The sequence below is a fragment of the Cervus elaphus genome, chromosome 20 (genome assembly GCF_910594005.1).
Source record: "Cervus elaphus chromosome 20, mCerEla1.1, whole genome shotgun sequence".
NCBI classification, from domain to species: Eukaryota; Metazoa; Chordata; class Mammalia; order Artiodactyla; family Cervidae; genus Cervus; species Cervus elaphus.
This window is the reverse complement of record NC_057834.1, coordinates 103,905,089-103,977,177: the sequence shown is the minus strand read 5'-3', so window position 1 is coordinate 103,977,177 and position 72,089 is coordinate 103,905,089. Positions and strand designations below refer to the sequence as shown.

Below are 72,089 nucleotides of genomic sequence, written 5' to 3'. Positions count from 1 at the left end.
AACAAAATAAAAAGGCAACCAATGTAATGGGAAAAAATATTTGCTAAATACATTGTATCTGGTAAGGGGTCAATACCCAGAATATGTGAGGAACCCATATACTCAATGCTAAAAGGTAATAATTCAATTAAAAATGGACAAAGGATGGACCTGAATAAACATTTTTCCAAAGAAGACATACAAATGGCCAACTGGTACAAGAAAAGGTGCCCAACAGCAATAATCATTAGGGAAATGCAGATCAAAACCACAGTGAGCTATCACCTCACACCTGTTAAAATGGTTGTTATCAAAAAGATAAGAGACTGTTGCGGTTGAGGATGTGGAAAACCAAGGGAATCCTTGTGTTGCTCAGCTGGTAAAGAATCCGCCTGCAATATGGAAGACCTGGGTTTAGTCCCTAAGTCGGGAAGATCCCCTGGAGAAGGGAACGGCTACCTACTCCAGTATTCTGGCCTGGAGAATCCCATGGACTATATAGTCCACGGGGTTGTAAAGACTTGGGCATGACTGAGCGACTTGCACTTTCACTTTATACATTGTTCGTGGGAATGTAGATTAGTACAGCCACTATGTACCAAAATAGTAGAGAGGTTCCCCAAAAAGTTAAGATAGAAGTGCCATATGATCCAGGTATCCCACTTCTGAGTATATATTTAAAGGAAATAAAATCACCACCTTCAAAATGATATCTGCGCCCCCATGTTCACCAAAGCATTATTACAATGACCTGGAAACAACATAAGTGTTCATCAGTGCATGAATGGATAAAGAAAACGTCACTTACACTCACACATACACACACACACACACACACACACACATACTGGAATATCATTCAACCATAGAAAGAAGGAGATCCTGCCATTAACTACAACGTGGATGAAACTTGAAGGCATTATGTTAAGTGAAATGTCAGACATAGAAAGATAACTAACATATGTTCTCACTTATGTGTGGAATCTTTTTTAAAAAATCTTTAAAAAATCATAGAAACAGAGAACAAATTGGTGGTTGTCGAGGTTGGCAGGGGAGGAAATGAGGGGAAAGTGGTCAGACGGACAAGTGTTCAGCAATAAGAAGAGTCACTTTGGCGATGTAATGTACAGCATGGTGACCACAGTTAACAATATTTGAAAGCTGCACTGATTCACACTGACATATGGCAGAGACCACAACACTGTAAAGCAATTATCCTCCAACTTAAAAAAATGAAAGTTTCTAAGAGAGCAGATTTTAACACACACACACACACACACACAAAGGTAACTCTGTGTTAACTAACCTTATTGTGGTAATAATTCTGCAGTATATGCACATCTCAAATTATCACATTATACACTTTAATCTTACACAGTGTTATATGTCAACTATATCTCAATAAAGTAGGAAAAAAATAAACTTAGTCAAATTAAAAAAAAAGATCCAGAATGCAACTTGTGCTTTTGAACTCTGACCAACTCTACCCCGATCCTATAAAAGTCACACCATCCCCCCAGCTGCTCAAAACAAAAGCAAGTCCTCTCAACTGTGACCTTCAACATTTACCCTTACTGTGACCCTCTCTGACCACTTCCACTTGCTGCTTGTGTGTGTGTGTGTGTGTGTGCATTCCATGTGTTGTATTTGTTATTCATAAAGAGAAATTGTTTTGTCTTTCAGTTTGTGGGTTCCAGTTTTCCTTTTAAAGCAGTGTCTTCATGGGTGGGCCCTACTTACCAAACTGATTTTATTGCTCACTTCCAAATCAAAGCAGACAATCTTAGTCCTGCCTTGACCAAAAGTGTCTCAAAGGAGTTTGCCTCTTTTCACAGCTTCTGCTGCTGCTGCTGCTAAGTCGCTTCAGTCGTGTCTGACTCTTAGTGACCCCATGGACTGCAGCCCACCAGGCTCCTCCGTCCATGGGGTTTTCCAGGCAAGAGTACTGGAGTGGGGTGCCATTGCCTTCTCCATCTCACAGCTTCTACTTCCTTCCGAGTCCCTGACTATTTCACCCTCTATATTTCACCCATGCAGCAACCTACTGACACTGCTCTTATGAAAACCTCCAGAATGTTCCTAATTGCTAAACCCAAAGGATTATGTGTAGATAATGTATGATTATCCCAATCATATTGGACCTCTCTGCTCATCAGAAACTGCTAATCTTTCCTACCGCTCTGAGTCCTGCAGCCCCCGTGGGTCCTGAGGCCCCTGCATCCTGCACTGTTCCCACCACTCTGGCTAAAAGGGGTCAGATTTCTCTGCTGACTCTCCTTTAGTCTCCACTCTTCATTCCCCTTTCTTCTGAAAGGTTCTTAAGCTTCTCTTTTTCAAGAAAACCTCTAAAATATGTTGAAAACTATGGGACACACTCTTCTCTTAACAAAAAAAGAAGGCTATGTTCATGGATTCATGATATTTTAAGTAATTTCAATTACTTAATATATCAGGCTGTATCACATCCTGAAGGCAAGCTAGACAGGCCCTCTGCTCTACGTTCTCAGCCTGGGGGATGCCATCCATCCCCTGGGCTTTGAGGGTCAACTATATGTTAGTTTTCTTTTTTTTTTTTTTTTTTTTTTAGCTTTTATTTTATTTTTTTTTATTTTTATTTTTTTTTTATTCTTTGAAGCAGCCATGGATTTACATGTATTCCCAATCCCGATCCCCACTCCCACCTCCCTCTCCACCCGATTCCTCTGGGTCTTCCCAGTGCACCAGGCCGGAGCACTTGTCTCATGCATCCCACCTGGGCTGGTGATCTGTTTCACCATAGATAGTATACATGCTGTTCTTTTGAAACATCCCACCCTCACCTTCTCCCACAGAGTTCAAAAGTCTGTTCTGTATTTCTGTGTCTCTTTTTCTGTTTTGCATATAGGGTTATCGTTATCACCTTTCTAAATTCCATATATATGTGTTAGTATGCTGTAATGTTCTTTATCTTTCTGGCTTACTTCACTCTGTATAATGGGCTCCAGTTTCATCCATCTCATTAGAACTGATTCAAATGAATTCTTTTTAATGGCTGAGTAATATTCCATGGTGTATATGTACCACAGCTTCCTTATCCATTCATCTGCTGATGGGCATCTAGGTTGCTTCCATGTCCTGGCTATTATAAACAGTGCTGCGATGAACATTGGGGTGCACGTGTCTCTTTCAGATCTGGTTTCCTCAGTGTGTATGCCCAGAAGTGGGATTGCTGGGTCATATGGCAGTTCTATTTCCAGTTTTTTAAGAAATCTCCACACTGTTTTCCATAGCGGCTGTACTAGTTTGCATTCCCACCAACAGTGTAAGAGGGTTCCCTTTTCTCCACAGCCTCTCCAGCATTTATTGCTTGTAGACTTTTGGATAGCAGCCATCCTGACTGGTGTGTAATGGTACCTCATTGTGGTTTTGATTTGCATTTCTCTAATTATGAGTGATGTTGAGCATCTTTTCATGTGTTTGTTAGCCATCTGTATGTCTTCTTTGGAGAAATGTCTGTTTAGTTCTTTGGCCCATTTTTTGATTGGGTCATTTATTTTTCTGGAATTGAGCTTCAGGAGTTGCTTGTATATTTTTGAGATTAATCCTTTGTCTGTTTCTTCATTTGCTATTATTTTCTCCCAATCTGAGGGCTGTCTTTTCACCTTACTTATAGTTTCCTTTGTAGTGCAAAAGCTTTTAAGTTTCATTAGGTCCCATTTGTTTATTTTTGCTTTTATTTCCAATATTCTGGGAGGTGGGTCATAGAGGATCTTGCTGTGATTTATGTCGGAGAGTGTTTTGCCTATGTTCTCCTCTAGGAGTTTTATAGTTTCTGGTCTTACATTTAGATCTTTAATCCATTTTGAGTTTATTTTTGTGTATGGTGTTAGAAAGTGTTCTAGTTTCATTCTTTTACAAGTGGTTGACCAGTTTTCCCAGCACCACTTGTTAAAGAGGTTGTCTTTTTTCCATTGTATATCCTTGCCTCCTTTGTCAAAGATAAGGTGTCCATAGGTTCGTGGATTTATCTCTGGGCTTTCTATTCTGTTCCATTGATCTATATTTCTGTCTTTGTGCCAGTACCATACTGTCTTGATGACTGTGGCTTTGTAGTAAAGTCTGAAGTCAGGCAGGTTGATTCCTCCAGTTCCATTCTTCTTTCTCAAGATTCCTTTGGCTATTCGAGGTTTTTTGTATTTCCATACAAATTGTGAAATTATTTGTTCTAGTTCTGTGAAAAATACCGTTGGTAGCTTGATAGGGATTGCATTGAATCTATAGACTGCTTTGGGTAGAATAGCCATTTTGACAATATTGATTCTTCCAATCCATGAACACGGTATGTTTCTCCATCTGTTTGTGTCCTCTTTGATTTCTTTCATCAGTGTTTTATAGTTTTCTATGTATAGGTCTTTTGTTTCTTTAGGTAGGTATACTCCTAAGTATTTTATTCTTTTTGTTGCAATGGTGAATGGTATTGTTTCCTTAATTTCTCTTTCTGTTTTTTCATTGTTAGTATATAGGAATGCAAGGGATTTCTGTGTGTTAATTTTATATCCTGCAACTTTACTATATTCATTGATTAGCTCTAGTAATTTTCTCGTAGAGTCTTTAGGGTTTTCTATATAGAGGATCATGTCATCTGCAAACAGTGAGAGTTTTACTTCTTCTTTTCCTATCTGGATTCCTTTTACTTCTTTTTCTGCTCTGATTGCTGTGGCCAGAACTTCCAACACTATGTTGAATAGTAGTGGTGAGAGTGGGCACCCTTGTCTTGTTCCTGATTTCAGGGGAAATGCCTTCAATTTTTCACCATTGAGGGTGATGCTTGCTGTGGGTTTGTCATATATAGCTTTTATTATGTTGAGGTATGTTCCTTCTATTCCTGCTTTTTGGAGAGTTTTAATCATAAATGAGTGTTGAATTTTGTCAAAGGCTTTCTCTGCATCTATTGAGATAATCATATGGTTTTTATCTTTCAATTTGTTAATGTGGTGTATTACATTGATTGATTTACGGATATTAAAGAATCCTTGCATTCCTGGGATAAAGCCCACTTGGTCATGGTGTATGATTTTTTTAATATGTTGTTGGATTCTGTTTGCTAGAATTTTGTTAACGATTTTTGCATCTATATTCATCAGTGATATTGGCCTGTAGTTTTCTTTTTTTGTGGCATCTTTGTCTGGTTTTGGAATTAGGGTGATGGTGGCCTCATAGAATGAGTTTGGAAGCTTACCTTCATCTGCAATTTTCTGGAAGAGTTTGAGTAAGATAGGTGTTAGCTCTTCTCTAAATTTTTGGTAGAATTCAGCTGTGAAGCCATCTGGTCCCGGGCTTTTGTTTGCTGGCAGATTTTTGATTACAGTTTCGATTTCCTTGCTTGTGATGGGTCTGTTAAGATCTTCTATTTCTTCCTGGTTCAGTTTTGGAAAGTTATACTTTTCTAAGAATTTGTCCATTTCATCCAAGTTGTCCATTTTATTGGCATAGAGCTGCTGGTAGTAGTCTCTTATGATCCTTTGTATTTCAGTGTTGTCTGTTGTGATCTCTCCATTTTCATTTCTAATTTTGTTGATTTGGTTCTTCTCCCTTTGTTTCTTAATGAGTCTTGCTAATGGTTTGTCAATTTTGTTTATTTTTTCAAAAAACCAGCTTTTAGCTTTGTTGATTTTTGCTATGGTCTCTTTAGTTTCTTTTGCATTTATTTCTGCCCTGATTTTTAAGATTTCTTTCCTTCTGCTAACTCTGGGGTTCTTCATTTCTTCCTTCTCTAATTGCTTTAGGTGTAGAGTTAGGTTATTTATTTGGTTTTTTTCTTGTTTCTTGATGTAAGCCTGTAATGCTATGAACCTTCCCCTTAGCACTGCTTTTACAGTGTCCCACAGGTTTTGGGTTGTTGTGTTTTCATTTTCATTCATTTCTATACATATTTTGATTTCTTTTTTGATTTCTTCTATGATTTGTTGGTTATTCAGAAGCGTGTTATTTAGTCTCCATATGTTTGAAGTTTTAACAATTTTTTTCCTGTAATTGAGATCTAATCTTACTGCACTGTGGTCAGAAAAGATGACTGGAATGATTTTGATTTTTTTGAATTTTCCAAGACCAGATTTATGGCCCAGGATGTGATCTATTCTGGAGAACGTTCCGTGTGCACTTGAGAAAAAGGTGAAGTTGATTGTTTTGGGGTGAAATGTCCTATAGATATCAATTAGGTCTAGCTGGTCCATTGTGTCATTTAAGGTTTGTGTTTCCTTGTTAATTTTCTGTTTAGTTGATCTATCCAAAGTTGTGAGTGGGGTATTAAAGTCTCCCACTATTATTGTGTTACTATTAATTTCCTCTTTCATACTCGTTAGCGTTTGCCATACATATTGCGGTGCTCCTATGTTGGGTGCATATATATTTATAATTGTTATATCTTCTTCTTTGATTGATCCTTTGATCATTATGTAGTGTCCTTCTTTGTCTCTTTTCACATCCTTTATTTGAAAGTCTATTTTATCTGATATGAGTATTGCGACTCCTGCTTTCTTTTGGTCTCCGTTTGCATGAAATATTTTTTTCCAGCCCTTCACTTTTAGTCTGTATGTGTCTCTTGTTTTGAGGTGGGTCTCCTGTAGACAGCATATATAGGGGTCTTGTTTTTGTATCCATTCAGCCAATCTTTGTCTTTTGGTTGGGGCATTCAACCCATTTACATTTAAGGTAATTATTGATAGGTGTGGTCCCGTTGCCATTTACTTTGTTGTTTTGGGTTCACGTTTATACAACCTTTCTGCATTTCCTGTCTAGAGAAGATCCTTTAGCATTTGTTGAAGAGCTGGTTTGGTGGTGCTGAATTCTCTCAGCTTTTGCTTATCTGTAAAGCTTTTGAATTCTCCTTCATATCTGAATGAGATCCTTGCTGGATACAGTAATCTAGGTTGTAGGTTATTCTCTTTCATTACTTTCAGTACGTCCTGCCATTCCCTTCTGGCCTGGAGGGTTTCTATTGATAGATCAGCTGTTATCCTTATGGGAATCCCTTTGTGTGTTATTTGTTGTTTTTCCTTTGCTGCTTTTAATATTTGTTCTTTGTGTTTGATCTTTGTTAATTTGATTAATATGTGTCTTGGGGTGTTTCGCCTTGGGTTTATCCTGTTTGGGACTCTCTGGGTTTCTTGGACTTGGGTGGCTATTTCCTTCCCCATTTTAGGGAAGTTTTCAGCTATTATCTCCTCGAGTATTTTCTCATGGCCTTTCTTTTTGTCTTCTTCTTCTGGAACTCCTATGATTCGAATGTTGGGGCGTTTCACAGTGTCCCATAGGTCCCTGAGGTTGTCCTCATTTCTTTTGATCCTTTTTTCTTTTTTCTTCTCTGCTTCATTTATTTCCACCATTTTATCTTCTACCTCACTTATCCTATCTTCTGCCTCCGTTATTCTACTCTTGGTTCCCTCCAAAGTGTTTTTGATCTCATTCATTGCATTATTCATTTTTAATTGACTCTTTTTTATTTCTTCTAGGTCTTTATTAAACAGTTCTTGAATCTTTTCAATCTTTGTTTCCAGGCTATTTATCTGTAACTCCATTTTGTTTTCAAGATTTTGGATCATTTTTATTATCATTATTCTAAATTCTTTTTCAGGTAGATTCCCTATCTCCTCCTCTTTTGTTTGACTTGGTGGGCATTTTTCATGTTCCTTTACCTGTTGGGTATTTCTTTGCCTTTTCATCTTGTTTAGATTGCTGTATCTGGAGTGGGCTTTCTGTATTCTGGAGGTCTGTGGTTCCTTTTTGTTGTGGAGGATTAACCCAGTGGGTGGGGTTAGACGATTGGCTTGTCAAGATTTCCTGGTTAGGGAAGCGTGCGTCAGCGTTCTGGTGCGCGGAACTTGATTTCTTCTCTTTGGAGAGCAATGGAGTGCCCAGTAATGAGTTTTGAGATGGGTCTACGTGTTAGGTGTGACCTTGGGCAGCCTGTATGTTGATGTTCAGGGCTATGTTCCTGCGTTGCTGGAGAATTTGCGTGGTATGTCTTGCTCTAAAACTTATTGGCTCTTGGGTGGTGGTTGGTTTCAGTGTAGGTATGAAGGCTTTTGGACAGTCACTTATTACTTAAAGTTCCATGTAGTCAGGAGTTTTCTGGTGTTCTCAGGTTTTGGGCTTAAGTCTCCTGCCTCTGGATTTTAGTTTTATTCTTCCTGTAGTCTCAGGACTTCTCCAACTATACAGCCCTGATAAGAAAACTTCTAGGTTAATGGCTAAAAGATTCTCCCCCGTTAGGGACACCCAGAGAGGTTCACAGAGTTACATGAAGAAGAGGAGAGGGAGGAGGGAGATAGAGATGAGCAGGAGGAGAAAAAGGGGGACTCAAGAGTGGAGAGACAGATCTACGCAGCTGTCTGTTCCCAGAGTGTTCTCCGTAGCCCAGTCACCTACAAAGATTCATAGAATTGGATTGGGAAGAGAAGGGGAAAGGAGGAAATAGAGGTGTTCTGAGGTAGAAAACAGAGAGTCAAGATTGGGAGAGAATAACCTTCGGTTTAAAAATAGGGCTTCTCTTCTTTTTTTTTTTTTTTGTAAGGTTATAGTGTATTGAAAATGAAAATTAAGGAGTAGTAGAGGAGTACTAGAGGACTTTAAAAGAAATAAGAGAAAAAGAAAAATAGAAAATAGAAGAGAAAAAGGAAAGAAAAAAAAAAAGAAGAAAAAAGAAAAAAAAAAGAAAAAAAAAAAGAAAGAAAAAAAAATTTTTTTTTTTCCCCCCTAATTAAAAAATCGTAGAAGTCTATGGAAATGAAAGTTAAGGAGTAATGGGGGAGTAATAGGGGATTTTAAAGGAAAATAAAAGAGAAAAAATAAAAAATAAAAAAAGGAAAAAAAAGAAAAAAAAAAAAGGGGGGAAAAATGTAAAATTGTATCTAGGAGTTTCTCTGGAGCTGTTGCGGTCAGTGTGGGTTCGGCTCAGTTTCAGATAGCTCCTTGTTCCAGCTTACGCTTCTCGATATCTACAGGCCTCTTCCGGTGTAGTCAATGTTTCCTAGAGGGATTTTAATCTGTTGCACCAGTCCCTTCTGAAGCGGTTCCCTTTGTTTATTTGGCTTCTGTTTGCCGGTCTCTTCAGAGCCTCATTTCTGCCCTGACACAGGCGGGCGGAGGTGGACTCTTACTCAGGTAGCTAGTTCCGTCGCACTGCAGGGAGGGGCTGGCGCTGCCGGAAGTGGCTGGCGCTATGGGGACGGGCTTGGGCTGCGGGGGGTCGGGCTGGTGCTGCCGGGAGGGGCTGACGCTGCTTTCTCCGTCTGCGCTGCTCAGGCCCCGGCTGCTCTATATGGAGCGCGCCCCGCGCTGCGCGAGGCTCCAGCCCTCGGGTGTTCCACAAAAGCGCGGAGCGAAAAGCTGCGCCTGCTCTCTGTGCCTTTCCCGTCAGAGCGGTCCAGGCAGCCAGGGGCTTGGTGGGCGCACTCTCCCCAGGTGTGGCGCGCCCCCTCCCTTCCACGGACCCAGTTTCAGTTTCCGCTGGCGCCAGTCGGGTGCGCGCGCCTTCTGCCCTCCGCGTCCCCAGCCCCAGTCCCCGCCCGCGCCGGTCGGGTGCCTGCGCCGTGTGTCTCGCCGCGACCTTCCCCTACCCCCTGCCTCCTGCCTCCGGCGGGGCTGGGCCGGTCTGCAGCCTGCGAGCTCCTCTCTGGACCCTCTCGGTCTCTTTGTTCTGCGAGCGGCCGGCAGTGTGTTTGGGCCGGTTAATTTACTCTCTCTCTTTTGGTCTCCCACAGTTCAAGTTGGCAACTCACAGAAGCTCCCTCCGATTGTCCTCAGGGCTCTCAGGCCCGGACCCTACCCCAAGCAATGCCGCCTAAGAGTTCCCGGGACGGATCTCCGTCCTTAGCTCTTTTGTCTCACTTTTTATCTTTTATATTTTGTCCTACCTCCTTTCGAAGACAATGGGCTGCTTTTCTGGGCGCCTGATGACCTCAGCTAGCGATCAGAAGTTGTTTCGCGAAGTTTGCTCTGTGTTCAGTTATTCTTTTGATGAATTTGTAGGAGAGAAAGTGATCTCCCCGTCCTACTCCTCCGCCATCTTGGCTCCTCTCCCTATATGTTAGTTTTCAAATGTGTACTCGAGCAGCAACTATTCTCCAAATAGTGGGAGAATAGATTCTCCCGATCTCACATCCTCAATTTCCAACTAAAACATGTCTGTTTATCACCATGTGCTCAATGTATTTCAACCTAGCCTGAATAGGTGGCAGTCCCTGGCTAATTTCTCCTCTGGGTGGATTGTATCACTATTCATCCCAATCACCAAAAACAAACAAACAAACAAAAAAACCCTGCTCTTCCTCTCCTTTTTCTTGTAACTTTGGAGACTCAAGTCCTTCTCATCTCTTACTTGGATTGTTAGAGGGGTCTTCTATTTGGTCTGTTTCCCACACTGCCTTCTTCAAAGGCACCCTCCACAATGCAGCTATTGGGTTGGCCAAAAGATTCATTCAAGTTATTCCATAAGATGTCATGAAAATACCCAAATGGACCTTTTAGCCAACTTAATATATTACTCTTTATGGACCCCCTGTACTTCTCATGACAATATATCCCCAAGTGTGTTTCCAAGAATACAATGTGTGCGAACAAAAAAGTTATCACAGTCAGTTAAGTTGAGTAAGCATTAGGTTTAATCACTTCTCAGAACCTTCAGTACGTTAAACACATTTTGGAGTTCCAACTGGGGGTGTATGGAATAAAACATTTATCGAGCATTTTGGTGACAAAAGTCCAGTGTTCTTTGGATTAAACTTTAAGTAGGGTTGGTTTACGAGTTCAAATTTAATTTCCTCATCTGTCTTTTCTTCCAGTTTCCAGCTGTTCTTCTTGATAATGTCGACAATGGGAAGATAGCAGTGTGTACTCTGGATTTAGGAAGACCAAGGTTTAAATTTCAGCACAAGACTTTGGGACGAATTGTTTAATCTCTCAGAATGTGGACTAGCCCCTCTGCCCCTCACTCAGCTGACTTCTACAGGCTGCATCATCTAGATGTTCCTGCCCTCATCTAGATGTTTCCAGTGGAAAGCTGTGGTGGGAGCCCAGTGGGTGAAAGCAGTGGGAGAAGAGAGAGCAGCATATTCAATACCCTCACCCCCACCTCCCTGCCTTGTTGTAAGACAGTGTTTTGACCGTCTGACTCTCTCCTGGCTCCAGCTGTCTCCTGTCTGGGTCAGCCTCTCCCTCCTCCTTCCCTTTAGACCTAGGGGTGCTAATGACTTCCAGCTGTTGCTAACCCCTCATGGTTTCATCGTCACTTGTGTTCCTTCAATTCTGTTCACACCTCTGTAAAGAGTCCATTCCTTAAACTCCCCTAAGTATACCATCTGTTTCCTGCTGGATATCTGACAGCATAGAACTTTAGTCTCGTTACAAAACGGGGATCATAACACCCATCTCATGGAGCTGTTGAGAGCGTTTGGTAAAGGTGCATGAGTGTGTCAAGTTCCAGCACAGTACCTGGTACACAGTGGAGAGTGTGTTAGTTGCTCAGTTGTGTCTGACCCTTTGAGACCCTATGGACTGTAGCCCGCCAGGCTCCTCTGTCCATGAAAGTCTTCGGGCAAGAATACTGGAGTGGGTTGCCATTTCCTTCTCCAGGGGATCTTCCTGACCCAGGGATCAAACCCGAGTCTCCTGCACTGCAGGTAGATTCTTCACCTTCTGAGTAGTGCTCACTAAAGGAGAGATGACTTCCCTGGTCCTGCTCCCTTCTGCTGGTCACCCAATAGTCACATACACAGAAATCTTCCTGCTCCCTTGCAGTGACCCAGGCTGATGTGGGTAAAGGGAAGCAGTGCCGAGCCCCAGTCTGAAAAGCTGTCATAGGAACCCAGGCTCCACTCAGCAGCTACAGAACAGGGCTGACCTGCAGGTCCTATTACAGGGCCTGGAACAGAGGATCCTAACAAGAACTGGAACAGCGAGGGTCAGGGTATCTATGTGCTTAGCATTCCTCTTGGGAAAAAAAGCTGCTTCTGTACTGGCCCCAGATGGTCTGTCCCCCTACAGTGGCCAATTGTTTCCCAAGGAAGAAATTCTTCCAGTTCCAAATCTACTCCCTGTCCCCCATTCAAGTGATCAAGTGGCCTCCAACGGAGGATGCTAGCTACTTGGAAGGGGAGGTCATTTGAACTGGCTTGTGGCATGTAATCAGAATGCGATTTCACTTTGTTTTCTACCATCTCTTTAAATGTGGGAGAATTCTTCCCATACCTCTTGAAAACTCAGGGAGTTTTTCTGGTCATTCTCAAAGCCCATAGAACACAGAAATAAATTCAGAAATAAAGCCACCCAGTACATTATGTAACATTTAAACTTTACTCAAAGATTACGTCTCCTCCCTGCCTCAGGAGATATCAGAAAGAAATTCTCCCCCAGGACTACAGTACGTCCTGTGGCAGAGGTGCCAGCCGCAGTGACTTTGAGCCCTCCCCGCACCCCGGGGCCCTAGTGATTTCAAATACAAAGTTTCTCCTAGCAACACGGGGCCCCGCTGCGGTCTATTGCCTCCCCAGTGAGGCGATAGGACTGGAGGAACGGCTCCAATGACAAAATGAGGACACAAAAACCAAAGCGTAGCAAGGAGAGGAGGTGGGACCCTGCATGGAAGGCGAGCAAGGAAGGCTTCATGGCCTCTTCCCCTGGGGCTTTTTAGCCTCCTCAAAGTGGGGTCAAGTGTCCCCAAGACACTGAGGCTTTCCCAGGGATGAGGAGGGTCTACCCTGAATAGCACAGGGTGCCCTGACTTCAAGCAGTCCACCAGTAGGAGCATGAGAGTTTGAACTCTAAATAACCCATAGTAAATGCAAGCTTGGGGATGGGGGTGTCACAGGGTGGCTGTCAAATTAAATGACTTTATTCTCCAGGCCACTCTCCCGGAATCTCCATAGCATGCTGACAGCCTAAGGCACAGCTCCAGAAGTTTATTCAGAAAACTGCAGATCTGCAAAGATGGTGAAACTGCAAGTCCAAGAATACCTCCCTGGGTCAGGTGAAGACATAGATCACAATGGCATCCAACCAACTGAGCCAGTTATTTGGGAGGCAGAGTATGAAGGAAGCTGTGAGTCAAGGTTGTCCTATTTCTTCTAGATCTAGAGTTAGAGGGTTGTGGTCACAGCCCCTCCATTTGATGCCACCATTTTCAACATCCCCCCTGCCCCCTGCCATCAGACCCACTACCTGGAAACCCTAGTGTGGCAAGCAGAAAAATGATGCCCCAAATATATCCATGTCTTAATCCACCAGACATCATAAGGCAAAAGGAACTCACAGAAGTGATTAAATTTAGGATCATAAGTTGGAGAGATTTTCTTGGAAAATCCAGGTAGATGGTCCCAGTGTTTTCACATGGGTCCTTATAGGAAGGAAGCAGGAGTGTCAGAGTCAGAGAAGATCTAACAGCAGAAGTAGTGGTCAGAGTGATGCATTTTTTGGCTTCAAAAATGAAAGGGGGCCATAAGCCAAGGAATGTGGGCAGCCTCTGGAAGCTAGAAAAACCAGGACTCCCCCCTATAGCCTCCAGAAGGAGTGCAGCCCTGACAAGGCCTTGACTTTAGCTAGGGAAACTGATCTCAGGTTTTTGACCTCCAGAACTATAACATAATTTGGGTTTTCTGTTTTGTTTTGTTTTGTTTTTAAGCCACTAGGGCCTTCCCCAGTGGCACAGGGGTAAGGAATCCACCTGCCAATGCAAGAGACACTGGAGATGAGGGTTTCATCCTTGGGTTGGGACGATCCCCTGGAGTAAGAAATGGCAACCCACCCCAGTATTCTTGCTAGGAAAATTCCATGGACAGAGGAGTCTGGCAGGCCCCAGTCCACAAGGTCACACAGGGTCAGACATGGCAACTAAGTGCATGCACACGCGTATGCGCGCGCGCACACACACACACACACACACACACACACACACACACACTAGGTTTTTAATAAATTGTTCCAGCAGCAAAATGGGAAAATTAAAATGTGGTAAGAGAATACTGAGATGATTCTTTCAGGGTCCTAAAACCCCAGTCAAAATCATCCTGATGAGACCCAACTCTCCACCTCACCCCTGTCCAGTGATATTTTTACTGCAGTTGATCTCCCTTCCAAATCTGGAAGTCTCAGGATCATTCATATCCAAGCTTAATGTCTGTCAGGGACACCATACATGTCTCAGCACTGGGCATAGCTCTCCTTCTTCATGGGTTGATGCCCAGTTCTGGAGTGGATATAATTTTGATATGAGGAACCAGTCCCCTTTTGGAGAAAAAGCCCCTGATAGAAGATTCTCCCTCATCTATGATAGTGTTCATTCAATAATCATGGTGACTCACTGAGTGGTAGTGGGGATAAATGGTCAGCTTTCATAATGTCTGTATGAGAAACATCAGAAAATGCTAAAGAGTATTCAAGTGTCCCTGGAGGAAGAGATTAGGAATTGGAAATACTGGGGATCAGAAGATACCTCAGTAACATCAATACTCAATGTTAACATTATTAGAACTATGTATTATAATTAACCTTATTATACAACATTTGGTTAATTGCCTTGGTCTTGTTTGTTTGATTTTCTAGGTAACCATCACCTTTTAATCTTCAACTCTGGTACTGAAGTATAAATTTCTTCTCAAGAAGTTCAAACACATGAGGCAATTGACCTGCTTTATTTTGTCTTGGTTACATCTCTCCCAAGTCCCTCCAGCATCCCACTCACCTCTGGACTGGATCCTCTCTGGTCTAACCACAAGGGCTCCACTTTGGGGTTAGGAGTACTCGATTGCCTGGAAGGTACCCTAAAGGAAACTGCCTTGGAGTATGTGCCAGTTCAGAGTTTTTTCCTGAAGAGACTCTATAGCCTCAATTCATACATGGAACATTCTCGCTCATATTGAACACCCAATTAACCCCCACATTTTAAACTGCTATTGTGTCAAGTTAAGTCTGACAAACAAAGATAGCTAGCAGGATCACAAGGTGGGGATAAGTAAACACAGGCCCGAGAGAAAAGGTGTTGTTAGTGCTCTGACAGTAGCTCTGGCCCCTACTAAACAAGGGGGCCCGAGTCCACACCAGTCCCTGGCCCATCACCTGGTGGGGCAGGTGTTATTGAGACTTTGGTTGAAGAAGGGCGCCACAGTACCAACTGCATTCCGGACGCCGGATAAAGAAATGGGAGCTATGCTTAACACGACATTGTAAAGCAATTATACTCCAAATTGAAAAAAAGAAAAAACAAATAAGCAATAAGAATATATGGACTAGGTGGATAGGTGGCTCAGATAGTAAAGAATCTGCCTATAATGCAGGAGGCCTGGATTCAACCCCTGGGTCAGGAAGATCCCCTGGACAAGGAAATGGCAACCTACTCCAGTATTCTTGCCTGGAGAATTCCATGGACAGAGGAGCCTGCAGGCTATAGACCCATGGGTCACAAAGAGTTGGCCACAACTAAGCAACTAAACCCTTTCACTTTCAATAAGGATATATGAACAGCACAAGTATATGTGGCCATTTGTAATAACTTTAAATGGAGTATAATTTATAAAAATATTTAATCGTGTTGTACACCTGGAACAAATATTATAAATCAAGTATACTTTAAAGAAGAGTTTTTCTAAAAAAATAAATACTTTTTTTATAAAAGAAATAGGAGCTATGGATGAAAAAAAAAATGATGCTGTCATGTTGAATAATCTTTTCCCTAGTTTCCTAATTTCTTGGCCAATTGTCCTGGAGCATGTGTTCTCAAATGAAGGTGACAATATCTTAGATGTTACAATGTTTCATGGCCCTCCAAGAGGCCACAGTAAATAAACAGATATACAGTATATCTATGATATTAAAATTTTATGGGGAGAAGAGTGATTTGGAAAATTCTCAAAAAAATTTCATTAGGAGGGAAATCACAAAAAAAATTTTTTAAAGGTTGAGAAATGCTGTTCTAGAGAAAGTTGGTTTTGATGACTGGTCTCTTCATAATAGCAACCCACTCCAGTACTCATGCCTGGAAAATCCCATGGACCAAGGAGCCTGCGGGGCCACAGTCCATGGGATCGCAAAGAGTCAGACATGACTGAGCGACTTCACTTTCACTTTCTCTTCGTAATGTATTTTTTAATATATTTTATTTGATTACTAAACTTTGAGTCAAATGGAAAGGTGGACTGTTTTCTGTTGTGTTCATAATTGCAAAAACTGTTCCTACAAAGCCTGAATCATATCAGGACCCTTTAATAGTCATGGCACAGGAAGCGAAGGTAGAAACAAGGAACTCAGGGTTACCTATTAGTAATGGTCCAGGTTTATAAAAAGCAGGAGTGAGGGCAAACCTCATACATGAAATTCACCCAGGCACGAGATAGGAATGGGCTGTACCTGCTTCCAGGACCAACTTGCTGGTGAGACCACTTCTGCTCATACAGCTGCCTGGAATAACATCTCAGGGCTAATGAATGGACCTCCATTATAAGGGGGACCCTAAGGGTCCCAGTAATCAACTATTCTGCACCTTTGAAAATACTATAGTGAAAACTGAGAATAATTCGAATAGCCTCAGCTATCGGAGCCAAATTTGGGAGCCCTGGGATAAAACATTGGGTAGCTTGAATCTATTAACTATTCAAAGAAAGAGGTCAAACTGCTCCAAGCACAAATTGAGCTCCTGGGCTGGAAGTGACTGAGATAGAGAGTGGGACTGAAGTGGGCCCAGTTGGAGAACTACTGTTTTACTTGATAAATGCTTTTAATGGATAGAACCAGGACTTCACTTGCAGTCCAGTGGTTGAAACTTTGGCTACCACTGCAGAGGGCTCAGGCTCCACACTTTGTCAGGAAACTAGGATCCCACATGCTGCATGACCAAAAAAAAGAAAAAAAGGATAGCTCCTGCAAAGGAAAGCTCCCAGTTTTCATTTTCAGATTATTTCAGATTCCAAATGCAGAGAATCTGAATGTGTCAAGGCCTCTTAGATTTTTGTTCTGTTTGTGAGATGGATGGATGATGATAATTCATCTTTCCTCCCATCATTCCTCTCTCCCCCTGCAAGGTAGCTCGGCCTTGGTTCTATCACCTGAGCTGGAGTGGGAGCCTCAGCTGAGCTGGGCTTCCCCTAAGTGTTTGCTGCTGAACTCACCACGTCAGTGTGTATGTCTTCCTGGAGGGAGAACGACATGTCAGTACACTAGTGACAGTCTGCATACACACAGGCCTGTGGGCCATCAGAAACACAGACCCTGCTGTGTAACTTACAAAATAATTAACTGGCAATACTTGGTGTCAATGAAACCAAACAGTCCTGGCGGGATGGACACTGATGGGTGTGTGAAAGTCAGGCAAGCCAAGTTCTTGCTGGTTCCATGGGAACAGCAACACCTCTTCTGACTCCAAAGGAACCCGATCTCCTGGAAGATACGACTGTGAATCTACTGCTGGGTTTGGCAAAGTGGAAGAGTTTTCAGTGGTGACCTGGAGCAAAGCCTGAATGGAGTGAGTTGGAGGGAGAATGAGGGGAGAGAGAATTGGAGACAGTGAAAACTGACTACTTTTTCAGGAATTTTGATGCAAAAATGAGTAAAGAAATGGGATAGTAGTTGGGGCAGGGGGAGAGAGAGTTGGGATCAAGAGAAGATGAAAAATGGAAGGGATAATGGTTCAGTTGTATGCTCATGGAGAGTGGGGGCAGTGAGGTGCAGATTGACAATGTCAGCTACAATGGATGATCAATCAATGTAATGGAAGGCTTCAGTGGAGTTGAAGGGTTATTGAGTTGGAACATTAGAGCAGAAAGTTGGAAAGTTACATTTGAGATGATGAAAAGCCCAGACACTATCTTTTTGTTTTTTGGCCATGCTGCTTGGTATGTGGGATCTTAGTTCCCTGACCAGGAACCGAACCCACACCCCCTGCAGTAGAAGCACGGAGTCTTATCCACTGAACCACTAGGGAACCCCCCCAAACACTATCTTAAACCCACAAAAAGGTATCCTGCAGAGGGATGATCCTACCACCAGAATGAGGGCTCCTTATCAAATTATGCTGGGAAGTCTTCTAGTTCCGTGGTCTAGGATTTTGAGGATGACATTCATGCTGTGTGGATGGTTGGGTAGCAAAACTTGGGACCTGAGAAACAGCCACAGTGTCAGCCCCAGGCTGCTTATCTCAGGACCTCCACGTAGAAGAGAAAAATCTACTCTCTCACTTAGATTCCTGTTATTTTGGTTCTCAGTTCTTTGCAGCTGAACCTAATTCTAACTAATGCAAAGAGTAATTTTAAAAAGCCCATGTAGAAAAATTACAAAATTATTTATTAGGTAAAATAGAATTGGGGACTAGAAGTAATAAGTAGTGAGAAAGCAAGGCAATACCTCTTAGTAAGAGAACATTCCCCCATCCCCAGTCATGAACTTAAATGCACTTATTAATATAGTATGTAATATAAATATGTATATATATTTAAACAGACTTCATTATTTTACAGCATTTACAGAAAACTTGAATGGAAGGTACACAGATTTTCCTTTTACCCCTCTACCCTCACACATCCATACATAGCCTTGATGTCTTTTCATGACTTGATAGCTCATTTCTTTTTAAAGATGAAAAACTTTCCATTATCTGGTTGTACTACAATTTATGCATTCACCTACTGAAAAACATCTTGGTTGTTCCCAGGTTTTGGTAATTATGAATAAGGCTGCTATAATATCCACATACAGGTTTTTGTGTGGTCTTAAGTTTTAACTGAATTAGAGTTGCCCATTCCCATCCATTTTAGTTCACTGATTCCTAAGATGTCAGTGTTCAACCTTGCCATCTCCTGCTTGACCATGTCCGATTTACCTTGATTCATGAACCTAACAATTCCTGAAGAGATGGGAGTACAGACCACCTTACCTGCCTCCTGAGAAACTTGTATGTAGGTCAAGCAGCAACAGTTAGAACAGGACATGAAACAACTGACTGGTTCAAAACTGGGATAGGAGTACATCAAGCCTGCATATTGTCAGCCTGCTTATTTAACTTCTATGCAGAGTGCCTCATGCAAAATGCCAGGCTGGATGAATCACAAGCTAGAATCAAGATTGCTGGGAGAAATATCAACAACCTCAGATATGCAGATGATACCTCTTTAATGGCAGAAAGTGAAGAGGAACTAAAGAGTCTCTTAATGAGGGTGAAAGAGGAGAGTAAAAAAGCCGGCTTGAAAGCATTAAAAAAACCTATGGGCACCTCATCTTTGACAAAGGAGGCAAGAACACAAAGAGCGGATAGATAGTCTCTTCAGTAAGTGGCGCTGGGAAACTGGGCAGCTTTGTATGAAAGAGTGAAATTATAACACTTCCTAACAGCATACACAAAAATAAACTCAAAATGGACTGGAGACCTAAATATAAGACAAGAAACTATAAAACTCTGAGAGGAAAACATAGGTAGAACACTCTGACATAAATCACAGCAAGATACTCTATGACCTACCTCCCAGACTAATAGAAATAAAAATAAACAAATGGGGCCTAATTTAACTTAAAAGATTTTGCACAGCAAAGGAAACTATGCTGCTGCTGCTGCTGCTAAGTCACTTCAGTCGTGTCCAACTCTGTGCGACCCCACAGATGTCAGCCCACCAGGCTCCCCCGTCCCTGGGATTCTCCAGGCAAGAACACTGGAGTGAGTTGCCATTTCCTTCTCCAATGAAGGAAAGTAAAAAGTGAAAGTGAATTCGCTCAGTCGTGTCCGACTCTTAGCGACCCCATGGACCGAAGCCTACCAGGCTCCTCTGTCCATGGGATTTTCCAGGCAAGAGTACTGGAGTGGGGTGCCATTGCCTAAAGGAAACTATAAGCAAGGTGAAAAGACAACTCTCAGAATGGGAGGAAATATTAGCAAACAAAATAACTAATAAAGGATTAATCTCCAAAATATACAAGCAGCTCATTCAGCTCAATAACAGAAAAGCAAACAACCCAATTAAAAAGTGGGCAAAAGACCTAAACAGCCATTTCTCCAAAGAAGACATACAGATGGCTAATAAATACATGAAAAAATACTTAACCTCACTCATTATTAGAGAAATGCAAATCAAAATTACAATAAGGGATCACCTTACACTGGTCAGAATGGCCATTATCAAAAAGGCCACAAACAATAAATTCTGAAGAGGGTGTGGATAAAAGGGAACACTCTTGCACTGTTGGTGGGAATGCAAATTGATACAGTCACTATGGAGAACAGTATTGCTTAAAAAACTTGGAATAAAGCTACCATAAGACCCAACAATCCTACTATTCGGCATATGCCCTGAGGAAACCAAAATCAAAAAAGACACATGTACCCCAGTGTTCATTGCAGCACTATTTACAATAGCTAGGACACAGAAGGAACCTACAGGTCTATCAACAGATCAATGGATAAAGAGGGTGTGGTACATATACACAGTGGAATATTACTCAGCCATAAAAAGGAACACATTTGAGTCAGTCCTAATGAGGTGTATGAATATAGAGTCTATTATACAGAGTGAAGTAAGTCAGTAAGAAAAAGACAAATATATATTAACGCATACATATGGAATCTAGAAAGATGGTACTAATGAAACCATCTTCAGGGCAGCAACGGAGGCACAGATGTAGAGAACAGACTTGCGGACATCGGGGGGAAAACGGGAAAAATTGAGAGAGTTGCATTAAAACATATATATTACCATATGTAAAATTAGATAGCCAGTGGAAATTTGCTGTATGACGCAGGAAGCTTTAATCCAATAATCTGTGATGACCTAGAGGGGTGGGATTGGGTGAGAGTCAGGAGGCAGGTTCAAGAGGAAGAGGATGTCCATGTACCTATGGCTGATTCATGTTGGTATCTGGCAGAAACTGACAGAATATTGTAAAGCAATTATCTTTCAATTAAAAATAAATAATTTTTTTAAAAAACTAAGATCATGGCATCCAGTCCCATCACCTCATGGCAAGAAGAAAGGGAAAAAGTGGAAGTAGTGACAGATTTTCTCTTCTTGGGCTCCAAAATCACTGTGGACAGTGACTGCAGCCATGAAATTATTGATAAAAGACACTTTCTCCTTGGAAGGAAAGTTATGGCAAATCTAGACAACATATTAAAAAGCAGAGACATCACTTTGTCAAGAAAGATCCATATAGTCAAAGCTATGGTTTTTCCAGTAGTCATGTACAGATGTGAAAGTTGGACCATAAAGAAGGCTGAGTGCCACAGAATTGATGCTTTCTAATTGTGGTGCTGGAGAAGACCCTTGAGAGCCCTTGGACTGCAAGGAGATCAAACCAGTCAATCCTAAAGGAAATCAACCCTGAATATTCGTAGGGAAGTCTGTTGCTGAAGCTGAAATTCCAATACTTTGGCCAACTGATGCAAAGAGCCAACTCATTGAAAAAGACCCTGATGATGGGAAAGATCAAAGGCAAAAGGAGAAGAGGACAGCAGAGGATGAGATGGTTAGATAGCATCACTGACTCAGTGGACATGAATTTCAACACACTTGAGATAGTAGAGGACAGAGGAGCCTGGCATGCTGCAGTTTACAGGGTCACAAAGAGTTAGATACAACTTAGCGACTAAATAATAACAAAAGGTTTTAACTCCTTTGGGTGAATGCTTTGGTAAGGAATATGACTGTTGGACTTTATGGTAGGAGTATGCTTATAAAAAAAAACTACCAACTGTCTTCCAAATTGGCTGTACCATTTTTCACTCCTATCAGCAATGAATGAGAGTTCCTGTTACTCCACATCCTTATCAGCATTTTGGTGTGGTCAGCTTTCTGGATTTGGGCCATTGTAATAGATATGTAATGATATCCCTTTTCTGTTTTAATCTGCACTTCCCTGATGATGTATGATACGGACCATCTTTTCGTATACTTACTTGCAATCCTTATATTTTCTTCAGTAAAATATAAATTTTATTTCTTTGTTAAGGTCTTTGGCCCATTTTCAAGCCAAGTTGTTTGTGTTCTTGTTGCTGAATTTTAAAAATTCCTTGTATATTTTGGTTAACAGTCCTTTACCAGAGTATATTTTACAAAGAATTTCTCCCAGCCTGTGCCTTTTCTTTTCATTCTTTTGGCAGTGTCTTTCACGAAGGAGAAAATTTTAATTTTAATGAAGTCCAGCCTATCTTTCTTTCATGGATTGCACCCCTAATGTTGCATCAAAAATATCATCATCAAACCCCAGATCATCTACGTTTTCTCCTATGTTATCTTTTAAGATTTTTCACAGTTTTGCACTTTACATTTAGGTCTGTGATCCACCTTGAATTAATTCTTATGAAGAGAATGAGGTCTGAGTCTAGATTCTTTTGTTTTATGTGGATGTTCGTTTGCTGAAAAGACTATCTTTGCTCAATTGTTTCCCCTTTAGTTCTTTGTCAAAGAGCAGTTTACATATTTAAAGGGTTCTATATTTCCAGCTCTATCTGTGGGGCTTTATTCTGTTCCATTGATCTATTTGTTTGCTTTTTCTTTTACCTTTTGCCAATACCACAACTGACCTGATTATTGTAGCCTTATAGGAATATCTCAAAGTCTGGTAGTGTCAATCCTCCAACTTTGATTTTCTCTTTCAGTATTTTGCATGTTATATTTTAATATACTCCTATCAGACGTGATCACTCAAGTGGACTAAAAAAAATTAGTACTAAATAAACAGAGTATGAATATACAAAAAGTGATCATGTATTAATATTATGTGTAATTATTAATATTATGTGTAAAGGTTAGTCCTAGTGGCAGACAAGAGAATCTACACAAACTAACTGAAGCAGAAAAGAGCAACTAAAACATTAGGTACCTCCTTGATTCTTCAGGAAGACCAGAGAGCCAGGCTTTGCCTATTCTGAAGTGGTCTGGTTCCCATTCAGTTCAGTCGCTCAGTCATGTCTGACTCTTTGCGACCCCATGGACTGCAGCACGCCAAGCCTCCCTGTCCATCACCAACTCCTGGAGTTTACCCAAACTCATGTCTATTGAGTCGGTGATGCCATCCAGCCATCTCATCCTCTGTCATCCCCTTCTCCTACCCTCAATCTTTTGCAGCATCAGGGTCTTTTCAAATGAGTCAGCTCTTTGCATCAGGTGGCCAAAGTATTGGAGTTTCAGCCCAACATCAGTCCTTCCAATGAACACCCAGGACTGATCTTCAGGATGGACTGGTTGGATCTCCTTGCAGTCCAAGGGACTCTCCAGAGTCTTCTCCAACACCACAGTTCAAAAGCATCAATTTTTCAGTGCTCAGCTTTTTTCACAGTCCAACTCTCACATTCATACATGACTACCGGAAAAACCATAGCCTTTGTTGGCAAAACAATGTTTCTGCTTTTTAATATGTTGTCTAGTTTTGTCAAAACTTTCCTTCCAAGGAGTAAGCATCTTTTAATTTCATGGCTGCAGTCACCATCTGCAGTGATTTTGGAGTCCCCAAAAAATAAAGTCAGCCACTGTTTCCACTGTTTCCCCATCTATTTGCCATGAAGTGATGGGACCAGATGCCATGATCTTAGTTTTCTGAATGTTGAGCTTTAAGCCAACTTTTTCATTCTCCTCTTTCACTTTCATCAAGAGACTCCTTTGTTCTTCTTTACTTTCTGCCATAAGGGTGGTGTCATCTGCATCTCTGAGGTTATTGATATGTCTCCGGGCAATCTTGATTCCAGCTTGTGCTTCTTCCAGCCCAGCGTTTCTCATGATGTACTCTGCATATAAGTTAAATAAGCAGGGTGACAATATACAGCCTTGACTACTCCTTTTCCCATTTGGAACCAGTCTGCTGTTCCATGTCCAGTTCTAACTGTTGCTTCCTGACCTGCATACAGGTTTCTCAAGAGGCAGGTCAGGTGGTCTGTTGTTCCCATCTCTTTCAGAATTTTCCACAGTCTATTGTGATCCACACAGTCAAAGGCTTTGGCATAGTCAATAAAGCAGAAATAGATGTTTTTTCTGGAACTCTCTTGCTTTTTTGATGATCCAGTGGATGTTGGCAATTTGATATCTGGTTCTTCTGCCTTTTCTAAAACCAGCTTGAACATCTGGAAGTTCATGTTTCACGTATTGTTGAAGCCTGGCTTGGAGAATTTTGAGCATTACTTTCCTAGAGTGTGACATGAGTGCAGTTGTGCCATAGTTTGAGCATTCTTTGGCATTGCCTTTCTTAGGGACTGGAATGAAAACTGACCTTTTCTGGTCCCATGGCCACTGCTGAGTTTTCCAAATTTGCTGATATGTTGAGTGCAGCACTTTTACAGCATCATCTTTCAGGATTTGAAATAGCTCAACTGGAATTCCATCACCTCCACTAGCTTTGTTCATAGTGATGCTTCCTAAGGCCCACTTGACTTCACATTCCAGGATGTCTGGCTCTAGGTGAGTGATCACACCATCGTGATTGTCTGGGTTTTGAAGATCTTTTTTGTACAGTTCTTCTGCGTATTCTTGCCACCTCTTCTTAATATCTTCTGCTTCTGTTAGGTGCCCATACAACCAGGAAAATTAAGCACATTATGAACAGCCCCAGTTTAAACTTAACAGCCATTACCTCTGCCACTTGCAGTCTGCACCTTGGGCAGTCGGGGGCAGATGTCAGTCAGTGTTTCTGCATGAGACTCAAATCTAGTTGAGAGTCTTCTGGAGAGAAGCTAGTTTGATAAAAGTCTCTGTGTGTGTGTGTGTGTGTGTGTGTGTGTCCTCAGTCGAGCCTGAATCTTTGCGACCCCATGGACTGTGTAGCCCACCAGGCTCCTCTGTTCATGAAGTTTTCCAGTCAAGAACACTGGAGTGGGTTGCCATTTCCTTCTCCAGGGATATTCCCGACCCAGGGATCGAACCTGCATCTCTTACATCTCCTGAATTTGCAGGTGGGTTCTTTACCGCTAGTGCCATCTGGGAAGTCCTATCCCCACACAAAAAGTCACCAGCTCAGACAGTTTCATGTATAAACTCTTCCCAAACTTCACAGAACAAATAAGGTTTCACACATTTTCAGAGAATAAAAAATAGGGAAAGCCACCCAATTTATTTTATGAGACTAGTATAACTTTGATTGGGCTTCCCCGGTGATTCAGACGGTGAAAAAAATCTGCCTGCAATGCAAGATACCTGGGTTCCATCCCTGGGTTGGGAAGATCTCCTGGAGAAGGAAATGGCAACCCACTCCAATATTCTTGCCTGGAGAATTCCATGAAAAGAGGAACCAGGTAGGCCACAGTCCATGGGGTCACAAAGAGTCGGACATGCCTGAGTGACTAACACACACACACACACACACACACACACACACACACACACACACACAACTTTGATATCCAAATAAGGAAGAAAATAAAATCATAAGCCAATTTCTCTTATGAATTAAAAAAATTAAATTAAAAAAATCTAGCCAAATTTGTATTTCCATACAAATTGTGAAATTCTTTGGTCTAGTTCTGTGAAAAATACCGTTGGTAGCTTGATAGGAATTGCATTGAATCTATAGATTGCTTTGGGTAGAATAGCCATTTTGACAATATTGATTCTTCCAATCCATGAACACGGTATGTTTCTCCATCTGTTTGTGTCCTCTTTGATTTCTTTCATCAGTGTTTTATAGTTTTCTATGTATAGGTCTTTTGTTTCTTTAGGTAGATATACTCCTAAGTATTTTATTCTTTTTGTTGCAATGGTGAATGGTATTGTTTCCTTAATTTCTCTTTCTGTTTTTTCATTGTTAGTATATAGGAATGCAAGGGATTTCTGTGTGTTAATTTTATATCCTGCAACTTTACTATATTCATTGATTAGTTCTAGTAATTTTCTCGTAGAGTCTTTAGGGTTTTCTATATAGAGGATCATGTCATCTGCAAACAGTGAGAGTTTCACTTCTTCTTTTCCTATCTGGATTCCTTTTACTTCTTTTTCTGCTCTGATTGCTGTGGCCAAAACTTCCAACACTATGTTGAACAGTAGTGGTGAGAGTGGGCACCCTTGTCTTGTTCCTGATTTCAGGGGAAATGCCTTCAATTTTTCACCATTGAGGGTGATGCTTGCTGTGGGTTTGTCATATATAGCTTTTATTATGTTGAGGTATGTTCCTTCTATTCCTGCTTTTTGGAGAGTTTTAATCATAAATGAGTGTTGAATTTTGTCAAAGGCTTTCTCTGCATCTATTGAGATAATCATATGGTTTTTATCTTTCAATTTGTTAATGTGGTGTATTACATTGATTGATTTGCGGATATTGAAGAATCCTTGCATTCCTGGGATAAAGCCCACTTGATCGTGGTGTATGATTTTTTTAATATGTTGTTGGATTCTGTTTGCTAGAATTTTGTTAAGGATTTTTGCATCTATGTTCATCAGTGATATTGGCCTGTAGTTTTCTTTTTTTGTGGCATCTTTGTCAGGTTTTGGAATTAGGGTGATGGTGGCCTCATAGAATGAGTTTGGAAGTTTACCTTCTTCTGCAATTTTCTGGAAGAGTTTGAGTAAGGTAGGTGTTAGCTCTTCTCTAAATTTTTGGTAGAATTCAGCTGTGAAGCCATCTGGTCCTGGGCTTTTGTTTGCTGGAAGATTTTTGATTACAGTTTCGATTTCCTTGCCTGTGATGGGTCTGTTAAGATCTTCTATTTCTTCCTGGTTCAGTTTTGGAAAGTTATACTTTTCTAAGAATTTGTCCATTTCATCCAAGTTGTCCATTTTATTGGCATAGAGCTGCTGGTAGTAGTCTCTTATGATCCTTTGTATTTCAGTGTTGTCTGTTGTGATCTCTCCATTTTCATTTCTAATTTTGTTAATTTGGTTCTTCTCTCTTTGTTTCTTAATGAGTCTTGCTAATGGTTTGTCAATAAATCACAGCAAGATCCTCTATGACCCACCTCCCAGAATATTGGAAATAAAAGCAAAAATAAACAAATGGGATCTAATGAAACTTAAAAGCTTTTGCACTACAAAAGAAACTATAAGTAAGGTGAAAAGACAGCCGTCAGATTGGGAGAAAATAATAGCAAATGAAGAAACAGACAAAGGATTAATCTCAAAAATATACAAGCAACTCCTGCAGCTCAATTCCAGAAAAATAAATGACCCAATCAAAAAGTGGGCCAAAGAACTAAACAGACATTTCTCCAAAGAAGACATACAGATGGCTAACAAACACATGAAAAGCTGCTCAACATCACTCATTATTAGAGAAATGCAAATCAAAACCACAATGAGGTACCATTACACACCAGTCAGGATGGCTGCTATCCAAAAGTCTACAAGCAATAAATGCTGGAGAGGCTGTGGAGAAAAGGGAACCCTCTTACACTGTTGGTGGGAATGCAAACTAGTACAGCCACTATGGAAAACAGTGTGGAGATTCCTTAAAAAACTGGAAATAGAACTGCCAAATGACCCAGCAATCCCACTTCTGGGCATACACACTGAGGAAACCAGATCTGAAAGAGACACATGCACCCCAATGTTCATCGCAGCACTGTTTATAATAGCCAGGACATGGAAGCAACCTAGATGCCCATCAGCAGATGAATGGATAAGGAAGCTGTGGTACATATACACCATGGAATATTACTCAGCCGTCAAAAGGAATTCATTTGAACCAGTCCTAATGAGATGGATGAAACTGGAGCCCCTTATACAGAGTGAAGTAAGCCAGAAAGATAAAGAACATTACAGCATACTAACACATATATATGGAATTTAGAAAGATGGTAACGATAACCCTATATGCAAAACAGAAAAAGAGACACAGAAATACAGAACAGACTTTTGAACTCTGTGGGAGAAGGTGAGGGTGGGATGTTTCAAAAGAACAGCATGTATACTATCTATGGTGAAACAGATCACCAGCCCAGGTGGGATGCATGAGACAAGTGCTCGGGCCTGGTACACTGGGAAGACCCAGAGGAATCGGGTGGAGAGGGAGGTGGGAGGGGGGATCGGGATGGGGAATAAGTGTAAATCTATGGCTGATTCATATCAATGTATGACAAAACCCACTGAAATGTTGTGAAGTAATTAGCCTCCAACTAATAAAAAAATTAAAAAAAAAAAGAAAAAAAAAATAAAATAGATAATGAACAAGGAAAAAAAAAAATCTAGCCAAATTTAATACTATTTTAAGAAAAAACAAATGGAAAACCAAAAACATTTATCATGACCAAGTAGGACCTTTGGGGGAACACCGGGCTGAGAGATGTAGTCTAGTGTATAATTAAGACAGCAGGTACTACAGCCAGTCTATCTGCAACTTCCAAGATGTGTGACCTTGGAGAATTTGCCTAACTCCTCTGTACCTTGGTTTTCTCACCTGCAAAATGAATGTAATAATATTTTCTACCTCATAGGATTTTTATGCAGATTAAATGAATGAAACAAGTCAAGAACTTAGAAAAGAGCCTCAATTATTTGTCATTATGTCATCAAATGCAGTGCAAATATAGACACAAATAAAAAAAGATGAGACAAGACCAACATTAGCAGCAGGTGCTGGCCAGGGATGACAATGAACCAGAAAGCTCTCCTCGATGCTTAGATATCAACCCAGAACAAAAGAGGCCATTTTGGGATGAGTAGGACTCAGAATTAACCGTGATTCGAACATAACATGACAAATTACTGAACTGGACTGAATTTTCCTATATGGGAGCAATCAAGTTTTTACACTAGGCAGAATAGAGGCTGAGTCAGTACTCAAATTGACTTATAGAAAAGTTACATTTGAGTCAAAGCTATGAACAATGCCAGCCGCATAATTTGCAAGGCCCAATGCAAAATAAAAATGCAAGACCCCTTGTTCAAAAAGCAGGAATAATATGCTGTTAAAAGTCCTAAAAATGTAATGTTTTTTTCCTTTTTTCCAAGGTCTCTCTCTCTCTCAACTTACCATAGTACTTTTAATTTGCTATTTCGTGTTGTTCAAAGTAAAGAAAAATTTAAAATTCAAATTATTAGCATGAATGCTACCATTCATCTTTATATTGCGCAATGGCAGTTTTAAATGCAAATTTAAGAGCATTAGACTCATATGTGAAATCACTCAAATCACCCCATTCATGTTTCATAGCTCATACAGGAATGTGTATTTTGTTGTTACCAGAACAGTGGAAACACTGCAGAAAACTAACTTAACTGACTTTAGTTCACTTCATTGTACCCACATATTCTAACAACACTCTTCACCTTGAATATTTATTTTATACATATATATATATATATATGTATATATATATATTAATTTGTACCTCCTAATCTCCTACCCCCATCTTGCTCCTGTCCCATTCCCTCTTTCAACTGGTAAGCACTACTTTGTTCTCTGCATCTGTGAGTCCGTTTCTGTTTTGTTGTATTCATTTGTTTCATTTTTTAGAGTCCATACATAAGTGATCACATACAGCATTTGTTTTCTCTGTCTGACTTATTTCATCAAGCATAATGCCCTTCATGTCCATACACGTTATCACAAATGGCAAAATTTAATTCTTCTCTGTGGCTAAATAGTATTTCACTTTCTTAAAAATTGAAGTTTAGTTATAGTGTTGTCTTAGTTTCAAGCACACAGTAAAGTGATTCAGGTATATACATATATATAAAACTGAATATATATTTTCTCATATTCTTTTCCATTTAGATTATTACAAGATATAGAATATAGTTCCCTGTGCTATACAGTAGGTCCTTGATGTTTATCTATTTTATATATAGTAGTGTGTATATGTTAATCCCAAATTCTTAATTTATCTCTTTCTGCCTTTCACCTTTCAGTTCAGTTCAGTTCAGTCGCTCAGTCATGTCCGACTCTTTGCGACTCCATGGATTGCAGCACACCAGGCCTCCCTGTCCATCGCCAGCTCCCAGAGTTTACTCAAACTTATGTCCATTGAGTCGGTGATGCCATCCAACCATCTCATCCTCTGTTGTCCCCTTCTCCTCCTGCCTTCAATCTTCACAGCATCAGGGTCTTTTCAAATGAGTCAGTTTTTCGCATCAAGTCCCCATAAATTTGTTTTCTATGTCTGTGAGTCTATTTCTGTTTTGTAATTAAGTTCATTTGTATCTTTTTTTAGATTTCACATATCAGTTCAGTTCAGTTTAGTGCCTCAGTCGTGTCCGACTCTTTGCAACCCCAAGAATCGCAGCACGCCAGGCTTCCCTGTCCATCACCAACTCCCGGAGTTTACTCAAACCCATGTCCATCGAGTCGGTGATGCCATCCAGCCATCTCATCTTCTGTCATCCCCTTCTCCTCCTGCCCACAATCCCTCCCAGCATCAGGGTCTTTTCTAATGAGTCAACTCTTCACATGAGGTGGCCAAAGTATTGGGAGTTTCAGCTTCAACATCAGTCCTTCCAATGAACACCCAGGACTGATCTCCTTCAGGATGGACTGGTTGGATCTTCCTTACAGTCCAAGGGACTCTCAAGAGTCTTCTCCAACACCATAGCTCAAAAGCATCTATTTTTCGGCTCTCAGCTTTCTTTACAGTCCAACTCTCACATCCATAAATGACCACTGGAAAAACCATAGCCTTGACCAGACAGACCTTTGTTGGCAAAGTAATGTCTCTGCTTTTTAATATGCTTTCTAGGTTGGTCATAACTTTCCTTCCAAGGAGTAAGCATCTTTTAATTTCATGGCTGCAGTCACCATCTGCAGTGATTTTGGAGCCCAAAAAAATAAAGTCTGACACTGTTTCCACTGTTTCCCCATCTATTTTCCATGAAGTGATGGGACCAGATGCCATGATCTTAGTTGTCTGCATGTTGAGCTTTAAGCCAACTTTTCCACTCTCCTCTTTTACATATAAGTGATATCAAATGATATTTGTCTTTGTCTTTACTTCACTATGATAATCCATAGGTCCACCCGTGTTGTTGCAAATGGCAATATTTCATTCTTTTTAAGCCTGAGTAAAATTTCATTTTATATATATATATATATATATATATATATATGTACACACCATATATATATATATCATATTCTATCTTTTTATAGCTAAGTAATTTTCATGTCTATCCATATTCTGTCTATCCATCTGTCAATGGACATTAAGTTTGCGTCCGTGTCTAAGCTATTATAAATAGTGCTGTTATGAACATTGGGGTGCATGTATCTCTTCAAATTAGGGTTTTCATCTTTTCCAAATATAATCTCAGGAGTGAGATTGCTGGATCATATGGTAATCCTATTTTTAGTTTTTTAAAGAAACTAAAATACTCTATTCCATAGTGGCTGCAGCAATTTACCTTTCCACCAACAGAGTAGAAGGGCTCTCTTCTCTCCATACCCTCTCCAGCATTTATTGTTTGTAGACTTTTTGATGATGGCCATTCTGATCAGTGTGAGGTGATACCTCACTGTAGTTTTGATTTGCATTTCTCTAATAATTAGAGATGTTGAGCACTTTTTCATGTGCCTGTGGGCCACCTCTATGTCTTTTGTGTGTGTCTGTGTGTGTGTGTGTGTGGGTGGGTGTCTGTCACTTAGTCATGTCTGACTCTTGCAGTCTTATGGACTATAGCCTGCCAGACTCCTCTGTCCAGGGAGTTTTCCAGGCAAGCATACTGGAATGGGTTGCCATTTCCTCCTCCAGAGGATCTTCCCAACCCAGGGACCGAACCTGCATCTCCTGCATTGGCAGGTGGATCCTTTACCACAAGCAACACCTGGGAAGCCCATGTCTTCTTTTAAAAAAAAAGTCTATTAAGCTTTCTGCCCATTTTTTGATTGAGTTGTTTGTTTTCTGATACTGAGCTATATGAGCTGTGGTATATTTTGGAAACTAAGCCCTGTCAGTCACATTGTTTGCAAATATTTTCTCCCTTCAGTGAAAGTGAAAGTTGCTCAGTCATGTCTGACTCTTTGCAACCCCATGGACTATAGCCTGCCAGGCTCCTCTGTCCCTGGAATTCTCCAGGCCAGAATACTGGAGTGGGTAACCATTCCTTTCTCCAGGGGATCTTCCCAACCCAGGGATCGAACCCAGGTCTCCCACATTGCAGGTTTTCTTTACCAGCTGAGCTACCAGGGAAGCCCCCATTCAGTAGGCAGTCTTTTCATTTTGCACTGGGCTGTGTCCCTAGGGTGACTCCAGTTGTCTCCAGCCTCTCTGGGAAACTCTTTAAGATCATCAGGTAGGTCTGACCCAGGCTTCTTTCCCTAAAGAATTACTACTGTCTTGAGCCCCAGAAGTGTGAGAGATTTTGTGTGCTCTTTAGGAGTATAGTCTCTATCTCCCCTAGTCCTCTAAGTCTTCTAAAAGTAAGCCCTGCTGGCCTTCAAAGCCAAACATTCTGGGGACTCATCTTCCTGGTGCAGGACCCCAGGCTGGGGAGCCTGACGTGATACTCAGACCCCTCACTTCTTGGGGAGAATTTCTGTAGTTGTAACTGTTCTCCCATTTGTGAGTTGCCCACCTGGGGGTATGGGTCTTAACTGTACTGCAACTCTGCCCCACCCCCATCCATCTTGTTCCAGTTCCTTCTTCATATTTTTACTAGTAGATCTTTTCTATGGATTCTGGTCTTTCTGATCAGTAGCTGCTCTGGTGTGCCTGTGAGAAGAGGGGAACTCAGGATCTACCTACTCCACTGTCTTGGACCAGAGTTAGGAAGAATTAGTTTTTAAACTGGCAAAGCCCCTACCTCACAGGATTGTTGTGATGATTAAATTACATAATTCATACAAAGAGTGAAGCCTAGTACCTGGTACATAGTACACACTCAACAAACATTATCTTTAAAAATAGCGTGAAGTAGTATTAATACCCCTATTGTATATAACGGTTCCGTTCAGTTCAGTGGCTCAGTCGTGTCCGACTCTTTGCGACCCCATGAACCGCAGCACACTAGGCCTCTCTGTCCATCACCAACTCCCGGAGTTTACTCAAACCCATGTCCATCGAGTCGGTGATGCCATCCAGCCATCTCATCTTCTGTCGTCCCCTTCTCCTCCTGCCCACAATCCCTCCCAGCATCAGGGTCTTTTCCAATGAGTCAACTCTTCACATGAGGTGGCCAAAGTATTGGGAGTTTCAGCTTCAACATCAGTCCTTCCAATGAACACCCAGGATTGATCTCCTTTTAGGATGGACTGGTTGTGGTCCATGTGATCAGATTGGCTAGTTTTGTATATAACTGTAGATCTGCCTAATTCCAAACTTTCACTCATTAAATAACTTCACATCATGCTCAGCTGCCACTTTTAATGCCTTTGTCTCTTCTAAGCAGATTTTGTTGTTGTTGTTAAACCACTCGGGCAAAGAAACTTCCTGGAGTGTCTAGAGGACCAACCAACAGAAGCTGGGCAAAATATTAATAATACTTATTTTTAACACAATGTTTATTTTTTATCTTTATAACAATTATATACTGGGCCCTCAGTTTACATAATGAATGCAAGGAACTACTTTTTCGTCGTCAGTATTTTGGGAAACCAGCAGGTTAAAGACCATTCAACTCTGTGATGTGAGCGCCACCTACTGCTGAGAAACTTAAAGGCACGCTCGGGTAGCCTTAATGTCTCTATTCAGTTCATGACATGGCTTGTTCCTTCAGATGGATGAAACTTCAGTTAGTTAAAAAGTTCAAATGTTAAAAGTTCTTTTTAACTTTTAGTTAGTTAACTAGTTAGCCGGCCAACTATTCGTGCACAGGACCCCTTTTAACTGGAAGACTCTGTTTTTTAACTACTTAAGTTTTAAATTTTAAGTTATTTTAACTCTGAGTGATTTAAGTAATTATTTCTAAGACTAGCTCAACAGGCCTGTCTTTATGATCTATAGCATAAAACTTCAATTCCACTTTCATTGAACACTTTAAGGAAGGCACTAGACATGGAGAGAATGAGTTTTTAAAAATTGTCTCAATAGAGAGTAATATAAAAATTTGTTGTTGTTGTTGTTGTTTAGTCACTATATCATGTCCAACCCTTTTGTGACCCCATGGACCTTAGCCTTCCAGTCTCCTCTGTCCATGGGATATTCCAGGCAAGAATACTGGAGTGGGTTGCCATTTCCTTCTACAGGGGAACTTCCCAACCCGGGAAACCTGTGTCTCCTGAATAGGCAGGCAGATTCTTTACTGCTGAACTACCAGGGAAACCCCGATATAAAAATACATATGATCAAATGTTAAGTGCTAAAAGGCAAGGATGAAGGAAAATCAGAAAAAAAGATGAGAAAGCTGTTAGTTCTGAGTGAGAGTCTACAGACATAACCTTTGAACTACAGAATGTCAGAACAGGTATGTATTCATTTGTCCATTCACTTATTAAGTGCCTACTGTTTCACACAGACAAATCATATAGGATTCATTTTCTAAAAGAGCCCATAGACTAGTAGATGAGACAGATTTTTTTTTCATTTATTTTTATTAGTTGGAGGCTAATTACTTTACAATATCATAGTGGGTTTTGTCATACATTGACATGAATCAGCCATGGATTTACATGTATTCCCCATCCCGATCCCCCCCTCCCACCTCCCTCTCTACCCGATCCCTCTGGGTCTTCCCAGTGCACCAGGCCCGAGCACTTGGATGAGACAGATTTGTAAGCATTTCTTTCCCCCCTTTTATATAAAACCAGAATAAAATTTGATAATTTGGAATGGAAATAAAAACATCAGATACCCATGTATACAAAGAAATCCACATCCGGTATAAAGCACTATAATAGTATTAAGTACAATATGCAAGGGCATGATTAATCACATTCTTCAGTGAGTCCCTGAACTGGAATATGAGTTCTTTGAGGGTGAGATGTGATTATTTGCTTTGTAACCCCTGGGCCAGCACACGACCTGGAACATAGCCAGCAATTGAGGCTGGATGAATTGTGCTCAGGAGAGGGAAAAAACCAAGAAGGGTTTATCAAGAAGATTGACCTGGGTGTTAAAGTTAAGAAGGAGTTTTCAAGGTTTACAGGGGGAGAGGGGGTTGTGGGGGTCGGGGGAAGAAGCCAAAGAAGAGTATCAGAACAAAGGAATTGACATGGAAAAAAGATTGTAAGAGGTTTCCCTGTTGTTGTTGTTCAGTTGCCCAGTCATGTCCGACTCTTTGCAACCCCATGGACTGCAGCATGTCAGGCCTCCCTGTCCCTTACCACCTCCCAGAGTTTGCCCAAGTTCATGTTCATTGCATCAGTGATGCTGTCCAGCCATCTCATCCTCTGACACCCTCTCCTCCTTCTGCCCTCAATCTTTCCCAGCATCAGGGACTTTTCCAATGAGTCATCTGTTCACATCAGATGACCAGTTACTAGATCTTCAGCTTCAGCATCAGTCCTTCCAGTGAATATTCAAGGTTGATCTCTCTTAAGATTGACTGGTTTGATCTCCTTGCTCTCCAAGGGACTTTCAGGATCTTCTCCAGCACCACAGTTTGAAGGCATCAGTTCTTGGCGTTCTGCCTTCTTTACAGCCCAGCTCTCACAACCTTACGTGACCACGGGGAAGACCATACCCTTGACTATATGGACCTTTGTTGGCAGAGTAAGGCCTCTGCTTTTCAACCTGGTGACTCATTGGTAAAGAATCCACCTGCCAGTGCTGGAGACACAGGTTCGATCTCTGATCCTTGAAGAGCCCACATGCCTCGGAGCAACTAAGCCGGTGAGCCATAACTATTGAGCCCCTGCTCTAGAGCCTGGGAATCACGATTATTGAAGTCTTCATGCCCTAGAGCCTGAGCTCCAAAACAAGAGAAGCCACTGACATGAGAAGCCCGTACACTGCAACTATAGAGTAGCCCATGCTCACTGCAACTACAGAAAGCCCATTTGCAGCAACAAGGACGCAGCACAGCCAAAAATAAATAAATCAGATAGACTTGTGAAAAAGCATAGCCCATTGGGAAACTGCAAATTGCTTGCTATTTTCGGAGTATATGGTGAAAACTGGTAATCGATGGGATATTTGACTGGAGAAATAGGAAAAAACCCACATAATGGGGGACCTTGCATGCCATACACAGGAGTGATGACATTACTGTGCACAGATATGGGTGTTAGAAAGGCAACTGGATGGCAACGAAGAAGCTGGATCAGAGTGGGAAGGAGACTGAATAAGAGAAACTTAGCAGAAAGGTGGGCAGGTAGATAGCACAGACTGAACTAAAGTCATGGAGACAGAGAGAAAGGGACAGATTCCAGAGATATTTGTGACTGTTTTGACAATATGGAAGACTAGAGATCCTGAAATTCTTCTGCTGGATATCCCCCCAAAATTCTCAACATACTAGTACACACTCTCGCTCACTCTTTTACATGGTAAGATTCAGTATAGGAAGAAAAGGGAAATCTGATGAAAGCAGGGGTGAAATGGTGGTGGTGGGGGGGGTGTTTGGTGTTTTTTTTTGTTTTGCTTTGGCTGTGCTGAGTCTTCCTTGCAGCATGTGGGCTCTTTGTTGCTGCATACAGGCTTTCTTTAGTTGGGGCGAGTGGGGGCTACTCCTCACTGCAGTGTGCAGGCTTTGTGGTGGCTTCTCTAATTGCTGAGCATCGGCTCTAGGCGTGTTGGCTTCAGTAGCTGCAACGTGTGGGTTTAGTAGTTGCAACTCACTAGCTCTAGAGCCCAGAGTCAGTAGTCGTGGCTCATAGGGGCTTGGTTGCCCAGCTGCATGTGGGATCTTTGTTCTCAGACCAGGCATCAAACCCATATTCCCTGCATTGCAAGGCAGATTCTTAACCACTGGGCCACTAGGAAAATCCCAAAATGGGAGTTCAAGGCTAGGGAGAAGAGCATGGGGTTAGGAAAGGTGATGAAATAAGTGGCGAGTGTGAATGATGATGGCTTCAGTTATCCTATAGCCATACTGCACAAGAACCAAGGACAGGAGGACCACTGTATGGAGGGAGCTGAGAATAAAGCCTTGGGCCTACCCAGGGCAGGGCTGTAGCAGAAAGACCATGCTAGGTAAAGCTAGGACACAGGAAAGTCTAGTCTGAGGAAGCTAGGGCTTCACTGGTGGCTCAGACGATAAAGAACCTGCCTGCAATGTAGGATACCCAGGTTCAATCCCTAGGTCTGCAAGATCCCCTGGAGAAGGGAATGGTTACCCACTCCAGTATTCTTGCCTGGAGAATTCCATGGACAGAGGAGCCTGGCGGGCTACAGTCCAGGGGGTGGCAAAGAGTCAGATACAACTGAGTGACTAAACCTTTCACACTTTCCAGAGGAAGAAATTGTTCTCACAAAGGTAGGGAACAAAGAAAACAGGTTTTGGCCTCGGCTTGCAGAGAAGTTTAAAAAAAGAAAATCTCCCCTGAGAATTTTAGTGATTGACCAGCTCTCACATCATTATGGCCAGAATCTTCATTTCTGTGCAAATCCCTCCTCCTCTCAAAAATCATTAGACAGAATGGACTAATTCTTGCCTGGAAAACCCCATGGACATCATAATAAGTCTAGTGAATATCATAATCTCATATAGATACAAAATTTAAAAATAGAAAAAATTTTCCTTGTGATAACTCCTTGGATTTATTCTCTTAACAACTTTCATATATAACATTATTGTTGTTGTTTAGTTGCTAAGTCATGAAGGACTCTTGCAGCCCCATGGACTGTAGCCCACCAGGTTCTTCTGTCCATAGGATTTCCCAGGCAAGAATACTGGAGTGAGTAACCATTCTTTTCTCCAGGGAATCTTCCCAACCCAGGGATCGAAGCCAGGTCACCTGCACTGTGGGCAGATTCTTTACCATCTGAGCCACAAAGGAAGTTCTTATGTAACATAGAGTGGGGTTAATTATATTTATCAATGTTGTACATTACATTCGTAGAACTTATTTATAACTGGAAGTTTGTGCCTCCTGATCACTTTTATCCAACTCCTCCTCTCCCTACCCTCTGCCTCTGGTAACCACAGATCTGATTTTTTTTCCTATGCATTTGTTTGTTTGCTTGTTTTTGAAGTATAATTGACCTACAACACTATGTTAGTTTCTGTTACACAAATAGTGGTTCGATATTTCTATGCACTTCAAAATGTCACCATAAATCTAGTTACCATACAAAGATATTACACAGTTATTGATGATGTTCCCCACTCTATACATTGCATATCCATGACTCATTTATTTTGCAGCTGGAGGTTTGTACCTGTTAATCCTCTTCACTTATTTCTTTCCTTCTCCCACTTACCTCCCTTCTGGCAGCCACCTATTTGTCCTCTGTACCTATAACTCTGTTTCTGTTTTGCTATGTTTGTTCATTTGTTTTGTTTCTTAAGTCCACATACAAGTAAAACCATACTGTATTTGTCTTTATCTGACTTAGCATGGTACCCTCTAGGTCCACCCTTAAGGACTTAGACCTGTTTTATTAAAAAAATAAAAATAAAGAGAGTGAAAGGGTAAGTCTTATAGATATTTACATAATATTTACATTGTACTAGGTATATATAAGTAATCTAGAGATAAAAAAGTATATAGATTTATTTATACTAGATTTAAAGTGTATGGAAGGATGTGTGTTAGATTATATGAAATACTACATGATTTTATATAAGGGACTTGAGCATCTGAGGATTTAGATATCCACTGGGGTCCTGGAACAAACTCCCTGTAGATACCAAGGGATGATTCTATATGAGTAATTGATTTTTAATCAAGATACCAAGGTAATTCAAAAGAGAAAAGTTGGCCTTTTGAAAACATGGTGCTAGACTATCTATACATGCAAAATTGGAAAACCTTGAACCCTTATCTTATACTACATACAGAAATTAACTTAAAACAGAAGAGAACTAAATATAAGAGCTAAAATTATAAAATTTCTAGAAGAAAATATAGGGCAAAAATAATTTTGACCTTAGGTTAAACAAAGATGTTTCAGATACAACACTGAAAGTATAACCCATACAGGAAAAAAAAAATGATAAATTGGAATTCATCAGTATTAAAAATTTTTGTTTTTCAAAAAACATTGTTAAGGAAATAAAAAAGGAAGCCACAGGATAGAGCAAATATTTGCAAAACATATCTAATGAAGAATTGTATCCAAAATACAAAAAGCAGTCAAAATACAACAGGAGGAAGAAAAACAGCCCAGTTTAAAAAAAATAGGTACAAGGCTTGAACAGAAATGTCAATAAAGAAAATATACAGTAGCACATGAAAAGATGCTCAGAATTATTAGTCATTCGGAAAATACAAATTAAAACCACAGCAAGTTGTTGTTTTATATTTCTAGTTTGGGAAAAATTAAATAAAGAAATTTGACAATATCAAGTGTTGGTGAGGATGAAAAGAACCAGGAATTCTTATATATTGTGTTAGTGTAAACTGGTATAAACACTTTGGAAAAGGGAAATCCTTGGTCATCTAATGGTTAGGACTCCATGCTCTCACTGCCCAGGGCCTGGGTTCAATTCCTGATCTGGGACCTAAGATTCCAGGAGCCACACAGTACAGCCTTAAAAACAGACAAACAGAGACAAAGTACACAAAACAAAAACAATTTGCCATAACCTGGTAAAGTCTACATGCACCACAAAGAAATGCACAGGTCTATCAGAGATTGTATATGGCTAAGTGTGATAATAAGGGAAAAAACATGGAAATAATTCAAATGTTCATTGACAGGAAAATGGATAAATAAAACACGGCATGGTCACATAATAAAATACTGCACAACAGTGAAAAACAAATCCATTGCAGCTATATGCAATAGCATAGTTGAACTCCTCAAAAGTAAGTCTACAAAGAGTATAAAAACCAACTCAGAAAATGTACATAAACTTTAAAATCGAACATAATGAAGTAGTTTATCCCAACACACACACACACACATACATATTTGACAGCATTATAAAGATAAGAGAAGAATGAAAAAAAAAAAACAACCGCCTGAAATAGTAATTACCTAGAGCGGGGAGGCAGAAGCATGACAGACGAAAGGGGCCCAATGGGAGATCTCAGCGATGCTCACTTTTTAGGTTGGTTGGTGGTTCCACGGGCACTCGTTTTATTATTGTGCTTCACAACTTACATATATGCCTTGTATATTCTTCCAAAAAGGGGCCCAATGGGAGATCTCAGCGATGCTCACTTTTTAGGTTGGTTGGTGGTTCCACGGGCACTCGTTTTATTATTGTGCTTCACAACTTACATATATGCCTTGTATATTCTTCCAAAAAGGGGCCCAATGGGAGATCTCAGCGATGCTCACTTTTTAGGTTGGTTGGTGGTTCCACGGGCACTCGTTTTATTATTGTGCTTCACAACTTACATATATGCCTTGTATATTCTTCCAAAAAGGGGTCCAATGGGAGATCTCAGTGATGCTCTCACTTTTTAGGTTGGTTGGTGGTTCCATGGGCACTCGTTTTATTATTGTGCTTCACAACTTACATATATGCCTTGTATATTCTTCCAAAAAGGGGTCCAATGGGAGATCTCAGTGATGCTCACTTTTTAGGTTGGTTGGTGGTTCCTTGGGCACTCGTTTTATTATTGTGCTTCACAACTTACATATATGCCTTGTATATTCTTCCAAAAAGGGGTCCAATGGGAGATCTCAGTGATGCTCACTTTTTAGGTTGGTTGGTGGTTCCATGGGCACTCGTTTTATTATTGTGCTTCACAACTTACATATATGCCTTGTATATTCTTCCAATCTCTCAAATAGTACGTAGTGAATAAAAGATATTTAGAAAGTTGGCTCAATGTGTAAGAAAGAAATCTAAGACAGTAACAGAATTTACTATAGCAGGTATAAGTCTATTATGGGGAGTTTTTTTTTAAAAAAAAAGACTCCCCAAAACTTTTCTTGCTCTACCACATATATTTTTTATTTGTGTGGAATCTTTCTCTTCCAAACAAACTGTAGCTAAATTTGTGTAAGCTGAACTTATGCTAGGTCTACTTTAGGTCTTTTAAAGACTTGTGCAAGGAACATGAGGGATTTCTAACAGATGTAGCTGCTTAATGACAATGCTTGTGATTCTTGTAAGCTTCAGATTATTTCATGCTTACTTAAAAGATTGAAGTGGGAGAATGTCATAACTATTCCTTTTATGTGACTTTTTCACTGTACAAACATGACTGTCTTGCCTCTAGGAGTAAGAGACAATCTTGCTTACACAGATTTCTCAATTCTAATCTTTTCCATTCCCTCCCCAGCAATTGTTGAAGTGTTGGCCAAATTAAATTACTACCCAGCAACAGATCTTAACAAATGTGGGAAGTCTGGTACAGTTCAATAATTTATGGTCCCCTGATTGGAGTTACTTTGCTTAATAGATGGATAGTTGGATGCATAACCCATGTTGGCATCAAAAGCCTCTGAAATCATTCTTGGGATCCCTCCCTGGAGAGCAGCCTGAGAACCAACTCTGGTCTGGGATCATGCCTTTTTACCAACAGATCACAGACTCACTTTTAGTGTTCTGCTCCTCTGTGTGAATCAAGGAAATACCCTGGGTAAACCAAGGCTGAATAGTCCAGGGGTATGTTTTTTTCTTATGAGAACTGAGACAAAGGGCAGTTCCAAGGACATGCTCATTAAAATATTAAATGTATACATAAATGTATACATAAATGTTCTTGATTCGTGCATTTGGAAATTGGTATACTGTAGGTAATTTGTGACAAGATGTTGCTATCTTTGGGATGTACTTGAAACTTAGGGGAGCTGGACACTCCCCTAAAGCCCATTCAGCGGGACTTTTTAATGTATGGGAAAACAGTGAAGTACTCATCGAATTCTCAGCTGGGGAGACTTCAAGACTAAAATGGCCAGGTCAAAGTTCTTCAGCAAAACTGGGTAAGTCAGCCCAACCTGCTTCTTATACCCCACTGACAAAAAGACAAGAGAGTGACAAAGAGATAGAAATTATTACAGATTTTATCATTCAAAATAAGGAGAGATTCTTTAAAAATTTTATTTATGGGGAACTTTTAATATAGGTTAATAAGTTGTTTGCTTTTAAAGACAAGGAATTGAAAGAGCATGACCTAAAGCCATGTTATTCATGCAAATTTTCTGCAAGCTAATTGAGTATTTAAGAGGTTTTTAAGAGTTGCAAGATCTCAAAAATGATTGTTTAGAAAAGGTTTCTCACAAGCAGCCAAATAAAAACCCTTAATTGAAAACTTAAATCTTCTTTGGTTAAAAGGTGTAAAAACAAATTATTTTAAAATGTCTGTTTGCAAGAATGAATATGCATAAGCATATTTTGTGTTTTGTGCACAAATCTAAAGATGTAACTTTTATTGGTATTGTGATTAAATTGTAAAAAATCAATAATCCTAAAGTGGTATGAATTAAGTTGTTTTAACTACTAATTTTGTATTTCAGCATAACCCCACAGGAGCAAAAGAGTGAACTTTTAAGTTCCAAAACAATGGCAGCAACCAGACATAAATTGTTGTAATGAAATAATTATAAAATGCTTGTCAGGGCAGCAAAGGAGACTCAGACGTAAAGAACAGACTTTCGGACCCAGTGGAAGAAGGCGAGGGTGGGATGATTTGAGAGAATAGCATCAAAAAATATACGTTACCTTATGTAAAATAGATGACCAGTGGGAGTTAGATGCATGAAGCAGGGCACCCAAAGCCAAAGTTCTGGGACAACTTAAAGAGATTGGGTGGGGAGGGAGTGGGAGGCATCAGGATGGGGGTGGGAGGACACATGTATACCTAAGGCAATTCATGTTGATGTATGGCAAAAATCATCACAATGTTGTAAAGTAAATATACTCTAATTAAAATAAATAAATTAACTTTTAAAAAAAATGCTTGTGTATCCACAGGTGCACACACATAGCTACACATCTGGTAACAAACACACAGTTCCTCCATACCACACTCTTTTTTTTTTTTTAATTATTATATTTTATTTATTTATTTTTTTATTATTATTATTTTTTTCCAGTGGGTTTTGTCATACATTAATATGAATCAGCCATGGATTTACATGTATTCCCAATCCCGATCCCCCCTCCCACCTCCCTCTCCACCCGATTCCTCTGGGTCTTCCCAGTGCACCACACTCTTAAGTGAGGAAAAAAAAGTGTCACTTTGCATCTTTATGGGCCTGGTGGCTCAGATGGTAAAGAATCTGCCCTCAATGCAGGAAACCAGGGTTCAATCCCTGGACTGGAAAGATCCCCTGGAGAAGAAAATGGCAACCCGATCTAGTATTCTTGCCTGGGAAATCCCATGGACGGAGGAGTCTGGCAGGCTAAAGTCCATGGGGTCACAAAGAGTCGGACATGACTGAGTGACTAACACTTTCACTTTTTTGTATCTTTATTCCAAAGACCTTGGTTTCTGGGCTGATAAGGAGTAAAGCTACTCTTTTATCTTTTTTGGTAGAGAGGCAAACTCAGAGTTTTGGGGATTTTGTTTTGATATAAATTTTAATTTCAAGTTTTAGAGCTTTCATATTAAATGTTTAAGTTCAAAAGTAATGAAATATATGACATAATGAATCTAGGAGCACTAATATTTCTTACTGTGGAAATTTTCTTACTTAATAAGTGAAATAGTAAAGAAAATCTATTGGTAAAATTTTTAATGAACTTCTTTTTTTTTTTTTTAAGTGACTTTATGGTTCACATCTGAAGGGAAACCATAGAACTACAAAATAAAAATTGGGAATACCTGGATAACCATGAAGGTATGGTCACTTACATAGAACATGACATCCTGGAGTGGAAAGTCAAGTGGGCCCTAGGAAGCATTACTGTGAACAAAGCTAGTGAAGGTGATGGAATTCCTGCTGAGCTATTTAAAATCCTAAAAGATGATGTTGTTAAAGTGCTGCACTCATATGTCACAAATTTGGAAAACTCAGCAGTGGCCACAGGACGGGAAAAGGTCAGTTTTCATTCCAATCCCAAAGAAGGGCAATGCCAAAACATGTTCAAACTACCATACCGTTGTGCTCATTTCTTATGGTAGTATGGTAATGCTCAAAATCCCCCAAGCTAGGCTTCAATAGTACATGAACCCAGAACTTCCAGTTGTATAAGCTGGATTTAGAAAAGACAGAGAAATCAGAGATCAAATTATCAACTTTTGTTGGATCATAGGGAAAGCAAGGGAATTCCAGAAAAACATCTATTTCTGCTTCATTGACTATGCTAGAGCCTTTGTGTGGATCACAACAACCATGTGGAAAACTCTTAAAGAGATGGGAATACCAGACCACCTTACATGTCTCCTGAGAAACCTGTATGCGGGTCAAGAAGCAATAGTTCGTGCCCTACATGGAACAATGGACTGGTTCAAAATTGAGAAAGGAGTACAACACTGCTTATTTAACTTATATGCAGAGTACATCACGTGAAATGCCGGGTTGGATGAATCACAGTCTGGAATCAAGACTGCTGGGAGAAACATCAACAACCTCAGATTTTCAGATGATACTGCTCTAATAGCAGGAAGTGAAGAGGAACTTAAGAGCCTCTTGATGACAGTGAAAGAGGAAAGTGAAAAAGCTGGCTTAAAACTCAACATTTAAATAACAAAGATCATGGCATCTGGTCCCATCACTTTATGGAAAATAGATGGGGAAAAAGAGGATGCAGTGGCAGATTTTATTTTCTTTGGCTCCAAATCACTGCTGACGGTGACTGCAGCCATGAAATTAAAAGATGCTTGCTCCTTGGCAGAAAAGCTGTGACCAACCTAGACAGCCTATTAAAAAGCAGAGACATCACTTTGCTGACTAAGGTCTGTGTGGTCAAAGCTATAGTTTTCCCAGTAGTCATGTACAGATGAGAGAGTTGCACCTAAAAAAGTCTAAGTGCCGAAGAATTGATGGTTTTTAATTGGGTGCTAGAGAAGACTCTTGAGAGTCCCTTGGACTACAAGGAGATCAAATCAGTCAATTCTAAAGGAAATCAACCCTGAATACTCATTGAAAGGACTGATGTTGAAATTGAAGCTTCAATACTTTGGCCACCTAATGCAAAGAGCCAACTCATTGGAAAAGACTCTGATGCTGCGAAACATTGAGAGCAAATGGAGAAAAGGATGGCAGAGGATGAGATGGTCAGATATCACTGACTCTACTGACATGAATTTGAGCAAACTCTGGGAGATAGTGAAGGACAGGGAGACCTGTTGTGCTGCAATCCATGGGGTCAACTTAGCGACCAAACAATAACAAGCAACATGATATAAAATAGATATACATGCACATAGACAGATAGACAGATGCACATCATCTGTCAATGGACATTTAAGTTGCTTTCATATCTTGGCTATTGTGAATAATGCTGCAATCAATATAGGGATGCATATATCTTTTCAAATTAGTGGGGTTTTTTTGGTTTGTTTGTTTGCTTTCTTTGGAAAAATACCCAGAAGTAAAATTACTAGATTGTATGATAGTTCTATTTTTTTATTTTTTGGGGAAAATTCCATACTGATTTCCAGAGGGGCTGTACCAATTTACATTCCCATCAACAGTGCATGAGGGTTCTTTTTTCACATCCTCAACAATACTTGTTTGTTGTCTTTTAGATAACAGCCGTTCTGACAAGTGTGATGTGACATCTTATTCTGGTTTTGACTTGCATTTCCCTGATGATTGGTGATGTTGAGTATCTTCTCATGTTGACCATCTGTATGTCTTCTTTGGAAAATGTCTATTCAGGGCTTCCCAGGTGGAGCTAGTGGTAAAGAATCTGCCTGCCAGTGCGGGAGACTTAAGAGACATCGGTTTGATCCCTGGGTTAGGAAGATCCCCTGGAGGAGGGCATGGCAACCAACTCCAATATTCTTGCCTGGAGAATCCCCATGGACAGAGAAGCATGGCAGGCTACAGTCCATAGGGTCACAAAGAGTGACACAACTGAAGTGATTTAGCATGGATGCATGCCCATTCTTTAAAAAGATTGTTTGTGTTCTTGAAGTTGAGTTGTATGAGCTCTTTATATATTTTGGATATTAACCTCTTTTCAGATATATCACTTGCAAATATCTTCTCCCATTCAGTAAGCTGTCTTTTTGTTTTGTTGATAGTTTCCTTCACTGTGCAAAAGCTTTTCTAGTTTGATGTAGTCCCATTTGTTTTTCTTTTGTTTCTCCTCTCTGACAAAACATGTCAAAAAATAAAATTTCTAAGACCCATTTAAAAGATCAAACTGCCTATGTTTTCTTCTAGGAGTTTGATGGTTTCAGATCTTATATTCAGGTCTTTAATCCATTTCAAGTTTATTTTTATATATGGTGTGGTAAAGTAGTCCAGTTTGATTCTTTAGCATGTAGCTGTCCTGTATTCCCAACATCATTTCTTGAGGAAGCTGTCTTTTTCTTTTCATATATTTTTGCCTCCTTTGTCATAGATTAGTTGACCATATAATTGTGGATTCATTTCCAGGCTCTCTATTCTGTTCCATTGATCTATGTGTCTGTTTTTGTGCTTGGACCACACTGTTTTTGATTACTGAAGCTTTGTAGTATAGTTTAAAATGAAGGTGTGTGATACCTCCAACTTTGTTCTTCTTTCTCAAGAATGTTTTGGTTATTCATATCTTTTGTGTTTTCATACAAATTTTAGAATTATTTCATCTACTTTTGTGAAACATGCCATTGGGCGTTACCATAGGGATTGTATTGAAACTACAGATTACTGTGGGCAGCATGGTCATTTTAACAATATTAAATTATTTCTTATAAGTCCTAGATGAAAAATATAAAATACAAATCCACAGAAAGCATTTTTTTAAATTGTTTTAAATTGTGGTATTTGTGATAATTTTTAATTACAATATTAATTTTATTGTATTTTAATATTACATTGCTTTTAAAATTCTTAACTGGCTTTTGGGACTGTAGATGAAATATATATACATGTGTGTATATATATATATACACATGTATGTACACACACACACATATATATACATATTCAAAGACTGTTTAAAGGTAACATTGAACTGCCATAGATAAAAGATTTAAAATGACACTAGGAAATACATATTTGTATATAAAAAACATCTATAGTTAAGGAGTTATTTGGGGCTTCCCTGGTAGCTCAGACAGTAAAGAATCTGCCTGTAATTCAGGAGACTCGGGATCAATCCCTGGGTTGGGAAGATTCCCTAGAGAAGGGAATGGCTACCTACTTCAGTATTTTTGCTTAGGAATTCCATGGACAGAGGAGCCTGGCAGGCTACAGTCCAGGGGGTCACAAAGAGTCAGACATGACTGAGCAACTAACACTTTGACATTTTTTTAGACCAAATCTAATATAAAATTCTGTATCAATATTAGTTCATCTGTCTGATACATCCATGAGTGGTAGGATTTATACTTCAAGATAATATTCACACAAGACTAGGATAGACTGTATCATTAATACCCTGAAGACCAAGTTTCCCCACCCATATCCATGCCCTTGTGAAGACCCCCTCCCATGTTGACTTTGGGCTTGGCCTTGGGATTTGATTTGGTGACAGAAAGTATAATGCAGTATAAGACTGGAAGAGGTTCATTACACACTTGTGTACTGAGACCTGACCTCTTGGAATGCTGCTGTAGACGCCTAACTGGGAAGCCCCATGAAGCTTCTTGGAGGAGAAGCGACCATGAGTATTACACAGGCTCTTTTTAAAACCCAAAATGGAACGGTAAAATAATGTAAGGTGAATAGGAAATTAGGACATACTTAAATAAGACTTTTTAAAAATTAAAGCTTATAAACTTTTAATAATATTGTGGTAAAACAACATATTACATGGTATATTCAAGTTAATTAGAAAATATTTTTAAAGATGAACCTGGAATTTTCCAGGAGGCAAAGGTGCTTTTTAAAACATTGAGAGGACATGGAAGCCAGTTTAAAGAGTCCACACAGGTTAAAAATGTAACAGGTTTTGCTTCAAAAAGGAAATCAGGATTACACTTAATTTTAAAAAAGACTGTAAAAAGTCATGAATCCATAATGATACTCAGAAGAAAACAGAATTTATTTTCCTTTCAAATACTTGGTACTTTATTCAAGTAAATCTTATCCAGAGAAGGAAAAATATTGTTGAAGTTTAAATGTAGGTCTCTTTTCAGGATAGGATAAACATACACAGGATAAGAGAATCTTAGTGGCATGAGAAAGACAAGACTCGCTTCCCCCGAAATATAAATAGGTTCATGAGTCTTCCTGTCACCCCCTCAGCACCCACCCACTTACCGGACATTCATCTACTTCAGTTTGGTTAGACAGTTCAGTCACTCAGTCATGTCCTACTCTTTGCGACCCCATGGACTGAAGCACTCCAGGCTTCCCTGTCCACCACCAACTCCCAGAGCTTACTCAAACTCACTTCCGTCTAGTCGGTGATGCCATCCAACCATCTCATCTTGTGTCATCCCCTTCTACTCTTGCCTTCAATCTTTCCCAGCATCAGGGTCTTTTCCAATGAGTCAGTTCTACGCATCAGGTGGCCAAAGTATTGGAGTTTCAGCTTCAGCATCAGCCCTTCCAATGAATATTCAGGACTGATTTCTTTTAGGATTGACTGGTTGGATCTCCTTGTAGTCTGAGGGACTCTCAAGAGTCTTCTCCAACACCACAGTTCAAAAGCATCAATTCTTCAGTGCTCAGCTTTTTTATAGTCAAACTCACATCCATATATAACATGACTACTGGAAAAAACATAGCTTTGACTAGACGGACCTTTGTTGGCAATCTAATGTCTCTGCTTTTTAATATGCTATCTAGGTTGGTTGTAACTTTTCTTCCAAGGAGCAAGCGTCTTTTAATTTCATGGCTGCAGTCACCACCTGCAGTGATTTTGGAGCCCCCAAAAGTAAAGTCTGTCACTGTTTCCACTGTTTCCCCATCTATTTGCCATGAAGTGATGGGACTGAATGCCATGAGCTTAGTTTTCTGAATGTTGAGCTTTAAGCCAACTTTTTCACTCTCCTCTTTCACTGTCATCAAGAGGCTCCTTAGTTCTTCTTCACTTTCTGCCATAAGGGTGGTGTCATCTGCATATCTGAGGTTATTGATATTTCTCCCGGCAATCTTGATTCCAGCTTGTGTTTCATTTGGTCCAGCATTTCTCATGATGTACTCTGCATATAAGTTAAATAAGCAGGGTGACAATATACAGCCTTGACATACTCCTTTTCCTATTTGGAACCAGTCTGTTGTTCCATGTCCAGTTCTAACTGTTACTTCTTGACCTGCATACAGATTTTTCAGGAGGCAGGTCCAGTGGTCTAGTATTCCCATCTCATTAAGAATTTTCCACAGTTTGTTGTGATCTACATAGTCAAAGGATTTGGCATAGTCAATAAAGTAAAAGTAGATGTTTTTCTGGAACTCTCTTGTTTTTTCTATGATTCAGCGGATGTTGCCAATTTGATCTCTGGTTCCTCTGCCTTTTCTAAAACCAGCTTGAACATCTGGAAGTTCATGGTCCACATACTGTTGAAACCTGGCTTGGAAAATTTTCTTGGCTTGGAAAATTTTCCTGGCTTGGAAAATAACTGCTAGCGTGTGAGATGACTGCAATTGTGTGGTTAGTTTGAGCATTCTTTGGCATTGCCTTTCTTTGGGATTGGAATGAAAACTGATTTTTTCCAGTCCTGTGGCCACTGCTGAGTTTTCCAAATTTGCTGGTATACTGAGGGCAGCACTTTCACAGCATCATCTTTTATGATTTGAAGTAGCTCAGCTGGAATTCCATCACCTCCACTAGCTTTGTTCCTAGTGATGTTTTCTAAGGCCCACTTGACTTTGCATTCCAGGATGTCTGGCTCTAGGTGAGTGATCACACCATCATGATTATCTGGGTCATGAAGATCTTTTTTGTATAGTTCTTCTGTGTATTCTTGCCACCTCTTCTTAATATCTTCTGCTTCTGTTAGGTCCATACAAATTCTGTCCTTTATTGTGCCCACCTTTGCATGAAATGTTCCCTTGGTATCTCTCATTTTCTTGAAGAGAGCTCTAGTCTTTCCCATTCTATTGTTTTCCTCTATTTCTTTGCATTGATCACTGAGGAAAGCTTTCTTATCTCTCCTTGCTACTCTTTGGAGCGCTGCATTCAAATGCATATCCTTCCCGTTTTCCTTCGCCTTTCGCCTCTCTTCTTTTCACAACTATTTGTAAGGCCTCCTCAGACAACATTTTGCCTTTTTTGCATTTCTTTTTCTTGGGAATGGTCTTGATTCCTGTCTCCTGCTCAATGTCATGAACCTCCACCCACAGTTCTTCAGGCACTCTGTCTATCAGATCTAATCCCTTGAATCTATTTCTCACTTCCATTGTAAGGGATTTGATTTAGATAATACCTGAATGGTTTAGTGGTTTTCCCTACCTTTTTCAATTTAAGTCTGAATTTGGCAATAAGGAGTTCATGATCTGAGCCACAGTCAGCTCCCAGTCTTGTTTTTGCTGACTGTAGAGAGCTTCTCCATCTTTGGCTGCAAAGAATATAATCAATCTGATTTTGGTATTGACCATCTGGTGATGTCCATGTGTAGAGTCTTCTCTTGTGTTATTGGAAAAGGGTGTTTGCTGTGACCAGTGCATTTTCTTGGCAAAATTCTGTTAGCCTTTGACCTGCTTCATTTTGTACTCCAAGGCCAAACTTGCCTGTTATTCCAGGTATCTCTTGACTTCCTACTTTTGCATTCCTGTAATGAAAAGGACATCTTTTGGGGATGTTAATTCTAGAAGGTCTTGTATGTCTTCATAGAACCATTCAACTTCAGCTTCTTAGCATTACTGGTCAGGGCATAGATTTGCATTACTCTGATATTGAATGGTTTGCCTTGGAAATGAACAGAGACCATTCTGTCATTTTTGAGATTGCATCCAAGTACTGCATTTTGGACTCTTTTGTTGACTATGATGGCTACCCCATTTTTTTTTAAGGGATTCTTGCCACAATAGTAGATATAATGGTCATCTGAGTTAAATTCACCCATTCAGTCCATTTTAGTTCACTAATTCCTGAAATGTCGATGTTTACTCTTGCCATCTCCTGTTTGACCACTTCCAATTTAACTTGATTCTTGGATCTGACATTCCAGGTTCCTATGCAATATTATTCTTTACAGCATTGGACTCTACCTCCATCACCACTCACATCCACAACTGGATGTTTTTTTTTTTTTTTTTTTGCTTTGCCTCCATCTCTTCATTCTTTCTGGAGTTATTTCTCCATTAATCTCCAGAAGCATATTGGGCACCTACTGACCTGGGGAGTTCATCTTTCCATGTCTTATCTTTTTGCCTTTTCATACTGTTCATGGGGTTCTCAAGGCAAGAATACTGAAGTGGTTTGCCATTCCCTTCTCCAGTGGACCACATTTTGTCAGAACTCTCCATCATGATCCATCTACCTTGGATGGCCCTATGTGAAATGGCTCATAGTTTCATTGAGTTAGACAAGGCTGTGGTCCATGTGATCAGTTTGATTAGTTTTCTGTGATTGTGGTTTTCATTCTGTTGGTCCTCTGATGGATAAGGATAAGAACCTTATGGAAGCTTCCTGATGGGAGAGGCTGACTGAGGGGGAAACTGGGTCTTGTTCTGATGGTGAGGCCATGCTCAGTAAATCTCTAGTCCAATTTTCTTTTGATGGGTGGAGCTGTGTTCCCTCCCTGTTGTTTGACCTGAGGCCAAACTATGATGGAGGTAATGAAGATAATGGCAAGCTCTTTCAAAAGGTCCCATGTATGCACTGCTGCACTGAGTGCCCCCAATCCTACAGCAGGCCACCATGGACCCACACCTCTGCCAGAGAGTCCTGGACACTCATGGGCAAGTCTGGGTCAGTCTCTTTTGGGGTCACTGCTTTTTTCCTGGGTCCTGGTGAGCACAAGGTTTTGTTTGTGCCCTCCAAGAGTTTGTTTCCCCAGTACTGTGTCAGCTCTGGTGGCACTATGGTGGGGTCAATGGCGACCTCCTCCAAGAGATCTTATGCCATACCCAGGTCTGCTGCACCCAGAGCCCCTGCCCCTGCAGCAGGCCACTGCTGACCAGTACCTCTGCAGGAGACACTCAAATACAGTTCTGGCTCAGTCTGTAGGGTCTCTGGTTCCTGGTGTGCACAAGGTTTGTTTGAGCCGTCTGAGTGTCTCTGGCAGGTATGGTGTTTGATTCTAAATGTGATTTCACCCCTCTTACTGTCTTGCTGGGGTTTCTCCTTTGCTCTTGGATGTGGGTTATCCTTTTGTGTTGGGATCCAACATTCTCGTGTATTGTTACCAAACATTAAGGAAGTGGAGCAAGGCATTCCTTTCTTCATAGGCATGGGAGGTCCTCCTACTTGACCCTGGGTCTTTAGATTGTGAAAGAGAAATTAAAATCTTGAAGCCAAGTGGATTTTACCTTTTAAATAAACTTTAATTTGTGGAAATGATTTTTTTTAATGTAATTACTGGATGGTGGTCTTAACAGCTGTGGTGAGGTTGCTTGCTATTTGTGATTACTAAAGATGCTGAATGAAGGTCAAGGGGTTCTCATACTGAGTCTTTCTTTACCCTGTACCCGGGTAGGGGCAGGAAGAACTGTTGTGCCAGTGCCAAATAACACACTCCTGTTGAGCTTGTCTGCTCTGACCTTTCCCAGGGAATGTAGTCAGAAAACAGTACATTTACCAGGTCTTTTTTTTTTTTTAATTTGTTTTCAAAGTAGTACATGATTTAAAGGGTTAAATTGTTTCAACAAGACATTCCCTCAAGAGAGTCACTTCCAATTTTTAGCTCACTCTTTGGTATTTACCTCCATCTGTCTAGATAACACATGTTTGTATTTCTACTTCTTAATGCCTTTTAAGTCATAATCTATTGACTTCCCAATAGGAAGGAAAGGATTTAACACACTCCTCTACACTTCCACTGCACATATACACTCTTAGTCCTTTTATCCTACTGATAGTTATATTTTGCTCAATCTGCCCAATTGGCAGGATGTTATTGATGTAATAGATTAATGTGATGTTCTGCAGGATGTTCAGAAGGTCCAGATTGCTCCAAGGATATTTTATGATAGAGAGTAGGAATGTTAACAAAGCCCTGGGCCACACTGTAAATGTGCACTTTTGTCTTTCATGGGAATGCCAGCTGTTTCTGATCTTTGCTTATGATTGGAACAGAAAAGAATGCATTCACTAAATCAATGATGTGTACCAAATACCTGAGGCTGTATTAATCTACCCTAGCAAATATGCCACATCTGGGCATAGCAGCTGCCATCAGGGCTACCAATCGGTTGAGCCTCCAGTAATCTACTGTTATTGTTCAGGGTCCATCTATTTTTTTCAGGGCCACACGGTAAGTTAAATAGAGATATGATGGTAATCAGTACCTCTAAATTTTTTCAATTTACTAATTTCTGCCACCTCCCTCCTCAGATACAATACAGATTTCCCATACCATGTTTGGCTGGAGAGGGGAGGTGTTATCAGAAGCTTCTTTTTGAACTTCTGAACGAGGATAGCTTTTACTCCACAGGTGTTTGTACCAATTGCCAAATAGGTCAATCTCCTTACATATGTGGGGACTGGGAAAAATGACCACTGGGTGGGGCTACACATCCAACGGACCAATTCTAAGTTGGACATTGACATGACCCTATTTATTAATTGGCCTGTCTATGTCCTCAGTCTGAGGGCCATATGATGCTTCTGGTCACTGGATATCAATGTCAGTTCAGACCCTGTGTCTAACAGTCCTTGAAATGTCTGGGTTTTCCTATTTCCTCAAGATACAATTACCCAAGTAAATGACCAAAGATACTTCAGGGGTGGACTGGGGAAATCATTACTGTCTATATTTGTTGAAGTGTATCAGTGTCCTTCCAGCCAAGGTCCTCTTCAGTCAGTGGGTTCTAGATCTATAAAATGGCTCAGCTGTGGAAACTGATTAAGGAATCGTAACTTTACTGGGTTACAGACCTTAATCTCTTGGTCATTCTACCCTTGATTTTTCTGCTGATACAAGTTAATAGGACCTTTGTTAGCTGTCTTGTCTATTTTGCCTCTAAGAACACCATGTTTTATTAACTGTGTGTGTCATGTCCACATTATAATAATTGTAACCCCCCAGCTTCTGGAAGTTGAGTACTGCTTCAATTTCAGTTCAGTCACTCAGTTATGTCCGACTCTTTGCAACCCCATGAACCACAGCACGCCAGGCCTCCCTGCCCATGACCACCTCCCGGAGTCCACCCAAATCCATATCCATCGAGTCGATGATGCCATCCAACCATCTCATCCTCTGCCCTCCCCTTCTCCTCCTGCCCTGAATCTTTCCCAGCATCAGGGTCTTTTCCAATGAGTCAGCTCTTCACATCAGGTGGCCAAAGTATTGGAGTTTCAGCTTCAACATCAGTCCTTCCAATGAACACCCAGGACTGATCTCCTTTAGGATGGACTGGTTGGATCTCCTTGCAGTCTAAGGGACTCTCAAGAGTCTTTTCCAACACCATAGCTCAAAATTATCAATTCTTCTGTGCTCAGCTTTCTTTATAGTCCAACTCTCACATCCATACATGACCACTGGAAAAACCACAGCCTTGACTAGACAGACCTTTGTTGGCAATCTAATGTCTCTGCTTTTTAATATGCTGTCTAGGTTGGTCAAAACTTTCCTTCCAAGGAGTAAGCGTCTTTTAATTTCATGGCTGCAATCACCATCTGCAGTGATTTTGTGCCCAGAAAAGTAAAGTCAGCCACTGTTTCCACTGTTTCCCCATCTATTTGCCATGAAGTGATGGGACTGGATACCATGATCTTAGTTTTCTGAATGTTGAGCTTTAAGCCAACTTTTTCACTCTCCTGTTTCACTTTCATCAAGAGGCTCTTTAGTTCTTCTTCACTTTCTGCCATAAGGGTGGTGTCATCTGCATATCTGATGTTATTGAGTACTGATGCTTAACCTCAATTTTGGGGCATCTTGTCATCCCCACTGCTATCAGTGAGCCAAGTTTTCAGAAACCTCTGCTACCTTCAACCATGACTTGCCAAGAGTCACCATTGAACTTTTTAGCGTACTTACGCCCTTTGCACCAAAACATGCATTATAGTCTTGGTAAATACTGTCTTTTGGGCCATCCTTCAGAACATAATTATCATAAACTTCCAGCTGTACCGTAGTATAGTATATTTTAGCACACCCACTTGCCAGAGTCTTTTAATCCCTTCTTGTCCAATCTGCCTGCCTTAGCACTTCTGGCATTTCATTCAGTGAGGATTATCGTTTTTCCCATGTTCCTAGGAGTCATCATAGTAGCATATTTTGAAAGAAAGCCCATTTCTACTTTTTAGGATATAGGCACTATGGCTGGAACTTAAACAGCTATACTGGACCATAGGTAGAAGCCACTCATTGAGAATGGAGGAAATTAGGTCCCTGATGGTCATGGAATCACCATATGAATCTAAACTTCCTCCCCTGTATTGTTTATCACTGTTTATGTGATAAAGAGATAAATATTCATGTTGGCTAAGGACACTTGAAATATTCTGCTTCTCATAGGTTAATCTATTTCTGATGCATAATTTGATCCCTATAAATTTATGTTGCATGTAACCTTAAAAGATATATAGTCTTGGCTTAGTTGAAGAATTTGGGCAGTGGGTAGTAAAGACTCAGATATCACTAGATGGAAAACTGGTGATCCTTGTTGCCCAGTTGCAAGATTATTTGTGGCATGATGGAAAATTGGAAAAATTTATGAACTTGGTACTTACTGGCTCTTTCTTGCCACTTTTAGCAAAGTTCTGTGAGCAATGAACTCAGACCTGAGCTAACCAATTTTGCAAGTACAGATGGAAAGAAATGTACATTGCTTTGCTAAGAGGGAAACTCTGTCTATTACCTAAGTGGATTTGGAGCATTAAAGGCCTAAAAAAAAAAACAACAAACCCAGCCAGCAACTTGTTATACACCGCCCCATCAAAGAACATAAAAACACTGCCTGTGAACAAAAGCCTTGGAATGAATTCTGCCTGCCACAGGGTTATACAAGGTTGACAAATATTGGATTAAGAATGCTGTCAACCTGTTAAATCCCATTATTTCAGACGTATCCTAGTTAACTGTCATTGAGAGTGATGTACAGCATAGCACACAGAAACAGTGAAATAAAATAATATTTGGGCTTGAAAACTATGCCTAGGAAAGAGCAGCGGCTTTAACTTCTCACACAAAGAACTGACTGAAAGCAAAAGGATCAGAAACACTTTAACTTTTGCATGAATTTTATTGCCAGAAATACTCCAAGCCTGATATGGATGTCTGTCATTGCTACTGACAAGCACAGTTGTGGAGGTGTTTGGTATTTCTGAAGCAGCATTAGCAGAAGTCTCAGTATTCAACCACTAGTTCTGTGGGCCTTAAGAGGCAAGACTTAGAATGTATTCTGTTGGTATAGATCACAGTGGGTACAGTGTGGTTCTGGAGTTGGCAACACAAGCAGCTTTCTGATGCTTGTATATTCCCACACAATGCAGTGCCAGTTCAGTTCAGTCACTCAGTTGTGTCCGACTCTTTGCGAACCCATGAACTGCAGCATGCCAGGCCTCCCTGTCCATCACTAACTCCCAGAGTTTACCCAAATTCATGTCTATAAGTCAGTGATGCCATTTAACCATCACACCCTCTGTTGTCACCTTCTCCTCCTGCCCTCAATCTTTCCCAGCATCAGGGTCTTTTCCAATGAGTCAGTTCTTCACATCAGGTGGCCAAAGTACTGGAGTTTCAGCTTCAGCATCAGTCCTTCCAATGAATATTCAGGACTGATCTCCTTTAGGACTGACTGGCTGGATCTACTTGCAGCCCGAGGGACTCTCAAGCGTCTTCTCCAACACCACAGTTCAAAAGCATCAATTCTTCAGCCCTCAGCTTTCTTTACAGTCCAACCCTCACATCCATACATGACCACTGCTGGTGTGGTTTAGAAATCATCCTTTCTTGAAATCATAGAACAGTCATTACCTTTTGGTGGCCTGGTTCTGTGAAGACTTTGGGACTAGTCCTGAAAAATTATTTTAGAGTCTCTTTAATCAACACTCCCTAGTATTCAAGAGGATTCCCTGGTGGCTCAGTGGTTAAGAATCTTCCTGCAAATGCAAGAGACCCAGGAGATGTGAGTTCAATCCCTGTGTCAGGAAGATCCCTTGGAGGAGGAAATGACAACCCACTCCAGTATTCCTGCCTGGAGAATTCCATGGACAGAGGAGCCTGGAGGGCTACAGTCCATGGGGTCACAAAGAGTCAGACATGACTGAGCACACACAGATGACACCCAAGTATCCATTGCTCTTCATGCTTATACCTGGGGAAGGATCCTATTCTATGCAACTGAATGTTGATGACTGATACTGTAAATCGTGTAGGAAGAGTAGCACCCACTGACACTAGGATCTTAAATATAACTGGAAGCTAGAATTAGGAAAATTAGAATAGAAAACTATAACTGGTGTTCATCCTTCTACAGTCTGAAGCAGGAGAAGAGATTGAGAAGAGGTGTCAAGAATACACAGAACTATACAAAAAAGGTCTTAATGACCCATATAATCACAACAGTGTGGTCACTCACCTGGAGCCTGATATACTGGAGTCTGAAGTCAAATAGGTTTTACCAAGCGTTATTACAAACAAGGCTAGTATCACAAAGAGTGGGACACAACTTAGCAACCGAACAACAGCCACGACCATTCTAGATGATTTCTTAAAGTCTTGTGGATTTAAACACCATTTGGTGACTCTCAAATTTGTATCTCCTAATCACAATGCTCTATGGATCCCCAAACTTGAAATCTGTTGGCTCTGTGTCCCTATTTGTATGTGAAACAGATATCTCAATCTTTATGCCTAAGAACAACAACCCCTCCCACCAAACCCACTATTATTACCTAAATGCTTTACAGTCTAGCCAGGACAACCACTATCCTATCGCTTTGGTTTAAAAAACAACAACAACAACAACAAAAAACCTTTGTCTTTTTCTTACCTATCAGCAGATCCCATTGGCTTTACTTCAAAATATATTCTAAATCCTACTCATTCTCAACATTTCCATTGCTACCACCTTCTATATTAGAAGGTGCCAAGCTAATTTATTCCCTGGGTGATCTTCCAGCTTGCACTTTAGAAGGTTAACCGTCTACCACCACAAGCAGCCATTTTAGATTATCCACGCCCCAGCTCAAAAACATCAAACGGCTCCCATCTCCTTACCCCGCTTAATAAGAGTCCTGACCATGTCACTAATCTCATTTCCCACAGTCATTAAAACTAGGCTAACTGTGCTCTAAGCACCCTGGCCTCCTTGCTTCCTCCCAAAACATCAAGCACATGAACCCTGAAGACTTTTGGAACTTGCTCTTATCCCTACCTGGACCATTCACCCTCAGGTTCTTCCAAGGCTGGCTGCGCTTTCATTTAGCTCTCTACTCAAATGTCAAGACTGTAGTATTATTATCCAAGAAACACACTCCTTATTTCCTTTCCTTATAACTCATGTCAAGTAAAGAATGCCTGCACATACTGGGCACCTAAAAACACGCTTAGTTAAATGAATTTGGATTGTACTTATTCTTCACTACACTTGCTTTGTGAGGTACCTCACCGAGGTAGGCGTACAACAGACAGAGGCAGAAACCAGGTAAGGCCTGCCTTGCCGTTTTTGAGCCCGTTAGTAAGGACTGGCGCAGGATCCCCTTGCAGCTCCGTCAGCCAGAGCTGGGCCTTAAGAACGCTCTTTCATTTTCTTGTCCAGCCAGGAAGGGGAACGGGTAAGCAGGAGGAAATGAGGCACAGAGGGGCTGAAGAGGGATTCTCAACTTTGTAGCATTCAGTTGAGAGAGAATCTACTATTATTTACTGCGGCGCTTGTTTTTACTAGGTGGCCTTGGACCTGGGTCTGCGATTCGATACAGAAATACCAAGCGCAACGGACTAAGCAAAGAAGTCGGCCATTTTCCGAAACTAATCTCCGGGTAACTCCGCCCAGGAGTGTACGCAGGAAACGGGGGCGGAATTTATTGTGGGCCTAGCTCCGGAAACCACACCCTCGCGGGCGTCCCACCTTCGAGGATTCACAAAACTCACAGCGAAATTTAACAGTCGGCAGCGAAAGCGCGCACTCGAGAGCCAATGAGAGCCCAAGGAAGGGAACAGCGCCTGAGGAACACTCTGTATGTCCAAAAATGATTGGCTGAAGTACTCCTCTCTTCTTTTTGGTATTGGCTGAACTGCTTTTCCCCGCCCACCCAGTCCGCTTTTTGTCTAGGTACTTCTGATTGGCTTCTCCTGGGCGGCGGGTGGGCAGGGTTGGGGATTGTCATCACGGATTGGTGGATTTGAGTACCTGGCGGCTCCTTCCAGAGTAAGGAGCCCGTCCCAGCTCTCTGTCCCGTCTCCCGACCGCTTTTCCCCAACTCTCGCGCACGAATGGTTAAAAAAAAAGGGCGGGGGGGCTGGGCGGGGTGTTTGTGCGAGGCTCGAGCCCGCCAGCCAGGCCTCTAGCTCCCAGCGCGCGCACTCAGCGAGGACCCGCGCGAGCTGCCCGTGACGCTGCCTGCGCTGTTTGAAACTGCAGAGCCCGTTACGATCTTGGGGCAACTACCGTTCCAGGTGGTTCCGGAGTCCGGGCGTGCCAGAGGGGCGAGTGGCTGTCGCGAGGCGGCTCTGGCCTTTCGCGTCTTTGCAGCGTGGAGACTAGAACCGGCACTTTCGTAGGACGCCGCCTCCAATCGCGGCGCTGGCGCGGGCGGAGGCTAAAACACGGGGGTCCTGAGACAGAGGAAAACGCGCCAAGTTCCCGTCGGTGGTGGAGTGAGGAAGACCCTAGCGGTTCGGGCGCCCGGCTAGCGGAGCCGCTTCTGGCGCTCCTTGCCGTCCCGGGGCGGGGGCGGGCGCGGGAGGGCGCCGCTCCGGGGATGTAGTTGGTGCCCGCGCCAGGCAGGACCGAGCTGCAGCCCGGGTTCCCGCTCTTAAGAGCGAATGGTCACTTCCCCGCGGGGAGGGCGATAGGGTCAGCTTTTCCGTGGGTCGGGGGCCCCCGCGGGCCCGGGGCAGGGGCTCACCTGTCGCACCCGCACTGAGCGGGGTTGGACTCGCCGGCGTCACCGCCGCGGACCTCGCTCTGGGCCATGACCAGGTAAGGAGGGCCCGTGGAGGAGGGGCCGGTTCCCGGGCGCCGCGGCAAGTTCGGCCGGCGCCCAAGGGGGCCGCGGAGAGGACCCCCGGCTCCTTGGGTTGCCGCGTCCCCGCCCAGCTGCCAGCCTAGCCCTCCAGTCAGCGGGCCGTGCCCCTTCCAGCCGCCGCTGGGGACTCGGGCAGGTGCGGGCCGGGCGTAAATAGGCCAACTCCGCGGGCGAGGGGCCGGGCGCTATAGCTTCGCTTCCAGACGCCTGCCGCCCGCCGCGTCTGACGGGCACGGACGGCAACACCGTCCGTCATCTCCTCAGTTTCTTTTCGGTTCTTAGAGTGTGCAGGGTAGGGACAAGAAATGTTTGCGCTCCCGTTGTTCTGTGTCGGTGATTGCTAAATTTTACCGCGCAGTTTAACTTTTAGATTTTCTACAAGTTTTTAGAACGCCACGTGTCTTAAACCTTTGTCGGGGATGTTATCCTAGTTTAATATTTTTCGTGAAAAGTTAGAATTGAGTTGTGCCATGTTAGAGGAAAGAACCTGAAACTAATGGGACTTTGTGTTCACGTTGTCATTTGGCCAAGAATATTTAATGTGCGATATATTGTGTTTTCTGCGAAACTTGATTTAGAGAAACATTTTTGACGTAACAGCCTCCCAGTGATAAGGACAGCCAGGAGCAAGAAGTGGTGTAGCTTAAGATATGGCACCTGGTAAACAGTTGCATAGTCTAGGTAGGGCTAATGTTTAATCATTGCTTTGAGGAGCCCTGAGGATTGGTTTATTGATTAGGATTGATAGTTATTTCAGCTGCTGGGTCGTTTTTTTTGTTGTTGTTGTTTAAGTTCGATTACTCTCAGAGAATCTAGTTTCCATCGTTTATTAGAATTGGCTCCTAAGAACAACCTTTGACAAGAATCACAAGTTATGCTTAGGGATCCCTGACACTGTAGTGCAGGCTAGTTTATCATTAATGATAGCATTTCATACGAATAAATTGAGTTGGACTGTGGAAATTTGCTTTCTAGGTATTGCTGAGATGTCTCAAAAAAAGGGCATGTGAAAGCTGAGTTTAGTGTTGTGAATTCCCACTTCAGAGGCAGCCGAGTGAAATGCTTAAGGGTGTGAGTTTAGTTCATCCTTTACCTATATTTGAAAGTCATTGCTGAGCTTTTGGATTCTTAACTGATTTTCTGGTAATAGATAATTATTTCTAATATCTTCCTAATGAAAAACAGGACTGAAGTGTAAAATGACTACCACAAATACAGCCTTTTTTAAAAAAAAATCCAAGTTTTATTATAAAACAGGGAAGAAAGTTTGCACAAGGGAAGCTTTTCTTTTTTCCTACTTAAACCAGTATTTTAATTCTGTAGTTAGAAAAAGTTTGGAAAATTAGTATATTTTGGTTTCTAGTGCATAAGAATTTGATATACACAAAATACAGCAGTTTTTTACACCATTATCTCAACTTCGAATACAGTTTACAAAAGTTTTTAGGTGTAAACACGAGCGACTTTTCTTGTATGCAGATTATACTTTAAATAGCTTATTTCATATAACTAGAAGAGACTTTAGAAGAACTCAAGTCACTTCTAGAACTCCTTTCATTTCCCATTCATCCCTCTTTTTCCCACCTTGTACTGTTGCTCAGTGTTTTCTGGATGAACTAATAAAGTTTTTACCCTTTAATGATAATACTTTACCACAGATCTCTTAATAAAGTGGGGTATTTTGTGATGCTACCCTTAAATCTAATAGCAGGCTAATAAAAGTTCAGTATCATGACTTCTTTGTTGTTGTTTAAGAGTTAAGGACAAATGGCAGCTTGTTTAAGCAGTAAACATTGACTGGCTCTTATTAGTGGGCATTAGATTTTCCAATACAAAGTTCTAATTAGTACCATTCCTTGGTAAATTTGTTTTCAGAACTGATGATTTTATTGCCAACAGTTGATAACTGAAAACTAATAACCTTTTCTCTGATTAACAGATATGATTGGTGATTACAAGATCCCTGCATAAGTTAATTCCTGTCAACTGCTTGGGATTTGAGGAGAAAATGCCTGGTGTCATACCTAGTGAAAGTAATGGGCTTTCAAGAGGTAGTCCATCCAAAAAAAACAGACTTTCCTTGAAGTTTTTTCAGAAAAAGGAAACCAAGAGAGCCTTGGATTTCACAGATTCTCAAGAAAATGAAGAAAAGACTTCTGAATATAAAGGGTCTGAAATGTATGTATGTTATTTTTAGCATATTTCTGTACTTCTAAAAATTCTATATCAATGAAAAAGCAGGGAACTTGGTTTGATTTCTACAATCATTCTGACCTGATAGTCCACAGAGGGATATAAAAAAACACACGTTAGTGAGACAAGTCTAGCAGTGTATAGTAGAAACTGGATAAAACTGCTGGTTCCCCACAGGGATCACGTCACAGTTAATATTATAACTCACTGATATTGTGTTTGTCCAGTTAGACTAACTTAGAAGTATTTATTGACTGAAATTTTTCAATTTTAACCTGATTGTAGTGCAACATGTTTTATGTAAGGGTAAAGAAATTTGTGGTGGTCTTTTGGTTCGGAAGACCTGACAGTTACCTGAGATGCACTTTGTAGTCATACCTAGTACGTGAATTTTCAAACCTATAAGATACGCTTTTGATGCAGTAACTCCTTCAGTGATTGAAAAGAAATCAGAACAGAATGATATTGTTTCACCAATAGTGTTCTAGTTGGAGTCTACACTTGCTCTAAATTCAACACACAGTCACTCTGCTATATGACTAATGTATATTTGGTCCCCTGTGTAATTTCTGAGTATTGGTATTTACCAATAATCAGTTTAGGAGATTATGTATAAACCTCTTGTTTACCAGCTTCATGCCTATAAATACCTTAAGGTAATAAGAATAACAACAGCTGTAAAATAAATAAAAATGCTTTGAGGACTGTTTGTTAAAATGAGGTTAAAGAATTATAAACTTGAACAATTCATTTTTAAGTGGAAGACAGCCATATAAGCATCTTCATAGACTTGGTTTCCTCTTAATCTTTTATTAACAGAATCTGACTTAGTGCAGCCTCTCCCAAATAGTGTCATACTCCCAGGATTCTGTTCAGAATTAAACTACTCGATAAAAATGTCATGTTGGCTGAACAAATGATAGTACCAGTTCTGCAGTTTTCTACTTTGTAAAATGGGCTTAACAGTCCTTTAGTGGAATTGTTTGAAGCTTGTTGGCTCTAATAATATTATTAAAGTGCTTGTAATACTTTTATTCTGGATGTACAGCAGTTTTTACACCTGTAAAGATTAATTCTGTTAAAGTGCCATCTAAATAAAATCCATGTACTTATCTACAACTTTTGGGGAAAGACTAAGTCTAGGGAAGTAGTATTCCCACTTTAAGATTTTACTTCGTTATCCGTTTCTTTTTTCTGTACTTAATAGTGATCAAGTTGTTCCTGCGGCACAGTCCTCGCCTATAAACTGTGAGAAGAGAGAAAATTTGCTACCATTTGTGGGACTGAATAATCTTGGCAATACTTGTTATCTTAATAGTATACTTCAGGTAAGTTGACAGTTGTGCTATATCATAAAATTTTAGTATGCAAAGAATAATGTAACTGTTTTCTGAGAATCTAGGTTATTGGAGGATTTCAGTTGTCCATACTGTCTTTGCCTTTGATTGTAAATAAAACATAATGGGGTAAAATAATCATGATTCTAAATTCACGTTATAAATTTCATTTGAGGTAAGAGAAAATGATACATTAACATTGGGATAGCAAAGTTGAGTAGATGTTAGTTAAATTGAAGATACTAAACCTTTAGTTTTCTGTCCAGTTGATTCTATATGATATGAGGAGAAGGGGACAAGGGGATGACAGAGGATGAGATGTTGGATGGCATCACTGACTCAGTGGAGGTAGTTTGAATAAGTTCCAGTAACTGGTGATGGACAGGGAAGCCTGGGGTGCTGCAATCCATGGGGTCGCTAAGAGTCGGACACAATTGAGCGACTGAACTGAACTGATAGGTGTTTTACTCCTTGAAACTACATATTTCATGTTGTACACTTCAGGCTCAGTGCTTTGCTACAGAGGAAAGATAGCAGGCTACTATGATGAAAGGGAACAATTTTTGACACACATATTAATCTCAAAATTTTAAGTAATACTTATTTGAAAACATGCTCTTCAAAAAACATGATAGCATTTTAATGATTTTTTAGGTATATCGTTTTTGTAAATACTCAAAACAGTCTCATTTTATAGGTTTTATATTTTTGTCCTGGTTTTAAATCTGGAGTGAAGCACTTATTTAATATCATTTCAAGGAAGAAAGAAGCCCTAAAAGATGAAGCCAATCAAAAAGATAAGGTAAAAAATAAAATTCACTTGCTTAGAAATGAAAAAGTAATAAATACAGAGGATTTGGGAGAATAACCAAGATTATTTCTCTTAAATTTACATGTGAAAATTAAATTTCTTATTGGCAATTATTTTTCATTCTTGTGGAGTAGGCAGTTTGCTTAATTATATCCCCTTTTATATTTTTCTCCAGTCCTCTTGATTTATTGTTTATCAGTAAACACTTTTACACATACCACCATAACAATATATTGTGCCCTTTTACCCTATTGTATTTTCAAATTGACTCATTTTTACTGTTTATGTAAATTTGAAGAAACCTTTGACTTACATAATTAAGAAACCATTATCACCCACATAATAGAAAGTAAGCAAAAATATGCTTAAATTTTTTTTGAAGTTTATTTTGTATACTTCCGCAAAATTAGTCTTATGAAATTAGAGTTAGAAAAACTAGTATTGTCTAGTGAGAAAAAGGGGTAAGTTAATTTGTTCATAAATAAAAACAATTTGTGTGTTTCTTGACAGGGAAATTGCAAAGAAGATGCTTTGGCAAGTTATGAACTAATATGCAGCTTACAGTCCTTGATCATTTCAGTTGAACAGCTTCAGGCTAGTTTTCTATTAAATCCAGAGAAATACACTGATGAACTTGCTACTCAGCCAAGGCGACTACTTAACACACTCAGGTATAGCCTATTATATGATTTTAGGGTTCCGATGTAGCTACTTACTACTCTCTTTGGAGGAGAGTGATACGTGAACAATGGGGGGAATAAATGGCAAGGAAAACAGAAGTGACAGGTCTACAGTCCTGATATCCCAGAGGCTCAAAAGACTGGAAATTTTTCCTAAGATTGGTACTAAACTCATTAAATCTGAATTTGTATGAGTTTATATTCATATTTACCTGTAATGTGAATATTCATACATTTCTATAGAAGTAGTAATGTGTATAATTACGGAATACTGTCCCTATTTTGTCAGTGATACGTATTTTACTTATGTGCCAGGTTTTTTTAATCTGAAAATTTCTGAATTACCAAATACACTTGGTCCCAAGGATTTCAGATAGAAATCCTTTGGTCTGTATCCAAAATACGTTATACACAAGAACAACAAATTCCAAGCCTTCTATTTTTGTTGTGTGTATTCAGAAGAAAACTATTAACTGAATTAGATTTTTTTGTAGTATTGTCTTAAAAAAATGAAACTTTATCCTATATATAAAAAGGCTTTATCCAAAATATTACGGGGTTTTAAGTCTTTTAAAAATTATTTCATTGTTTCGGAATAGACCTAGATGTAACTTACTGCCACACATTTGTTAAGAGGCAGTGTAGCATGGTGGCCAGGGGTAGGTTGAAGCCTGACTTTTGCATCTCTGTGACTGACCTGGACAAGTTATCTGTAAATAGTGGGGATATAATAGTTACCTCATAGGATTATTGTGAGGATTACACATATAACATAAAAAGCATTTAGAAGGAATTCCCTGGTGGTCCAGTGGTTAAGACTTCATGCTTTCACTCCCGAGGAACTGAGTTTGATCCCTGGTCAGGGAATGAAGATCCCACAAGCAGTGCAGCTTGCCCATGCACCACCACCTCCAAAATGAAAAGTTTGAAACTTTCCCCGCAGTCCAGTGGTTAAGACTCTGCACTTCCACTGCTGGGGCACAGATTTGATCACTAGTCAGGGAATTAGATCCCACAAGCTGTGCTGCAAGGCCATAATACTTACCTATCCATATATAAAACATTTTGAATAAAATGTGCATAGTAAACATTGTGTACATATTAGCTATTATTAATAATATTTAGGAGATCAAAGTATTTGTGATGATGAAAATGAGATTAAATCTATTTTTCAGTTAAAAGTTTACCTAAACGTTTACCTAAAAGTTTCAGATTAGTAGCTGAATAAATATTTCTGGACTTTAATAGTTCTGTAATGGCAAGGTGGTTTTTTGTTTTGGTATTATATCTTCAAAACTAGAATAGATGAAATGAAAATTTTTGTTTATAGGGAACTCAACCCTATGTATGAAGGATATCTACAGCATGATGCACAGGAAGTATTACAGTGTATTTTGGGAAACATTCAAGAAACATGCCAACTCCTAAAAAAAGAAGAAGTAAAAAATGTGGAAGACTCATCTACTAAGGTAGAAGAATATCAGAAAGAGGAAATGAGTGATAATAACAGCATGGAGATGGACAGTATGAGGCATTCTGAAGACTACAGAGAAAAACTCCCAAAAGGAAATGGGAAAAGAAAAAGTGATGCTGAATTTGGTAACATGAAAAAAAAAGTTAAAATCTCTAAGGAACACCAGTCTTTGGAAGAAAACCAGAGACAAACCAGATCAAAAAGAAAAGCTGCAGGTGATACATTAGAGATTCCTCCTAAAATAATCCCCAAGCACATTTCTGAAAATGAGAACGCAAGATCCTCCCAAAGGAAATCAAAAGTTAAAATAAATTGGTTAAAGTCTGCAGCTAAGCAACCCAGCATTCTTTCCAAGTTCTGTAGTATGGGTAAAATAGCAACAAACCAAGGATCCAAAGGACAGTGTAAAGAAAATGAATATGATCTTGAAGAGGACTTGAGGAAGTATGAAAATGATAATACAACTAATGATTGTGAACTTGAGTCTCCAGGGAATAATGATATGCCCATTAATGTTAATGAAGTTAAGCCCATAAACAAAGGTCAGTATAATTTATTCTTGAACATTGATAGGAAGATTAACAGCTGCAGAATTGGCATTTTCTTGGATGCATATACATCTGGTATAAGTTTTAACACAATGTGAACTAGTTTTTCAAGCACTGCACTTATATGTATTTTGTGTGTGTATATTAAGGTAATAGTAATTTATGTTTATAAATTAGGGGAGTTTAATACATCTTAATGACAAGAGAATATTTTATCCCTTTATATGCAGTATTTGACGTAAACTCATGAAAGAAATTGCATCTACTAGGTAGGTGTATCATAATTGAACTGGATTTCTACTGAGGTTCACACAGATCTCAGGGAAAATTTGTAGAACTGACACACTTTGGGATATCTTTGGGAAGGGAGTTTTAAGACACAATTGTGTTGAAACTCTTCATTGAGGTAACAGTAATTCATATATTCAAATTTTTCTTTACAGTGAGTTTATATTACATGATTGTCACCTCTTAATGCTAATAAGCAAGTTGAAATGTGAAAATCAGCCTTTTATTCATGGTCTACTTTAAATGGAATAATGGTTATTTGGGCTGTATTGAAAAACTCATCTGTATAGATTTGTGTTTTCTTTTTTTTGTTTTAGGTGCAGAGCAAATTGGTTTTGAGCTAGTTGAAAAATTATTTCAAGGTCAGCTGGTATTACGGACTCGTTGCTTAGAATGTGAAAGTTTAACAGAAAGAAGAGAAGATTTTCAAGACATCAGTGTACCAGTGCAAGAAGATGAGCTTTCCAAAGTAGAGGAGAGTTCTGAAAGTAAGCAAAATCTTAGAGTCTTGCACGGATCATGGGATAATTTCAGTTTTCCTCAACAAAACCGTCTAATAAGTAGCTTATATAATTATTGAGGGGAAAAAAATGTCTTTAGTGTAATAAAATCGTTCTCTTGTATAGCTTCATTTGTTAATAGTTAACTATATTTGAAAATTGTGGCATCTTTATTTTGATGTATAGAGTATGTTATAATGAGAAAATGAAATGCTTTAATAAGTTGATTTTTGGCTACCTGAATATCTGCACTGTTGAGGATATTTTTGTTGACAACATATTTGAACCTAATGTTCTGTTGTGTAAACCACAAAAAGAAGAGTAATGTCATGGGAAATGATCGAGACTGGTTTACCTGTTTAGATATTGTAAATCGACTTAAATATAAACTAAAATCTGTTTCACATGGAGTCAGAGTAGGCTTATTTTGATTTTGCTGTCTCTTTTTCCTCAGTATTTTTTGACCAGTTATGAAATATTTAGAGGTATGTTGAAGAAAGTTACTAGTTTCTGAAACTAAAAATAAATCTCTTTAGTTATTATTTAGGAAGGATTGGTCAATTAAAAGTGCATGCTAATTTTGAATATAAAAAGTTGTAGCTTAGCTTTTGAGAGATTTTTCATTTGTGAGTGACAGGATTCTCTTGTGTAGTTTCTCCAGAGCCCAAAACAGAAATGAAGACCCTGAGATGGGCAATTTCACAATTTGCTTCAGTGGAAAGGATTGTAGGAGAAGATAAATATTTCTGTGAAAACTGCCATCATTATACTGAAGCAGAACGAAGTCTTTTGTTTGACAAAATGCCTGAAGTTATAACTATTCATTTGAAGTGCTTTGCTGCTAGTGGCTTGGAGTGAGTATTCTGAAGTTTTATTCAAAATACTATGATATTTACTATAAAGGAAAAAAAAGATCATTTTAACCCTTGCTAATATTTCTTAGGCTATCAAAATCATTTTATTTAATAAATAACATAAAATATGTCTTATACACGTGTGTGTGTGCTAAGTTGCTTTAGTCATGTTCAACTCTTTGCAACCTTATGGACTGCAGCCTGCCAGGCTCCTCTGTGGATGGGATTTTCCAGGCAAGAATACTATAGTGGGTTGCCATGCCCTCCTCCAAGGGATCTTCCCAAACCAGGGATCAAAACCACATCTCCTACATTGGCAGGCAGGTTCTTTACCAGTAGTGCCACCTTGGGAAACCTCTTACATGGATTTTATAAGTACATAGAGGTTGTATTAATAATTACTAGTAGGTAATGAGTTAACTAATACATAACCAATCAGAGGGCTGCTGCTCAGACACAAGTCTGATGACAAAAAACAAACATTACTGGAATATAGACCCCACTCAGCTTCACCACTCAGGGACTGTCCTTAAGACCTCTTTCATCTCTTCCTGCTGTCAGCATCCAGCTGCATATGATTTGTTCATTTTCATTCCTTATTAGATTATTGTAATGGATTTGAAAAAGCAAGGCACAAATTTTGTTTATACATCAGCATTTTTTTTTGAGGGGAGAGAAACAAGCAAAATTATTTTAGTTTTAAGGTAAGTAAGCCAGGAAATAAAACAAGTATGAACAACTTGAGAGATTTTTCTATAGTTGAACATTTAAGTATTTGAAAGATTTAAAAATAATATCAAAATTCTAGTTATTTTTAGATAGGCTGCCTTTTCTGACATGTAGATATAATGTCATTGTAGCTTTTATTCCTTTCTGTATTAATGAGTTGTTTGAAATTACCATGAGAGCTTCCCAGTAGCTCTCCACACGTTTTATTTTGCCAGAAGATGACATAGTCCTTTCTTTCAGTGGACTTTTTCTTTGCTACAGTATAGCTTTTTCTTGTCCCCAAATCTTGGTTGTAGAGACAGACTTCACAATACAATGATTTATTAGATTTACAGGAAAACAGATTTGAAGATCAGTGGTTTTTTAAAATGTTATTTTCTTACTGTACAAAACTAGGAAAATAAACAAAAGGGGGAAGTGCCATATATCCTACACAGAAGCACCTATTAGTACTTAGGTATTTAGGTATTCTTAGGTATTAGTACCTACAGTACTAATTCTTAGGTATTAGTACTAATACTTAGGTATTAGTACTGTAGGTATTTCAGTATTCTTTGTGTAAATGTCATACAAAATTTGGGTGGTTTTGTTTTTATTCATATGAGCAATAAATACTTAGGTATTTAGGTATTCCTAGGTATTAGTACTGTAGGTATTTCAGTATTCTTTGTGTAAATGTCATACAAAATTTGGGTGGTGTTTTGTTTTTATTCATATGAGCAATAAATATTAAGGTTTGTTCAGCCTTTTTACTTGGTTTCACATTGGGTGTAAAACTGAATATATAAAGTGGAATCCCAGAAAACCATTTTTTTTTTTTCCTTTCAAAGGTTTGACTGTTATGGTGGTGGACTTTCCAAGATCAACACTCCTTTACTGACACCTCTTAAATTGTCACTAGAAGAATGGAGCACAAAGCCAACCAACGACAGCTATGGACTATTTGCAGTTGTGATGCATAGTGGCATTACAATTAGTAGTGGGCACTATACTGCTTCTGTTAAAGTCACTGACCTTAACAGTTTAGAACTAGATAAGGAAAATTTTGTGATCGACCAAATGTGTGAAATAGGTAAGCCAGAACCATTGAATGAGGAGGAAGTAAGGGGCGTGGCTGAAAATTATGACAATGAAGAAGTGTCTGTTAGAGTCAGTGGAAATAACCAGCCAAGTAAAGTTTTGAACAAAAAAAATGTAGAAGCTATTGGACTTCTTGGAGGACAAAAGAGCAAGGCAGATTACGAGTTATACAACAAAGTGTCTAATCCTGATAAAGTTGCCAGTACAGCACTTCCTGAAAATAGAAATTCTGAGACTAACAATACTAATGGGACCCATGAATCTGATAGTAACAAGGAATCCAGTGACCAAACAGGCATTAACATTAGTGGTTTTGAGAACAAAATTTCATATGTAGTGCAAAGCTTAAAGGAGTATGAGGGGAAGTGGTTGCTTTTTGATGATTCTGAAGTGAAAGTTACTGAAGAGAAGGACTTTTTGAATTCTCTTTCCCCTTCTACATCTCCTACATCTACTCCTTACTTGCTATTTTATAAGAAATTATAGAGTGATTGTATTTTCCTTGTGTATATATTAAAGAGACATGGATAAACAATGGTAAATTGATTACATCAAAGTAGCTTATCTTTTGAAGCTATTGGATATTATTGGTCTCTAGGTTTTTATATAAATAGTGAAATTTGAATTATTGAAAACCATGTTAATTTTTAGAATTCATTTTCCTTAGTAGAGACTAGTGATAACATTAGCTTCTGGGAACAAACTTGTATAGGTTCTTAACTGAATTATTCAAAATTGAAGCATTTAAACACTTTTGAATTTACATCTATCTTTTGTGTTTGCTTTTTAAAATAAAGTGCTTGTATTTGTATCTCCATATTTTGGAGTAATTATATACACAATGTTTATAGGTCTTGTGGTTTTTCAGCTAAGAAGCAGAATCTCATTTCAGTACATATAGTTTTGTAAATCATAAACCAAACCTTAGATGGGCTATAGTACAGGCACAAACCCTGGAATATGTATGTATTCACAACAGTGTACATTTTGTGCCTTGAATCACTTTGAAAAATATCCCAGAAAACCTATAGAGTCAGTCCTCTTCTATCTTCACCAGAATTTTATGTGTATTTATGAAAATGATTCTGTATACTAGTAAATCTTTGGGGGCATGGGCTAATTTGTATCCCTTCATAGTCATACTCTGCACGATCTGTATATAGTACATCAAACTTAGAGGTGTGACCTTAAATTTAACTTTTTTAAAAACCAGGAGGTCAATAAAATGTAAACTGCTTAACAACGATGTATACAAATGCTTGAAGAATTTTTTACTTGCATATTTTTACCATATATATAGCTGGATTCTCTTTAAAAAAAGACTGTGTGTGTGTATATATATACACACAAACATACTATAAACATACATACATAGAAGAAAATAAACATGCATAATTACCTTTAATAATACTCAATACTTTCTGACAGTTGGAGGTGAAGAAATTTTCAAATAGAAATTGTGCTTATTGGTCCATCTTA

The 72,089-nt window shown here is 40.0% G+C and overlaps 1 protein-coding gene and 1 long non-coding RNA gene across 2 annotated transcripts; one reads left to right on the top strand and one right to left on the bottom strand.

Annotated features, from left to right (window-relative positions):
- Nucleotides 1–21,579: 21,579 nt before the first annotated feature.
- On the bottom strand, nt 21,580–43,737 carry LOC122676391. The gene is made up of 3 exons (XR_006335577.1): nt 43,597–43,737; nt 24,180–24,183; nt 21,580–21,591 (listed from the first exon to the last, which is right to left on the bottom strand). It is a non-coding gene; the product is annotated as an uncharacterized LOC122676391 (long non-coding RNA).
- Nucleotides 43,738–59,400: 15,663 nt separating this feature from the next.
- USP1 (ubiquitin specific peptidase 1) lies at nt 59,401–71,850 on the top strand. Its single transcript, XM_043877732.1, has 9 exons — nt 59,401–60,070; nt 62,056–62,294; nt 63,517–63,637; nt 64,344–64,448; nt 64,968–65,128; nt 66,468–67,153; nt 67,765–67,935; nt 68,600–68,801; nt 70,361–71,850. The coding sequence occupies exons 2-9, from the start codon at nt 62,125–62,127 to the stop codon at nt 71,094–71,096; spliced, it is 2,352 nt and encodes a 783-aa protein (XP_043733667.1). The 5' UTR covers nt 59,401–60,070; nt 62,056–62,124; the 3' UTR covers nt 71,097–71,850.
- Nucleotides 71,851–72,089: the final 239 nt, after the last annotated feature.

What these genes read in the sequence shown, in the direction of transcription:
- USP1 (XM_043877732.1), top strand. Translation starts at nt 62,125, where the DNA reads ATGCCTGGTGTCATACCTAGTGAAAGTAATGGGCTTTCAAGAGGTAGT. An exon ending in AAGCCAATCAAAAAGATAAG is followed by an intron (nt 64,449 to 64,967) that starts GTAAAAAATAAA and finishes GTTTCTTGACAG; the next exon opens with GGAAATTGCAAAGAAGATGC. An exon ending in AGTTAAGCCCATAAACAAAG is followed by an intron (nt 67,154 to 67,764) that starts GTCAGTATAATT and finishes TTTTTGTTTTAG; the next exon opens with GTGCAGAGCAAATTGGTTTT.